Here is a 66,769-nt window from a genome sequence, read left to right on the forward strand (position 1 = left end):
TTCTAAGGAAATAATTTTAAGATCAAATTACACAATATGTGAATACTTAAAGTTATTTTTTTAGAATAAAACCAAATTTATACGATATGTAAATATTGAGACTAAATTTGTTATTATATCAATTTTAGAAACATCATGTCGCTTTTTTAATACTTGCTTAATGACAGTTAATGAAAATTAATCAAAAAGACAAATATAATTAATTAAATGTTTATTTTATAACTTTTGTAATTAAATAATAAAAAATTTAACACATTTAAATGACTTACAATGCAATCACCAATACATGAATAAGAAGAAAATGGATGTGAAAACAGTAGTGTCATTTAACCCTGCGTCTATCTTTTTCTGCCTTCAGTAACGATGTAAAAGCATTTTATTTTAATTTTAAAAAATACATCATCTTTTCCATTTTAAAATTTTAATTTGAAGTGTGAATTAGTCTTGATTTGGTTAATATTGATATTATTGTTAGAGGAGGATGATGTGGGTTCGAGCGTGCTAAAACGTTTTTTTTTTTTTTGATAAAAAGAACCGAAGGCCCAAACCTCGTATTATTGCATCTTTTAAAATAACATCATGGATCACCGTCAGGTAGTCCATATCAAAATTCGTAATACAACTCTGCTCATTAGCCCACCTACAAAGTAAATCCGCCGCTTTGTTACAACATCGTGGGGCCCAAACAAAACTAAAGCTAAAGTTAACTAGCCATGTTGGATATGTCCATGGTGGAAACTCGCCTAATTTAAGAAGAAATTAAAAAAAAAACCCTAATAACAGAAAAAGAAAAAAAAAGAAGAGAAGAGGAGAGACTGTAAAATCCCTCTCAAAATCTCCAATGGCCACAAGACAATCGACTTCACAAACAAACTAGCAGCACCAACGACAAGTGCTCAAGCCACCACCACCGCTTGCACCGCCATTAAAATGGGTTAGGTTTTTTCCCCCATATTCTTCTTTTTCTTCCCTTAGCTGCTGCTATTCTGGATAAATTTCAACCTCCCCCAACTTTTCATCCCCTCGACACACAACATAATATGGGGAAAAGCCCTCTTGTAAACCCCCAAAAAAATTACCTTTGACGGCCTCCTTTTACAGTACAAATTGGAAGGTGAGAAGAGAACGACATCATTGACCAAGAACCCAGGAGCCATCATCGCTTAGGCTTGGGGAGGCATTTATAAACTGATAAAAAAAGGCTGAGAGTACTCTACTCAATGGGATCCAAGGTTTCAAGTCGAAGAAGATTCCTATTAGTCCACCGTCCATGCACAACATCGCATAAGATTGCTTTGTTGATTCTCAATTTCGTATTTCAAAATTTTCCCAAAAAAATGACTTTCTTATTGTTTTCTTCTTTTGGTGATCTAGAAACACGAAATGATTAGCAAAGGGAAAGGGATGGTGGGGGAGAGGGAGAAGGGAGGATTCCTGTAAGGTAAGAGATTGGGGATGGTGTAGAGGCCATCGTTGATAAATCAAAAGTGACCTGGGTAGGGAATTTTTTTCTTTATTTTTCTTTATTCTTGTTCTTCTTCTACTGGAAGTTAAGTTAAAGGGGGATGCTATAGAGGCTACCGCTTTCATGTGGGATACCAACATGGCAAGTTAATGAGCCACCTCAACTTTCTATTACGTCTGTAATGTCTATAACATCTATAACGTGGGATGTTGTAGGACTAAATTTATTGAAGTTTAGATTTAAAATCAAATTGATAGAATGTATCAACATTGGGGGGTTAAATTTTTTATTTGTCCAATAAAAATGGCACACATTAAACTTCCATTATTGAGTTAAATTAAGAAGAAAATGATTATAATATTTAATTTTAAAAACTTAATATTCGAATGACTAAAATAGAACTTATAATTGACCCTTTTAAAATTAATAATCTAAAAAGAAAAAATTCAAACTGAAATTATTCATATTAGAATAAATTAAATGATATTTTAAGATGAAGTTATGATGGTAATTATAAAGAGTATAAATATAATTATATGTACAAATAGAATTCTAACCAAAAACTCTATAATAATCCAAAACTTAAAAACAATTCACATTAAATAAGAAAAAACCCCAAATAAACTATGTACAAGTCCAATTTGCGGGCCCAAATTAAACCAAATCTACTCAAAAACCATTAAACCTAAAACCCAATAGACCTAACACAATTACATCAGCCTAATGTTTAACCCTAGCCCAATACCAAAAAAAAAAAAACACAAAACAAACCCTAGGTGTGCCGCACCTAAGGTCTTCTGACCACATGCCTGTCCCATCCACCACCGACGTCTACCACCACCTACTCAGCGCCGCCCCAACTGCTCTTGCAAGATGGACACGCAAACAACAGTAAAAATGCAAAAAAATATATATATGTAATGGCTTTATAAAAGCCTAGGGGAAGAGATTGTAAAGGGTTCATTTTTTTTTCTTCTTTCAAAATACAAAAGGAGAATACAATCAAAAACAGACTAAAACACTAACTCAAAAACCGCAGCAAAATAGATCGAAGACCGAATCGAAGGTTTATCCACTTTTCTTTTCATTTTTATTTTTCTTTTCGAATTTGTTTGTACGTATAATATCCCTTCTATTAAAACAATACATATATATATTAAGTATAATAAAAAATATTTAAAAAAAGAGAAAAAAATTACCTAAGGGCGATTTTTGGCCACCGTGTACGGCGGCCGGCGCGGCGGCGCCTACAATGGGCGATGATCGGACTTTGGCCGGAGCCCTCGCCATCTGCAGAGAGGAGGAGAAGAGAGGAGAGCTCTCTCTTGTTTTTTCTTTAAAAACCTGATGAAAGTGATTTTTTTTGGAAATTTTTAGGCTTTTATAGCCTAATAAAATGGCACCGTTTTCGTGCCCAGACCCAGACCCAAAAACGACGCCGTTTAGGTGCAGACCCGACCCGCTCCACTAAGGATCCGCGTGTTTCTTCGACGGAAGGGCTATTTGCGCGTTTAGCCCTTCTGCATTTTTTTGCTTTTAAATTTCTTTTTTTCTGCTTTTAATTTATGCCTAGGAATTTGATTTCTTTTCCAATTTAGCCCCTGTGAAGCTGCGCGTTTTGGGACAAAGGGTTATTGCCCATTTTAATCCTTCCTGGTTATTCACGTGTGCGAATTAATCCCTTCTTCTTTTATTTATTACAGATTTACCCCAAAATTGTACTTTCAGATTCAATTATATCCTTTTTATTACTTTTGATTGTTTTATTACCTTATTTATATTATTATGCTTGCATTTATATTTATTTTATTCTAATACTAGTATTATTATCATTTCTATTGTTTTTACTATTAATTAATGTATGTTTTATTACATATATACGTATGTACATTCATATGTATAGTACTATTTTAATTACTTTATTTTAATATTACTTTTGCATTTTAAATATTATTATTATTATTATTATCATTATATATTAGTGTATATTTTATGTACATACATATATATATATATATATTTTAATATATAGTTTTTTATTACTTTAATTTAATATTTTTATTATACTTGCTTTTGTATTTCTATATTTTATTATTATATAGTAGTATGTATTTTCATTAAATATGTATATATATGTTATATAGTATTATTAATAGCTTAATATTATTGTTTTTATTGATGTATTTGTATGTCATATATGTATTCTTTAAATATATATACATTATATTCCATATTACGCACATATCTTAATATTATATTACGTACATTTGTTTTTTTACATACATATATATATTTGTTTATGCATATCATGTCTATATTTTTAATATATTACATATATTTTTTATATATAGTATGTGTATATTATGTATGTGCTTTTAATATTATCATATATATATATATATATATTTATATTTATGTAATATTGTCAATAATTGTTGTTCTTTTACATTATTATCATTGCTAATATATATATGTATCATATATGCTTTTATACATGGTTTGTATATATTGTTAGTATTATTAGTTATATGTTTTATCCTAGTTCATGTACATATCTTTACTACTCTTATTATCATTATTAATATTAGCATGTGCTTTATGTATATATCTTTATTGAATGTGTATATATATTTATATATATTATTTATAGTTGATTTTAACATTATTATTGCTTCTAATATATATATACTATGTAAATATTTCAATATATATATTTTAGATACCATATATATATCTTTTAATGGTGTATTTTTATTTTAATACTACATATATATATTTTATTATTATGTATGTATTTTAATACATATATGCATATATTTATATATCGTTATTATTAGTTTTTTTATTTCTTCTTTGTTTTCAATAAATATTGTATATGTTTTAATCTAGTATTATATGCTTCACATATATATGTTCCCTACTATTTCACAATTAACTATTATTATCATGTTTAAATACCATATATATTATTATCGTTTTATACTATTATTATACGTATTGTTATTTTTATCGTTTTCATTATTATTGTCATTTTATTTTGCCATGTTTTATTTTTATTTATTTATTTATTTAGTTAGTTAGTTAGTTAGTTAGTTAGTTAGTTATTTAGTTATTTACTTATGTATTCGATCATTTCATTTACCTTATGCTTGTGTTTTATATTTTTAGCCTTGCTTTCATCTTTTTATAATTGCTCATATCTTTGTTATTGACACTGTCGCACTTATTATTGCGTATTATCACCATAATTTGCTTTTATGTTTTACAATAAATCACACTATATTTTTCACTCGATACCTTAAAATAATTCTTTCATAAAAGTAACATTCCATATTTGGTAATTTGAGACAATCGTGCCCTAACTTACTGGGTTTTGTTTTTTCTCATTTAACCTAAATAACGGAATATTCTTTTAAATCACAATACGAGTCTTAAAAATGCTTATTTTCGGAGATACGAGGTGTGGTGCCCTAACTTACCGAGTATGACATTTTGTTACCTCGAAATAAGATCTTTCGCAAATAAAGGCAATGTTCGGTGTTCGGAAATTTGAGAAAACGTGCCCTAACTTACTGGGTTTCGATTTTCCTCATTCACCCTAACTAACCGAATATCCTTTTTTTTTAAAAAGAAGTTAAAATACATTAATTTTTAAGTAAAAGGCAAGCTCATTCTCAAAAGTTCGAGATGTTGTGTCCTAACTCACTGGATATGACATTTTGTTGCTTCGAGACAAGAAGGTCTTTAGCATTCGAATGTTTTTTAAAAGAGGGATTGTATTTCAAAGTCTTTCAAGTTTTCAATTTTTGACACTAAGACACTAATTAATCAACTAGGTACCAATTTTTGGGCGTATCGAGGGTGCTAATCCTTCCTCGTGTGTAACCGACTCCCGAACTCATTTTCTGATTTTCGTAGACCAAAAATTATCGTTTTGGTAAATCTTAACTTTTATTAAAATGATTAATTTGAGGTGACCCGATCACACCTCATCAAAAAAGGATTGGTGGCGACTCCTCTATTCGTTTTCATTTTCAAAATTTAAGTCAATTCCCGTTTTTCAAAAAAATGGTTACGACAAACTAGACTTCTTTATAATATAAATTAAGCTAATCCAAATCAAATGAGTTAATTATCCCATAGCAAATATCAACATTATCATGTAACATCAAATACAAAAAGACAATAGTGTGAACCATAAAATTGGAATTTTCAAGCTTTAATTTTAGATTCCTTTTCATGCTTGCAAGGCCATTTTAGAAATATATTAGTTTGCATACTTGTATGTAGAGGTGTGCATCCGGCCGAAAAGTGGGAGGGTTTGGATAAAAATATAGGCCCGAAATATGGGTTTGGGCAAAAAAACAAGACCCATTTAGAAAATGGGCGCCGGGCCTCGGGTAAAACTTTTTGGCCCGGCCTACCAAATTAACCAATTATATACTAAATATATTTTTTTTATTTTTAATCATATTTACATTTTATTTTCAATTTTAATATAATCACTTTTTATTATATCTTCAATTTGTGTATTGTTTTAAAAATTATTTTAGTATCATTTTTTATTTGTTTTTATGTTTTTAAATGTATTTGATTTATTATATTTTAAAATTTTTATTTAATGAAATAAGCTAAAAAAATTAATATGGGCCGGGTCGGGTCGGGCCGGGCTCGGGCTTAACAAATTTATTTTGAGTCGGGCTTGGATAAATTTTTAGGCCCATATTTCGGGCCTAGCCCGGGCCTAGAAAGTGGGCTTGAAATTTTGTCTTGGCCCGGCCCAGCCCGACACATGCACACCTCTAAACTTAAACTTGTATGTTATGTGGGTTAATTGTATATATTAAGTCAATTATGTTATACTTTTATTAAAAAAACTGTATTAATTGTTTCAAGATTTCAGTAATAATTTGAATAGGAAATCTAAAAACTGTAATATCATAATTTTAAAAATTTGATTTAAAAAAAACTTAACTTTTAAAAACTTGATAATTTAAATTTAAATCAATTTAAACCATAACACATATGTGATAAAAAAAAAATGAAAACCCTCCGCATAGCAATATCTTGTAATATGGTATATTATAATAAGAAGAGGCATGTGAAAACTCTAAAAAAGTGATTGGACCCAACCTTAATGTTTTCCTAGAGTTTCATAGCAGCCTTCCTTGACTATATATTTATTTCAAACTAAGCCTGAATGGTGGTGATGGCTTTGGTGAATGGATCAGTTTGGTTGAGATGTCTGTCGGGTTATGGTTTTGTTTGTGGCTGGTTGGGAGGTAGCCGAATAGCAATGATTCATAGTTGAAGCTGGAAAGCTATAGCAATGGGATGAGGCTTTTTTATAAAAGTAATCCTAAAAAATAAATTAATTATCAAAATAACCTACTTTTTTTAATTATGTACAAAAATAATCTATTTTTTACAGTAAAAAGTGGTGGAGCCATATGATATGGTGCCACCACTTTGCCACGTCAGCCAGGGGTATTAAGAAATTATTTTTTGGTGGAGCCATGTTGAATGGCGCCACCAGTATAAAATACTAGAGAAATACTAAAAAATCTGGAAAAACGGGAGACTTAAAAAAAATTTCCATTTTTGGGTGGAGCCATTCTAAATGGCGCCACCACTTTTCTGATTTTTCAGGTTCTTATATGGCGCCATTTAGAATGGCTCCACCCAAAAATGAAAAATTTTTTTTAAGTCTCTCGTTTTTCTAGATTTTTTAGTATTTCCCTAGTATTTTATACTGGTGGCGCCATTCAACATGGCTCCACCAAAAAATAATTTTTTAATACCTCTGGCTGACGTGGCAAAGTGGTGGCGCCATATCATATGGCTCCACCACTTTTTACTGTAGAAAATGAGTTATTTTTGTACATAATTAAAAAGGTGGGTTATTTTGATAATTAATTTATTTTTTAGGGTTACTTTTATAAAAAAGCCTGGGGATGATGGGAAGCTATAGCAATGGAAGCTTTTGGTAGTAATAAGTAAGGGTGAGCAAAATTCGATTCAATTCAAAAAAATTGAAAAAAATTTGAGTTAATCGAATTGAGTTATTCGAATTATTTGAGTCAACTTAGATAAGTAATTCGAGTTTCGAGTTGAATTTTACAATTCAAAAAAATCGAATAATTTGAATAACACAGATTAGTGTAAATACCCTTTTGGTTCCTATCAAGTTTGAAAATAAGCAAATTGATCTCTCAACAAAACCTACAAAAATTCAAAATAATTCTTAAAATTCAAAATATTTATAAAATTTATATTATTAAAAAATTATAAATATTTCAAAAAAATATAAAATATATATATAAATAAAGTTAAAAATAAAAATTTCTAAAATAATAATTTTGGAACCTAAATAAGTTAATTAATAATTCAAATTTATCATACTAAAATATTTTTATTATTTTGCTTGAAAAAATTTTCAGATATATATGATTTCAAATTTATAAGCTTCAAAATTGGATTAGTTATACCGTAACAAGATTTTAATTTGACATATTTAATTTAACTCCAACATTTCACTCGATTCGATTCGACTCGAATTTCATTTCACTCGAATCATTTCGAAAAAAAATTTAAATCTATTTAAGACGATAAAATAAATTTCGTCACCTTAAAATTTTTTCACTCGATTCGATTCAACGCTCGTCCCTAAATTTGAGTACCCAAAGTTAGTCAAGTATTGCGTATGGTTACTTGCAGAAATTGCTGCTGGTATATCTGAAGGTCTGCTACATGCAAATATAACTCAAGACCAATATAAATATACATGAAGAAATAAAAAAAAAATTATGCATAAATCATAATGAATGTTCAAGGTGTGTTTTCATGCATTTAGTTGTATATATTTGTTGCAGTTATTGGGACAACCTTTGCACTAAATATATTGTTTAACATTCCAGTGTGGGTTGGAGTTCTTTGCACTGATTTAAGCACTCTCCTCCTTGGCCTGCAAAGATGTTGGGTATTTATTATTTTAAACTATTCTCACTGTCATATACAGTCAAATTACATTTTTTGTTTCATGGAAATATACCAAGTATATTAATATGTATATTTATACCTTGATGACTATATGATTAAAATGGATAAGCATATGATTACTTTAGATTATCTTGATAAGCCTTACGCATATATTTTATGATAGTTTTAAAATTTTAATTTCACCCTTTCATACAACTTGCAGTTGCCCACATGTTACTGTGATTATTAAGTTGTTTTCAAATGAAAATGTTGTTGTTATATCTATTTTGTGTTAATGGAAAAAGGTGAAGAAGTTGGAAATGTTGATAGCAGTGCTGGTGTTTGTGATGGCTGGATGTTTCTTTGGGGAAATGAGTTAGGTAAAGTCCCCAGCATCTGGTGTCATTAAGGGCATGTTTGTGCCTAAGCTTGCCGGCCAAGGTGCCATTGCTCTCTTGGGTGCCCTCGTTATGTCATAAGCAATGATTATTTTTATATTTGTTTCTCCAAACATCGCCTTACCTTAAACACCTACACAGTAACAATTTGTTGTCAATGTGAACAGGCACAATTTGTTTCTCCATTCAACGCTGGTGCTTCCAGATAAGTACCCAACTCCGTTCGTGGCGTTAACGTAAGTCCAAATACGCAAAATAAACAACAATCTAGTAATTGCAATGCTTAATTTAGTTATGATCTCTTCTTCTTTTTTTCCCTAACCACTAAGCCTTTGGTGTACGTTGTCTATATTGTGATCATCAGGATGCATGTAGATATTTCTTGATAGAGAGCAGCTTTGCCTTGTTGGTGGCATTTTCTATCAACGTAGCGGTTGTCTCGATTTCGGGCGCCGTCTACTTCACCGATAATCTCTCCAGCGATGACCACCATCATTGCAACGATCTCAACCTCAACTCTACTTGTTTTCTTCTTCAGGACCCAATTTACTACCTCATTAATATTCATTACCCTAAACCAAAAATATATATATGAAATTTGAAGGCTAAAAATATTCCTAATTAACAATCCCAAAATCTATGATTTTTGGCCGTTGCAGACTGTGTTGGGAAAATCAAGCTCAACCCTTTTTGCCATTGCACTTCTTGCCTCGGGGCAAAGCTCTACCATCACAAGCACCTATGCAGGACAATTTATCACGCGGGTTTTGCTCAAACAAAATATTTATATTTAGGATCACCTTAATTAATAGTTATTAACTAGTCTTCGTTAATATGTTGACTTTCATTTATATCAGGGTTTTATTTAATCTTAAAATGAAAAAATGGGTGAGGAATTTGATTACTAGGTGTATTGCCATTACACCTAGTCTTATTGTGTCCTTCATCAGTGGATCTCAAAGGGCCGGTAGACTAATTATCACTGCATCCATAAGAAAATATCCAACATTGATTTATTGATATTACAATCATTATTAATTTTATGATTTTGATCTATTCAAAATACCATGACAATTCTGTGATTTATTTGAGGTAAAGTGATTGTAGTTTCTTTCATTTGAGCTATCATTTGCTTTGATTCCACTTTGTAAATTCAGTAGCAGCTCAACCAAGATGGGACCATATCCTAACTCCAAAACCGTAAGTAATCAGCTCAACCAGGCTTTTTAATGAACTAATATTATTACATAAAATATTGACGTGGCGTATTAGAAAATGAGGGATGAACTTAAAGTTCCAGGGTCTCAAACTTTGTATTATGGGTGCTTGTAGATCATTATGATTTCATGGATTTTAGGGATTGGAATTATAGGCATCAACGTCTATTACTTGAGGATGGCATTCGTAGGTTAGTTGATTCAAAATGATTTGCCGAAAATGGGGAATGTGTTTATCGGAATCATAGTGTTTTCTCTAATAGCGGTCTATGTTCTGACAATCATTTATCTAACCTTCAAAAAAGACACAATTGTAAAAAATATTGAACTTGAAAAGAATGTCCGCAGCCCAAAGCCGGATGGAAAGTGGGCTTGCCAAACCCAGCACAAATCCTATGTTGCCATCTCAAAACCTGTAGTTTTGAAGGAGTTGGATATTAGGGGAAAAAAATTAAGGAAGTCCCTCAGGGGATGCAAAACTTGGCGAGTCTAAAGCACTTGAATCTGTAGGAAACTAAGAAGTTGAATGAGATTATAACTGAAATGACATTAATTCAATTAACAATATTATTCATATACGCAAATATATAAAAATTTAGAAAAAAAAATATTCAAATTAAAACTAAAAATTGCTTTAATTTAATCCTACTAATTTTGTGTTATTATTAATTTTCATTTTAACATGGGAAGCCACGGCAAGGGAGGTTAGCAATTGCTAAAAAAAGGAAGTAGTAAAATTCTCCCAGTTAGCCCATCTCCACCGTCCTTTTCCCTCCACCTTCAGCTCCTGTTAATTACTAGTAACAGAGGGTGAAACAGTAAAAAAAACATAGACAATTTTGTAAAAAATCCATAACAATATCGCCCCTAAATCCTTAACAGCCCCCTTACGTATAATACACATTATTTGCATTATCAACAGTTATGCAGTCTTTTTGTTGGATGGAATCCACAGATTCTTCTATAATCTATCTAAAAACTCTTTCGGTTTCTTCAATCCCTGTGTCCATCCATATAATACACAGTAAATTAAATATTAACGACCGGCAAACAGAGATGAGAAATATGCAGCAGCAACAGCAATAGAGTTAAGTTGCAGTTCCTGAATCATGGGATGTAGGGAGCAATAACCGCATAACTGCTATCAATGTCCAAGGAACCACCCCACACTCCTTCCCCAATCATTATCATCATCATCATCATCATATTGATCACTCAAATAATCACGAGGTTCCTTCCCATTTCTTTTCTGAATTTTACATATATATATATCATGGATTATTCATATGGTTTTGTGATGTATAGAAATCTAAATGGCAAAAGTTTCTATCATTTGTACGCCCTGGTTTCGAGGTCTCACTAGCTTACCTCGATCCTGACAACCGTAAGTCACCCCCCTTACGTACCTCTCCACCAATCTTTATTTCTTTTTCTACAACTAATGATCATCATCTGGTATGGTGTCACTTTCATGTCACAGTGGAAACTGATCTTGTTGGGTTTTGGCAGCAAAAAAACTAATGATCATCATCTGGTATGGTGTCACTTTCATGTCACAGTGGAAACTGATCTTGTTGGGTTTTGGCAGCAAAAAACTAAGGAGAAGAGAAGCAAAGAAACGGATGCAAAAAGAATTGAAAAAATGAAATCTGAAAAAACTGATTTCATATTAACTTTCATTAAATTAAAAACATATAAGTTACAAGACAGTTTCTTAATGTATAACTGCTACCACTAATTACTTGACTAAAACATAGCTTGAATTACACACAAAATAAAGCTGACTTATCAGCAATTACATCACATTGAACATCATTCAAATCAGCAACTAATCTTACTAACATAAAAGACAAATTACAAAAGAACTAAAGCTATTTACATATAAACAAAATGTAGCTGCTGTACTGGTTGAGCTTCAATGCTTCTCTGCTGTTGCATTGCAGGCCAAAGCTCAACAGATCTTCAAGCTGGAGCTAACAATCGATATGAGGTAAATTAAAGAGGGAGACGAAAAAAATACAGCCTTATTTATATCTTCTTAATGTTAGCAGTATATAATTCTTTTTAGCTGCTTTGGGTGGTGTTAATCGGTTTAGTCTTTGCTCTCATAATCCAATCTCTTGCTGCTAACCTTGGAGTCAGCACTGGTAAATAATGATCTTATAGTCTTATCATAACTTCATTCATTTTGATATAATTAACTTAATTAATCAGAACTGTGTAAGGCTGAGTATCCAAAGTTGGTCAAGTATTAGCTATGGTTATTGGTTACTTGCAGAAATTGCTGTCATTGTTGCTGATATACATGAAGGTCTGCTACATGCAAATATAACTCAAGACCAATATAAATATACTTGAAGAAATAAATAAATAAACAAAATTTATGCATAAATCATAATTAATGTTTAAGATGTGTTTTCATGCATTTAGTTGTATATGTTTATTGTAGTTATTGGGACAGCCTTTGCCCTAAATGTACTGTTTAACATCCCAGTGTGGGTTGGAGTTGGAGTTCTTTGCACTGGTTTAAACGCTCTTCTCCTCCTTTGACCTGCACAGATGTGGGGTATTTTATTATTTTAAACTATTCTCACTATAACATAAAGTCAAATGACATTTTTTGTTTGAAGGAAAGAAATTAAGTTTATTAATATGTATATTTTATACCTTATTGCATATATTTTATAATATTTTTAAAATTTTAATTTCACCCTTCCATACACTTGCAGTTGCCCATACGTTGCTGTGATTATCAAGTTATTTTCAAATGAAAATCCAGTCGTTATATCTATTTTGTGTTAATGAAAAAAAGTGAGGAAGCTGGAAATGCTGATAGCAATGCTGGTGTTTGTGATGGCTGGATGTTTCTTTAGAGAAATGAGTTACGTAAAGTCCCCAGCATCTGGTGTCATTACGAGCATGTTTGTGCCTAAGCTTGCCGGCCAAGGTGCCACTGCTGATGCCATTGCTCTCTTGGGTGCCCTCGTTATGCCGTAAGCAATGATTTTTTTTATATTTGTTTCTCTAGACATGGCCTTACTTTAAACACTTACACAGTAACAATTTGATGTCAATGTGAACAGCTGCACTTTGTTTCTCCATTCAGCGTTGATGCTCTCCAGAAAACCCTTAATGTGCTAACCACTAAGCCTTTGGCGTACGTTGTCTATATTGTGATCATCAAGATGCCTGTAGATATTTCCTCATATATAGAGAGTGACTTTGCCTTATTGGTGTTTTTTTTTTTATCAATGTAGCAGTTGTCTCGGTTTAAGACGCCGTTTGCTCTGCCAAGAATCTTTCCAGCTATGACCACCATCGCTGCAACGATCTCAACCTTAACTTTGCTTCATTTCTTCTTCAGGTCCCAATTTACTACCTCATTAATATTCATTACCCTAAACCAAAAAAATATATATGAAATTTGAAGACTAATAATATCTGAAATTAACAATCCCAAAATCTGTGATTTTTGGCCATTGCAGAATACCCTTTATGCACTTCTTGCCTCGGGGCAAAGCTCTACCATTGCAGGCACTTATGCAGGACAATTTATCATGCAAGTTTTGCTCAAACAAAAAATTAATATTTAGGATCACCTTAATTACTAGTTATTAACTAGTCTATATTGACTTTCATTTCTATCAGTCTTAAAATGAAGAAATGGGTGAGGAATTTGATGACTAGGTGTATTGCCATTACACCTAATCTTATTGTGTCCTTCATCGGTAGATCTCAAGGGATCGGTCGACTAATCATCATTGCATTCGTAAAAATATATCTAACATTAATTTATTAATATTACAATCATTATTTTATGATTCTGGTCTTTTCAAAATATCATAACGATTCTGTGATTTATTTGAGGTAAAGTGATTGTAATTTCGATGATTGATTTTGCAGATGATTCTTTCATTTGAGCTACTATTTGATTTGATCCCACTTCGTAAATTTAGTAGCAGCTCAACCAAGATGGGACCATATAAGAACTCCAAAATCATAAGTAGTCAGCTTAACTAGGCTTTTTAATGAACTAATACTTTTTCATAAAAAATTGATGTGACAAATTAGATTATGTGGGATGAACTTGAAGTTCCAGGGTCTCCAACGTTGTATTATGGGTGCTTGTAGATCATTATGATTTCATGGATTTTAAGGATTGTAAACATAGGCATCAACGTCTATTACCTGATGATGGCTTTCGTAGATTGGTTGATTCACAATGATTTCTTGAAAGTGGGGAATGTGTTCATCGGAATCATAGTGTTTCCTCTAATGGCGATCTACGTTTAGTCATCTATCTAACCTTCAGAAAAAGACACAATCGTTACATATATCGAACTTGAAAAGAATGTCGGCAGCCCAAAGCCGGATGGAAAGTGGGCTTGCCAAACCAGTGACTCCTTCGGTGACATTGATCACATCTATAAGGAACAGCGTCGACTGGAAAGAGCCGTTGGGTTTGGCAACCCACCCATCGACAACTTCATTCAACATTCTTTTCAAGTTCGATATATCTGCAATATTGTCTTTTGAAGGATTGATATATATTTATCAAAGCGTATAATCACCATTAGAAACATCCCACATAATCTAATACGCCACATCAATATTCTATGAAAAGTATTAGTTCATTAAAAAGCTCGTTGTCGACTATCAAGGAAAGTCAATTCGGCCTCAAAGGATACGTCTCTTCCGATCAATAAGTGGAAATATTACTTTGTCGATTTATGGCAATATTATTTTTACCTATGGTCTCAATCGGGAAGAGTCCGTATAAATCAATTATCTAAATATTCTCTCGACTTTACGGGCTATCTTTCAAGTGTGCGATTAAATCCTTCAATGGTGCGAGTCAAATGCTAAAAATTCATTTCTAATAGATAATGATGTGAAGGCGTTGGATACAAGAATTCCAATTATTTCGCTCATTGGATCATTGTCTAAAGCGAAATTTTGTAACACATTAGGGCATCCCATTAGTAAGCCGACGTGGGCGATTCCCCGATTCGATATTATTGACCGATTTGTCGAATATCCAAAAATCTTTCTCATTATCACGGTGGATCTTCAAAAAAAAGTTTGTATCGAATAAAATATATACTTCGGTTTTCTTGTGTTAAAACTTTGGCTCGTAAACACAAAAGTACTGTCCGTGCTTTTTGAAAAAATTAGGTTCGAATTTTGGAAGAATTCTTTACTGAAATGAGAAGAAGAACATGTTTTTCTTTAATCTTCCCAAGAGGTTTTTTGCTATCTGAAAGGTCTATAGGGGACGAATTTGGTATTTGGATATTATTTGTATCAATGCTCGGTCAATCATTCATGATTAGTTATGAAATTATGTAAATTCAATTATCAATTACAATAAAATGGTAATTTTACGAAATGATGAAGAGATAACAAATGAATTTATTCATTTCTAGTATTAAATGTTCAGCAATAAGAATAAGAGGGATTGGCGAGTATTCCGCTTTTTTAAAGTCCTATTTAGGAAATAAACAGGGTTTTAGATGGATTCATAGAGAAAGCCGTGTGCAATGAAAAATGCAAGCACGGTTTGGGGAGGGATTTTTTATTCTTTTAAATTTAAATTTATTTAATTGAAACAAGGAAATTATCTACTCCATCGACTAGTTCCGGGTTCAAGTCCCGGGCAACCCATTTTTATTATCATATCAAAACGCTATTCCTAATAGAAGATAGGAATGATTTGGATATATATCATATGTATATCAATCTGTATTTTCTTTTTCTAACTTAAGAAAAAAAAATGATAAATCTAGATACGATCCTAGATGTATATTTTCTATTTTCTATTTGATATTGGTTGACATGGGTATACAAATCATGTTATACTGTTGAATAACAAACCTTCAATTATCTAGTTCTAGATAATTTGTGTGCTTGGGAGTCCCTGATGATTAAATAAACCAAGATTTTACCATGACTGCAATTTTAGAGAGACGCGAAAGCGAAAGCGAAAGCGAAAGCCTATGGGTCGCTTCAGAATCGGATAGCCAAGACTTGAAAACCGTCTTTACATCGGATGGTTTGGTGTTTTGATGATCCTACCTTATTGACCGCAACTTCGTATTTATTATCGCCTTCATTGCTGCTCCTTCAATGAGATATTGATGGTATTCGTGAACTGTTTCGGATCTCTACTTTACGGAAACAATATTATTTCGGTGCCATTATTCCTACTTTTGCGCTATAGGTTTGCACTTTTACGATCCGGGAAGCATCATCGTTGATGAATGGTTATACAATGGCGGTCCTTATGAGTTAATTGTTTTACACTTCTTACTTGGTGTAGCTTGTTACATGGGTCGTGAGTGGGAACTTAGTTTCCGTGCGGGCATGCGCCCTTGGATCATTGTTGCATATTCAACTCTGTTGCAATTGCTACCGCTGTTTTCTTGATCTATCCAATTGGTCAAGGAAGTTTTTCGATGGTATGCCCCTAGGAATCTCGGCACTTTCAACTTCATGATTGTATTCAGTGAACACAACATCCTTATGCATCCGTTTCACATGTTAGGCGTAGCTGGTGTATTCGGTGGCTCCCTATTCATGCTATGCATGGTTCCTTGGTAACCTCTAGTTTGATCAGGGAAACCACAGAAAATGAATCTGCTAATGAAGGTATACGGCTTTCTAGATGTAGATGATGATATATATACAGATGGATTCGTATAATTCTTTTAGTATAATTCTTATATATATTGTACAATGAAGTACCACATGAGTGGATATATAGGAATCCAAATCTGTCGAACCACTCATGTTATGATCTTCTACATCCTAGGTCTTCCCGTTCCTTCATCTGGCTTATGTTCTTCATTTAGCATTCAGACAGAATGACTCTATGAAATTACGTCGATACTTCCACATATTATGGGTAACGTAAGAGACATCTCTATTTTTCCCCCAGGGAATCTTTAGAATTACCACCGCTTAGCTTTCAATTAGTCTCGACCATCAAATGAAATGTGAATAACCCGTCCTCCTCTCTTTGAAACAAGGGCGCTTACGGTTCATCGATTGCTTGAAACAATTTTGTCTTCTCCATATTACTATATCTCTAGAGTCAATAATTTTATATGAGGAACTACTGAACTCAATCACTTGCTGCCATTACTCTTCACTTTTCTGTTGAGGTCTATCCTGTAGAGGTACTCAAATTGGATTAGTGATCGATTTTTAGGTTTCGTCGTAAACCTAATTGGTTCCTTCCAATTACGTAAATCAATAGTTCAAACCGCACTCAAAGGTAGGGCATTTCCCAGATAAGCATTTGAATTGTTATATAATTTCGATTGTTAATTGGTTTAGTAGTGGAATTTGATAAAATCGCCCTGAACTGAAGAAAGTATCTGTCCTAGCTCTGACCAAATATTCTTTTGCATCAAGAATCAAGAACGAAAATGTGGATATAGTCGAATGGTAAAATTTCTCTTTGCCAAGGAGAAGACGCGGGTTCGATTCCCACTATCCGCCCAGGGCAATGTATTTAAGAGGATAAAAGATTTTGGAGTTCTTATATGGTCCCATCTTGGTTGAGCTGCTACTAAATTTACGAAGTGGGATCAAATCAAATAGTAGCTCAAATGAAAGAATCATCTGCAAAATCAATCATCGAAATTACAATCACTTTACCTCAAATAAACCACAGAATCGTCATGATATTTTGAAAAGACCAGAATTATAAAATAATGATTGTAATATTAATAAATTAATTTAGATATATTTTTACGAATGCAATGATGATTAGTCGACTGATCCCTTGAGATCCACCGATGAAGTACACAATAGGATTAGGTGTAATGGGAATACACCTAGTCATCAAATTCCTCACCCATTTCTTCACTTTAAGACTGACAGAAATGAAAGTCAATATAGACTAGTTAATAACTAGTAATTAAGGTGATCCTAAATATTAATTTTTTGTTTGAGCAAAACTTGCATGATAAATTGTCCTGGATAAGTGCCTATAATGGTAGAGCTTTGCCCCGAGGCAAGAAATGCAATGGCATAAAGGGTATTCTGCAATGACCAAAAATCACAGATTTTGGGATTGTTAATTTCGAATATTATTAGTCTTCAAATTTCATATATATTTTTTTGGTTTAGGGTAATGAATATTAATGAGGTAGTAAATTGGGACCTGAAGAAGAAAAGAAGGAAAGTTAAGGTTGAGATCATTGCAGCGATGGTGGTCATCGCTGGAAATTAGATTATCGGCAGAGCAAACGGCGTCTAAAACCGAGACAACCGCTACATTGTTAAAAAAACACCACCAACAAGGCAAAGTCGCTCTCTATGAGGAAATATCTACAGGCATCCTGATGATCACAATGTAGACAATGTACGCCAGAGGCTTAATGGTTAGCACATTAAGGGTTTTTTGGAGAGCACCAACGCTGAATGGAGAAACAAAGTGCGGCTGTTCACATTGACATCAAATTGTTACTGTGTAAGTGTTTAAAGTAAGGCGATGTTTAGAGAAACAAATATAAAAAAAGTCATTGCTTACGGCATAACGAGGGCACCCAAGAGAGCAATGGCATCAACAGTGGCACCTTGGCCTGCAAGCTTAGGCACAAACATGCCTGTAATGACAACAGATTCTGGGGACTTTACGTAACTCATTTCGCCAAAGAAACATCCAGCCATCACAAACACCAGCATTGCTATCAGCATTTCCAGCTTCCTCACTTTTTTTCATTAACACAAAATAGATATAATGACTGCATTGAAAATAACTTGATAATCACAGCAACGTATGGGCAACTACAAGTTGTATGAAAGGGTGAAATTAAAATTTTAAAAATATCATAAAATATATGCAATAAGCCTTATCAAGATAATCTAAAGTAGTCATATGCTTATCCATTTTAATAATGTAGTCATCACGGTATAAAATATACATATTAATATACTTAATTTATTTCCCTGAAACAAAAAATGTAATTTGACTTTATGTTATAGTGAGAATAGTTTAAAATAATAAAATACCCCACAATCTTTGTAGGGCAAAGGAGGAGAAGAGCGCTTAAACCAGTGCAAAAACTCCAATCCACACTGGGATGTTAAACAGTACATTTAGTGCAAAGGCTGTCCCAATAACTACAATAAATACATACAACTAAATGCATGAAAACACATCTTTAAACATTAATTATGATTTATGCATAAATTTTGTTTATTTATTTATTTCTTCATGTATATTTATATTGGTCTTGAATTATATTTGCATGTAGCAGACCTTCAGGTATATCAGCAACAATGACAGCAATTTATGCAAGTAACCATAGCTAATACTTGACCAACTTTGGGTACTCAGTCTTACACAGTTCTGATAAGTGCTTGCCTGAAACAAACAAGCAAACGTAATTTAATTAAGTTAATTATATCAAAATGAATGAAGTTACGATAAGACTATAAGATCATTATTTACCAGTGCTGACTCTAAGTTTAGCAGCAAGAGATTAGATTATTAGAGCAAAGACTAAACCGATTAACACCACCCAAAGCAGCTGAAACGAATTATGTACTGCTAACATTAATAAGATATAAATAAGGCCGTAGTTTTTTGGTTTCCCTCTTTAATTTACCTCATATCGATTGTTAGCTCCAGCTTGAAGACCAATTTCCACTGTGACATGAAAGTAACACCGTACCAGATGATGATCATAAGTTGTAGAAAAAGAAATAAAGATTGGTGGAGAGGCACGTAAGGGGGGTGACTTACGGTTGCCAGGATCAAGGTAAGCTAGTGAGACCAGGAAACCAGGGCGTACAAATGATAGAAACTTTTGCCATCCAGATTTCTATACATCACAAAACCATATGAATAATCCATGAGAAATATATATATATGTAAAATTCAGAAAAGAAATGGGAAGGAACCTCGTGATTATTTGGGTGATCAATATCATGATGATGATGATGATGATGATGATGATGATTGGGGAAGGAGTGTGGGGTGGTTCCTTGGACATTGATAGCAGTTATGCGGTTATTTACATTCCATGATTCAGGAACTGCAACTTCACTCTCTTGCTGTTGCTGCTGCATATTTCTCATCTCTGTCTTCCGGTCGTTAATATTTAATTTACTGTGTATTATATGGATGGACACAGGGATTGAAGAAACCGAATGAGTATTTATATAGAAGAATGCGTGGAATCCATCCAACAAAAAGACTGCATAACTGTTGATAATGCAAATAATGTGTATTATAAGTAAGGGGGTTGTTATGGATTTAGGGAAGATATTGTTGTTGAGGATTTAGGTGGAGGGAAGAGGACGGTGGAGATGGGCTAACTGGGAGCATTTTACTACTTTCCTTTTTTAGCAATTGCTAACCTCCCTTGCCATGGCTTCCCATGTTAAAATGAAAATTAATAATAACACAAAATTAGTAGGATTAAATTAAAACAATTTTTAGTTTTAATTTGAATCATTTGTTTTCTAAATTTTTATATATTTGTGTATATGAATAATATTGTTGATTGAATTAATGTCATCTCAGTTGTAGTCTCATTCAATTTCTTAATTTTGTATAGATTCAAATGCTTGTGACTCGCTAAATTTTGCATTTCCATGAGGGACTTCCTTAATTTTTGTTCCCCTAAAATCCAACTCCTTTAAAACTATAAGTTTTGAGATGGCAACATATGATTTGTCCATATGTCAAGTGATGTCAGATTTTAACACCATTAAAATTAAGTACTAGATTGATAAATGGAACTAAAGTTCAAGTATCAAAATCGATATTTTAAAAGTATAAGTACCACAGTAAAAGATTTGATAAATTATAGGGGCCAAATAAAGAGAAATCTATCATTAAAAACATTAATCCAAAAAACTAATGATTTTTAAGGGTTTTTTTAATATTGGCATAATGATAAACTTAGCCCCTAACATTTATCTCTTTTATCACTTTGGCTCTACTTATTTTTTTATCACTTTGATTTCTTAACCTTCAAAGGTTAGTCAAATTACTCTCTTTTAGATGGAAAAGTTAATCAGACCATTAAAATTTTAACAACACTAACACGGCCATTCACGTGATAATCCACATACTTTTATAAAAATTCAAAAGAATTACTAAAAATTATTTTAAGATTCAATAAATTTCATAAAAGATTTTAGAAAAATTATTCATGTTAGCAATAAAGTACACATTTAAAACTTTGACAATTTAACTAGTTTTTAGTCCAAAAGTTTATTACAATTTAAAAGTTAAAAGGCCAAAGTGATAAAAAAAATTAAGATCAAAATGATAGCATGGATAAACATTAGGGACTAAATTTATATTTATATTTATTTTATGTTTAAATTTTCAGTTCACATAACCCATAAATACTAAAAAAAAAATACTATTTTTTAAATAGTGATATGGACTATTTAAGTAGGCTGGGCCTGAATTTTTTTAAAATTTGGGTCTGGAACCAATCCAAGAAAACAATGATCACAAAAACAAATATCAAGACCAGCATTTAAGAATAAAATTGGAAATTTCAGATTATGCTTTAATTTGCTTTTCTTAAACACATTGCATCGAAGCTTCCTCGTCTTTTCCTACAGCTCCATAGCAGGCTTCCAGAATCAAAACGTAGAGAAATAAGATTTCCCTCGCCGTCTATTGGGAGTGAACTAGTGCTACAAACACGATCATTCGATATATGTCAGACAACTGAATATCGGTTTTAACCGTAACAGAACAACATATATATTGCTTAGGACCTTGAAATTTCCATGGTCATGGTGGTCATTTATATATACAATGGTTTAAAAGATTTATGCAGTAAGAAACCAGAAATGAAAATTATAATAAGAATGTAAGAAGCGCTATATTATATCAAGGTTTCATCAAATCTATGGAAAATTATACATCAAAATATGATCATTGAGTAAGTCTCTGCATCTCATTTTGGTCACCGAGTGTTTCAATGAGAAGCGGAGGTGCATATTGAGCGGTGCCTTGATGCTCCTCCGAATCCTGGCAGAATGAAAGAATTATGGTATCGATCGACATCTCCACCACAGCAAAGAAGAGGGTTGCAACCACGTAACCGAGAGCCCAACAAATCTGCAACAATATATAATGTAAGCAAGGGTATTAAACAGTAACATTCGGCTATGTTACTCAAGCTCAGGTGTACGCATTGGATATAAAGGAATTGGCAACATACCAGGACCGGAAGCAATGGGGAGGATATTTTGTTATGAGCAGCTCGATACTTGTAGGTATCCAACATTAGGAAACCGAAGACAGCACTTGAAAGGCTGACACATAACTTTCCGAGAAACAGAATAACATCTCCTATCACGTTCACCTTCCCTATTCGAAGGATGTTATTCATGATCAATTCTGTCGCGATTTCAGAAGCCTTGAAAAAGCTTTTCCCAGTTATAGCAATCTGCAAGAACAATAACTTAAGATTAAGTTCGGGGAAGGCAAAAACAAAAAATAAAATCACTCATTGCATCCTGATTATTGGACGTCTCACTAAGTTCTTCAATGTGCGAAAAAATAACTTGTTCAGGAAGATTACCATTATATAAGCATTGCGATTCACTGATTTGATAGTCCACTCAACACATCTCAAACATCCCTGTGAAGTATGATTTCCGATCTTTCCAAACCAACCATCTGATGTAACACCAGCAACTTTGAGTTTACGACGAATTGACTCAAGAATGAAACGAATTGATTCCACAAAGGATACAACCAATGAGCCAAGGGCCACTGACCCAAGGTTGTATCGTATAAGACGCTTCATAGAGGCAAAAACAGGAAGAAATGGGATCTCTGGCTGCACAAGTGAACCCCAGAAATAATCAGCAAAAGGATAAATTGTAGAAATACATTCATTCAAAAAAAAAAAAAGAATAGAGACAACTTCTGAATTAATGTAATGTGCTAATTTTGTTACTATAATACTTACAAACATATACAAAGTAATTTCACAAACATATACAAAGTAATTTCTATGTTACATCAATATATGTAAAAAGTAAACTAAAGAATATGTCAATCTTGCGTAAGCTGTTCAATGATAACTCTAGGATCTTCGGCATCTAGTTTCTCTCGAGGGAGGTTCCATATAGCCCACATTGGGGTTGCCTACAACTACAGACTTTTGAACATGGTAAAAATTTAATTGTTTGTTTCCCATGAAAACAGCATGCATACCAGTAAAACTACACAGTGGCTCAGTAGCTTACCGATGTTTCACCCCGAGCCCAATAGTAAGAAGCAACAGAACCCGCAATCACGGTTGAAGAACACGCTATAAAAAATTGCGTAGCCCAATAACCACCAAATAGGTGGAAGAAGATGGCAACAGCAATATGCGGGGTGTAATGGATGCTATAACCACAGCAACCATCACAATTCACCTTTTTCGCCACAAGATCATAAGCACAGCAGTTGGTATTACAGTTGTTCTTGACAACCTGACCAGAACTGAACAGATGAAGGGCAGCCGATATCCAGAACATGTAAAAGATCGCAAGAATTGCATATGGTATGATTGGAAAAATTATCAATGCTTGAACTTCGCCAATGACTTTTGCAGCAACCTGCAAACAGTTGGAAGCACAAAATCATCTTTTAGCTCCTTTTGATATTATGAAACCAAAATTACCATTATATACACACAAATAAATACATTTCCATACAAACTAAGTGATGAATCATTTATATGCTTCTACATGCAAAAAGCACTGTTTTCCCTTTTCCTTCCTTTTCAAAGCCGACTGGAAAGTATCCAACAGTATTGGTTTTAACGGAAAGTTAACATTTCTCACTGCATACTATAATAAGTACGAACTTGCCTTGAGGACAGATGTTGCCATTAAGATGCGGCGAACAATTGCAATTGACGTTAGGATGGAAACAACCATAACAAATGTCATAAGAATGGCAACAGCACGTAGATGATGTAGTTCCTGAAAGAAGCAAACATTTAGCATGTAACAAATACCAACCAACCTGCTACAATAAAAGCTTACGAACAAAGACAAAAAAAAATGAAAAGAGAGAATAAATGACGCACCCGTCCGAAAACATTTATATATGGATCATGCTCACCAATGATAGGGGATATGGCATCGTTCCCAATCCATCCAGCTAAAAAGCAAGAACAACAAGATAAACTTAGCATTTTATTTAAACTAATAGCTCTCCTTGAATTCAAATACATACAAGACACCGATTCGATTATTTCTAGTATGATTTCCAAAGTTGTGGTATCTAGTAAAGAATACCAAGAGGTAAGAGGCATATTTCTAACCTTTTAAGTAGTAAAACATTGTAACCGTTATTATGAGAATGTTGAAGAGAGCAACTGTGATCCAAGGCATTGCAGAAACAAAATGGCGAATCATTAACAGCCATATCACTGACAGAAATAGTGGTAACATCCCTCCACAAACTATCAATACCGGCCATGATTTTCCAATATCAGCCATGTAACGCTGCAATAAGACATCGATATTTCAGAAAGTTGGATAATGGCACTTTTTGAAACAACATGATATATATACATTGTATGGTATATGTATTAAATAAGGAACTACATTTTCAACTATTTAGCCAATAACCCAATCAGTTGGCAGAACCGAGAAGAGCATACCAAGATAAAAGACAGAAATGTGCTAAAAACACTTAATATACAAGCACCGAAGAGTAGTCGTAGCGTATTGATGCATCTCAAGGAGTTCACAGTTCAAACAAGTAAGGTATTGCGGGAAAGTTGCTCGACCTTTAAGACAGATGACCGGGAATTGATGGACCTGTGAATGGACTTGTCTATTACCATATCCTCATTGATATTCACTCCACCCATCTGTTGCCAATGCCGCAAAGATATGTTTGATGCACGGGCAATGAATTGGCAGCTCCAGTAAACTTGAAAAACATGCATAAAATAATTCATTAGACGGTAAAAAAACTTGATCTATGTTTTGATCAAATGAATATTGAACTATAAAACAAGCATTTCAAATTTACCAACCATTCACACTCGGAAATATAACAGGGTAACATGGACCCTGAAGTTGAAGAGAAGTATTTCTCATTTCTGGTGTAAGGAATTCATAATAATCATAATTTCTATTGATCCAGTCACGCATTGAGAGGCGGATATCCCCTTCTGGATACTCACAGACCCAATTTAGTGAATCTTCTGATGGAGTAGGACAATCCCATAAGCATATACTCCGAGCATTAGACAATTGGAATTGACTGTCCTTGACACCACTTTGGTAAACCTGATTCGGATTCAACCAATACTTGAGTTCTAACTTACGAAGGCCAGGATGAGCATGTTTGTCACCGCATAAGTTCCCTTTGTAGTCAAGACCATATGTAAGCCTGATGTGCCATCCAACACAAAACAAATTATCAAAATCACAAGAGAAAACATAAAATAGAATAAAAAAGGAATCTGAAAACTTAAGAGTAAGAAAGCAGAATAAGTAAAAACTAAACATATATGAATAAGCAACAACACCATTTAGAAGTTAATGCCCCCAAAGAAATGATTTGAGCAATCTTCATAAGCTCCAAGGTGAAAAGGGTTTCCCAAAATCTAAATTAAAGGATCTATAACTGACTCTAACATAAATTCTAAGATGAAATGTTTCCTAAACTTGAACCATATAGGTACCAGCACTCTCCAACAAAATCCAAAGTATCAAGTAGTGTGACAGGCTCACAGAATGACCATCTCTAGCTTAGCGAAGTGCTTGCAACTCTCATTTTTAATCCTGCTTTACAAATAGACCAGCTAACTGGTTCCTATTAACTAGTAAAAGCAGCCAGAAGAAAAATTCTTAAGTATCAACTTTTATTCCAAACACACTGCCTCGTTTTCTGTTTAGAAAACAACCAAGAATTTTATAATGCTTTATCCACTCACATAACAAGCAAAAACTATAGCTTGACAAAGAATAAAGAGATCCATTAGAACCATAAGGAGATCAAAAGAAGGAATCCATTTATGAGATAAACAAAACATGCCATAACAAAGGAGATTCAACAAGGAATCCAAAATCAAATATACCCATTTTTAGATTCAACAAGAATATAAGTAGGTAAAGCTTATAAAAGGGGAAGAAAAAAAGAAAGAAAATTTACCTTAATGGGTTTCCTTGATTAAACCCAAAGCTAGAGTTAACAATCATAGCAACCCAAAATGCTATAAAAATTACAAGAAAAACAATATCTCTACATTTCCTGTTGTGTCTAATGATCCCTCCAATTTCTGTAGTTCCATCACTTGATTGATACCTTCCTATTACTGCCCCCAAAGGACCCCTCATTTCTTTTCTTCTTTTTTTCTCTTAGAATTAAGCTAAGGATTTTAGAATGTGAAAAAGGAAGAGAATTTGCAGACAGACTGAGAGAAAAAGGGGGGCTTTAGGAGAGTGAAGTAGAAGCAGCTTAGGAAGTGTGAAAGTAGTGAAGAAAGGGTTTTTAGATTTGGAATATTTCTTTTCTATTACATTTTTAATTTTTATTTTAAGACAAAGATTTGTTACTTTCAAATAGAAAAATATTAGTTGTTTGTCTTCAAGAATCCATGTCTGGTCGTGGCTTAGATCTGGACAGTTATGTTGGCTTGGCTTGTGAACTTTTTGTTTTAAGCTTAAACTAATGTTCTGATTAATTTTCATATGTACTTCAAAGTACTTGATATATTCTATTTGAATTAAAAATTATTATTTATAAATATTAATGAGAATCTCTAATACCTATAAAGTTGATGTCAGAAGAGAAAAATATTAAAAGGTTTTAATTTTGAAAAATTATTATTACTTTATTATATTCACTTTTAAGTTAAAAACACATTTTCGTTAAAAAATAAAAAACACATTTTGATCATTAAAAACTAATTTTTTAAATATATTATTTTTAAAATATAAAATATCTTTTCACCCATGTTGGGATGCCACATTAAAGTTGGATTTTATTATAAATGAAGAATTTAATGCCACATTAAAAGACAATTTAAAGATTGAGCTGTATATGAAAGCTATGTTATGAGCCATTTAGCCAAATAGCCAAAAACAACAAGCCATTATGGAACTATCTGTATTTAATTAAACTATCTTTATTCTTTATTGATATATCTACTTTATTATTTGTATATAAATATCTGTACCCCTTTTTTGTCTTGACATATTCCCTTCTCTTGGAAACCGTTGATTTTCTGCAAAAAGTGTTTCTGGTTCACATATCAAAGCTCATCCAACGGTAGAGAAACATGACAAATTTTTCTTTCTTTTTTCCTTTGTGTGGGGGTTGAATGGGAACTTGACAAATTTATCTCGTTCATTTGCAGGTTACTTTTGCTCAAGAAAAGTTTACCTAGCAGCTTAGATTCGAGGTAAAAATGGGTTGTCAATTCTGTTGATTTACAGTTGATTTTTTTTAAAAAAAGTTTTTTTTTCCCTTGAACTCTGTCGTGCATGGTCTTGAGACTAATGAAGGGCATGTTTGGTGATTTGAAAATTTTGTAGGGTCTTTGAGAATGTAGTTTCCTTGGAAGAGAGCAAGAATACAAATGGAAGAAGATGGCTATTACGATGGTGATGGGTCATATGGAGAAGAAGAAGATGATGAAAAGGCTGGGTTTTTAATCTTACTGAATAAGGGGCATGTTAGGTTGTCTCCTCTAATACATACATAATTGGATTTAGGGTGACCATTCGATCAAGTCGAGTCGGATCGAGTAAAAAAATTTCGAGTTAGTCGAGTTGACGAATCTTATTTTAACAACCGAACGCAATTTGAATTTTTTTCGAATCGGATCGAATCGAGTCAAAAAATTTCGAGTCAAGTCGAGTCGAGTTAATGAATCCTATTATTTGTACTCAATGTGAACCGATTATTTAACTAGGAAACGAAGTATAAAATTATTTAACAACACAAACAATATAATGGTTTTGCCTTTTAACTTAATTAGTAAACATTTATCAAAATAATATAGTTTTACCTTTTAACTTACTTTAGAAAAGGTAAACATTCATCAAAATGACATAGTTCTGCCTTTTCTTATTCGGATTTTAGGATAACTCGAATTGTGTAATTCACATTCGAATTAAACCGAAAAACTTATTTTTTTATTCGAGTTGACCCAAATAACTTAATTAACTCAAATAACTTGAACTATTTAATTCAAAATTTAAAATTTTTATCGAGTTTTTCAAATCGAATCGGATTTTGCTCACCCCTAACTGGATTAACCCAATTTTTATGCTTAAAAAATGATGCTTTTCGCCCATTTACCTTGTTTGTTAATACTGTATTAGTGTACTGTACTGTGACTTCTTTTCTAAGTAAATATCTGTTTATTATGCAGCCTCCTGAAATGGGTGTTGATAGAATCAGTTACTTGCCAAAAGAAGTTCTTTGCCATATCCTTTCCTTCCTACCAACAAAACTTACAGTAAGAACAAGCATTTTATCTAAAAATTGGAGATATCTATGGGATGTTGAAATATGTATATATTTTAAATTTATTTAGGTAGATAAATCTTATTTGGGTAGATAAGTTTTATTCATATTCTAGAAATATTTTTATTTTATCTTTTAGTAGTTTACTAGAATAAGAGAACTATTTTCTTTTTATGTTTTAGTAGTTTATTAGAATAAGGGAACTATTTTCCCAATTAGGATTAGGACTTTTTTCTCTATTTAAGTTCAATTCTTTAGTTAATAAGATGAGTACAATTTTATTCAAAGCTCTCTTGAAATCTTTCATGGCATCTGAGCTAGGTTAAAATCTCTAGTAACATCATGGTTAAAAAAACCTTCACTGGAGATAAGAGATCCAAGAATCAAACAGAGGAAGAAAGTTCTCTGATTGAAACAACTACCGAGAGTAAAATGACTCAAGGGACAGAGGCGTCTCACCTTTCTTTTCAACTGACATCTCACAAGTTGAATGGCAAGAATTATCTGGAATGGTCGCGGTCCGTAAAATTAGCAATTGATGGGCGCGGTAAGCTAGGTCATTTAAATGGAGAAGTTGAGCAACCACAGGTGGGTGATCCAAAGATGAGCAAGTGGAGGTCAGAAAATTCTATGGTAATTGCGTGGCTTATTAATTCCATGGAAGCATCCGTAGGTAAACCTTTTCTTTTTCTCCCAACTGCTAAAGATGTTTGGGACGCTGTGAAAGACACCTATTCAGATTTAGAAAACGCTTCACAGAATTTTGAGTTAAAAATAAAACTGTGGAAAGCTAGGCAAGGGTGTCTATTCAGATTTAGAAAACGCTTCACAGAATTTTGAGTTAAAAATAAAACTGTGGAAAGCTAGGCAAGGGGAAAAAGAAGTTACTCTTTATTATAATGAGATGATGTCTCTTTGGCAAAAACTGGATCAGTGTTATAATGATGAATGGGAGTGTCCCGGAGATGGTGTAAAAGCTATGAAAAAAGAAGAGAATGAAAGAGCTTATTTGTTTCTGGCTGGTTTAAATAAAGAATTTGATGAAGTGGGATCTCGGATCCTAGGGAAAAAACCGCTTCCAAAACTTCGTGAGATTTTTTCTGAGGTTAAAAGAGAGGAGACAAGGAGAAAAGTAATGTTAAAGCCAGGGTTTGAAGCTAGTGATGATAATTCTGCTCTTATAACTATTAAAAATAATGATAATAGTGAAAAAAAGAAAAAACCTTGGTGCGATCATTGCAAAAAATATTGGCACACTCGTGAAACGTGTTGGAAGCTCCATGGGAAACCGACAAATGGAAGGAAAAAGAGTGGCAATGGTCGTGGTTCACAATCGGGGATAGCGAGCTTTCAAACAACTAATGGAAATTATGAGGGCCAAAGTTCTGGAAGGGTCTCCATTCACTAAGGAACAATTAGAGCATCTACACAAGTTTTTCAATCACCACAATTTCGGATGAATTCTTCTATTCCTAACTCATCCAATAATCCTTCTTCCTCTTTTGCCCAATCAGTCTCGATTTTTACATTTTTTTTATCAAGCCTTGTAAAACAAACACATAGATCGTTGATTCGGAGCTAGTGATCACGTGACTAGCGGTCATTTTCTTTTTCAACTTACACACCTTTGCAGAAACAAAAAAATCAAAGTAGCAGATGGGTCCTTCTCGGTAATAGCCGGAAAGGCACGTTAAAATTTCATCTTCCTTGGTTTTACATGATGTTTTACATGTGCCAAATCTAGCTTGTAATCTCATATCGGTCAAGAATTATCCATCCTCAAATTGTCATGTTATATTTGACTCCTCTATGTGTAAGTTTTAGGACATGGTCTCGGGAGGATGATTGGCAATGCTAAAGAATTTGGTGGAATTTACTTTCTTGAAGACGACCATCTAAGTCAACCAACAACTACTTTATGTTTAAATTGTGTTTCTGATTTTGATAAGGTTATGATTTGGCATTATAGGCTTGGACATCCTAATTTTTATTATTTAAGATATTTGTTACCTAATCTATTTAAAAATAAAAGTCCTTCTTCATATCATCGTGAATTTTGTGAATTGGCTAAACATCATCGGTCATTCTTTCCACCTCAAAAATATAAAGCCTCCAAACCTTTTTCGTTAATTCATAGTGATGTTTGGGGACCTTCAAGAGTCTCGACTTTTTCAGGAAAACGTTGGTTTGTCACATTTATTGATGATCATACTCGACTTTGTTGGGCGTTTTTATTAAAAGATAAGTCCGAAGTTAAAAATATGTTTCAGTCTTTTTATGCTATGGTGAAAACACAATTTGGTGTGAAAATAGAAGTATTTCGAACTGACAATGGTGGGGAATTTTTTAGCGACCAATTAGATGTTTTCTTAACCAAACATGGAATAGTCCACCAAAGTTCTTGTACAAATACACCACAACAAAATGGGATTGTAGAAAGAAAAAACCGACATCTTTTGGAAGTAACTAGAGCCTGATGTTCACTAGTCAAGTACCACGTTATCTTTGGGGCGAAGCCTTGTTAACAGCTACATATCTTATTAATAGAATGCCCAGTAAAATTCTAAATTATAGAACTCCTTTTAGTCTCTTTAAAGATAACTTTCCTAACTCTAAATTGATTACAGATTTATCCCTCCGAGTTTTTGGGTGTAGTGTTTTTGTTCATCTTCACAACCAAGGTAAACTAGATCCTAGAGCAAAAAAATGTCTTTGTTGGTTATGCTTCTAATAAAAAGGTTTACAAATGTTATGATCCAATTGATAGGAAGATTATAGTTACCATGGATGTCACATTTGTTGAAACACAATCTTATTTTGATTCTAATCTTCAGGGAGGGAATTATACTAAAGAAGATTCTATAATTGATCAAGAAGAGGCTAGGAATATACAACATAGGGATTCTAATAATGGGGAAGGCGAATTTATAATTAACACAAAAATTAATGATGTTAATGTTAATGAAAAGGAGGATGAAGGTGTAGAGTCTGATCATGAAAATAAAGAACAAACAAAGGAGTTAATTGTTTACTCAAGAAGAAATCAAAATAAAAAAAGTAGAATCCACCAGATTCATTACCAAGAATCCGACCTGCAAGATCCTGTCAAAAGTCTAGGTAAAGCTCATAATCCAGCCAATGAATTTTTTGATTTAGATATTCCAATTGCCAAAAGAAAAGGTGTTAGAAATATTGTCAAATATCCCATGTCTAACTTTGTATCCTATAAAGCCTTATCTTCGACATTCTCAACCTTTGTTTCGTGTCTCGATACTGTACAAATACCAAAAAATGTGAAAGATGCTTTACATGTTCCTGAGTGGAAGAAGGCAATTTTAGAGGAGATGCGTGCTCTTGAAAATACAGGTACAGGGGAAACAATGGAATTACCTGTAGGGAAAAAAATAGTGGGCTGTAAATGGGTGTTCACAACCAAATTCAAAGCAGATGGATCTTTAGATAGATACAAAGCCCGGTTGGTAGCTAAAGGGTACACTCAAACATACGGGATAGATTATTTTGAAACATTTGCTCCAGTGGCCAAATTAAATTCCGTCAGAGTTCTTTTTTCAATTGCTGTTAATCTTGATTGGTCTTTACAGCAGCTAGATGTGAAGAATGCTTTCCTAAATGGAAAACTTGAAGAAGAAGTTTACATGGATCCTCCTCCAGGTTTTGAAGAAAATTTGGAACTCGAGTATGTAAACTCAAGAAATCTTTATACTGGTGCAAGCGGTCTCCTCGAGCTTGGTTTGAACGATTCACTCAAGTTGTTAAAAAACAAGGTTACTCACAAGGGCAAGCTGATCACACAATGTTCTATCGACATTCACAAAAAGGTAGAATAACTGTTATTATAGTTTATGTCGACGATATCATTCTTACAGGAGATGATGTGGATGAAATAAGACGTCTCAAGGAGCATCTAGCATTGGAGTTTGAGATCAAAGACTTGGGTCCTTTGAAATACTTTCTTGGAATAGAAGTTGCTCGATCAAAGAAGGGTCTTGTGGTCTCTCAGAAAAAATATGTGATTGATCTTTTAAAAGAGGCTGGGATGAGTGGTTGCCGCCCAGCTGACACACCAATTGATCCAAATGTAAAATTTGGAAATAAAAAAGGTCGATTAGTTGATAAAGGGCAGTACCAAAGATTAGTTGGTAAGTTAATTTACTTATCACATACAAGGCCAGACATAGCTTTTGCAGTAAGCTTAGTGAGTCAATTTATGCACTCCCCAATGGAGGAACATGAAGAAGCAGTGTTTCGAATTCTAAGATACTTGAAGAGTTCACCGGGAAAGGGCTTATTCTTCAAGAAATCCAAACAAAGAGGAATTGAAGCTTATCTGATGCAGATTAAGGTGCTCAATAATGCATGTAAGATCTACATTAGGATACTGTACATTTGTTTGGGGAAACCTTGTGACTTGGCGAAGCAAAAAACAAACTGTTGTAGCAAGAAGTAGTGTAGAGGCTGAGTTTAGATCAATGGCTGAAGGAATTTGTGAAATGATGTGGTTAAAAAGAATTATGGAAGAGCTGAGGAAACCAATAACTTCACCAATGAAGTTGTACTATGATAGCAAAGTTGCCATTAGCATTGCTCACAACCCAGTCCAACATGACAGAACTAAACATGTTGAGATTGATAGACACTTTATCAAGGAGAAGATTGAAGAAGGCCAAGTGTGCATGCCGTTTGTTCCTTCAAAACAACAGATTGCTGACATACTCACCAAAGGACTTTCTGTAATGGCCTAAATTCAAGGTTATCGGAATAATGGTTTCGTAACCACAAATCCGATTTAAAGAGAAATTTATTTCAATATTTTTGCATGAAAATTGATATGATAGGAAAATCGTATGAAAATATTGATAGAAAAATTTTACCGATTTAGTGGTTAGTTAGAAAAAGAAATTATTGAAGAAATTAGGTAAAAACAAGATATCGGGACCTCTATCTTGTAAAACCAGTCGAAAATAATTTTATAAATATTTATGAAATTTTATTAGTGTGGTATTAAAATATCATTAGGAAATTTTAATGTTTGGGTAGTCAATTAAATGAAAAGGACTAAATTGTAATAGGTGTAAAAGTTGCTAGAATGATTAAATAGCTTAAGAGTCTAATGAGAAAGGATTTAAAAGGAAATTAGACCCAAAATTTATTTGGGCTGGACGGCAAGGGTATGAAATCAGCAGAAAAATTGATAAATTAAGGGTAAAATTGGAATATTGCAAAATTAACTAAATAAAGCTAGGGCTAAATAGGAAATATCTAGATTTCTCTTCATTTCTCTTAAATTCCAGCAGCTAAAAATGCCATAGGAGGGTTCTCTAAGCTGGTATTTCATAATTTTTTCACCAAGTGAGTTAATCCTTTCCTTTTTCTTGTAATTTTTGTGTTTCTAAGACTTTTACAACTAGGTCCTACTATTAAATTCATTAGTTTTTGATTTCATGGATGAAATTGAAAGTCACCATGGTTGAGTTCTGTAAGTTTATGATAAAATAGAATGAAATTAAAGCTTTAATTTGTTTATGAGATGATTTTATTAGGTAATTTCAATAGAAATTGATTTTTAGGACCTAATTGTGAAAATGCTTGGAATTAAAGTCTATTGCTGAAATTCTGATTCCTAAAGGTTGTAAACTAGTTTAAGGTGATATAATAAAATGTTAATTGAGAAAAATCATCTCAATTGAGAGGCTAATTGAGTAGGGACGAAATTATCATTTATTAAAAGCTTAGGGGAAAAATGGTAATAAACAGCTTGCACAAAAACAGTTTGGACAGCAGCAGTAGACTAACTTTGAAAAATCACCATAAATTTTAGAAATCGAGTTAGAAGATGAAAAAAATATGGCATTAAAGCTTATTGAGTCTAGTTTCTCATAGAAGAAATAGTGTAAGCAATGGATTTGTAAATTTTGAGATATAATGAATTTTGTGAGACAAGGTTAGAATGAATTCGGGTTCCCCTATTCTGACTTTAAAAAATCATAAAAAATTGAAGAAAAACAATTATGGGCTTAAATTTATATGTCTAGAATCCTTAATGAGTCTATTTTTAATAAAAATAAACGAGAACATCATTTGAATTCTGTATGAAGAGATAATTAATTTTTAGTGAAGAAGGGTTAGAATTGTCGAGAGCAGAACAGGGGTGACTTTAAAGAATAAACTGTACTTATTGGCTAAACCAAAAATTCTGAAAATTTTATGGTAAGAATATATATGAGTCTAGTTTCAGGAAAAATTATCGGATCCTAATTTAAAGTTCTGTATCTCAATATAAAAATAATTAAGTGACTATGACTCAAGTAGACAGCTTTGAATGAACTATAAATAATAGTTGAATTATAGAGAATGTTGCATATGAACATGAAATGTATTAAATTGATAATTAAATTTATTTATTTAGATCCAGAAGATTCAAATACGAAGCTAGATCGAGGAAAGGAAAAAGTTCGGGATTAGTAGATTTTTTTTGTTTACAAACAAGTATCAAGGTAAGTTCATGTAACTTGAAAATGTATGTTATTGATGTGAATATGATTTGAATGTTCATTGTATGAAAATTTATGAAACATTGATATATTTGATAAAAGGAGAAGAAATCCCGGTTGAATGAAAGGAAAATTGATGGATCTCTAAAAGGAATTGACGGTAAAAGGATCTAGCCGGACAAAGTTATCCTATCCTGATATAGCCCTCCCGAAGAATATGTGTAAAATGGATTTAGCCCGAACAGGTAATCCGAATTAGGGTCTGAATTTAGCCTGGACTGGTAATTCAGATCCAAGCTCATTAGAGTAATTGTCATTGCAGGGGATTTAGCCTGAACTGGTAATCCCGACAATACTCTATGAGTTTATATTACAGGGGATTTAGCCTGGACTGGTAATCTCGCTTTAAGGATGAGGTTCGCGGGAGTGTGCTCTCTGAAATGGAAATGTGCGCACATGAATATGAATTGACGGACCTGGAAATGTACACTAAAAGTGTACCTCTGAAAATCCATCGAAATTCCGAGAAATTCAACGGGATAAATATGGAAAAATAACAAGGAAATGGAAATCATGGTATTGACGAGCTCATCAATCATGGTATATATATATATTATTAATACATGGAAATTATTGTACTAACTTGAATGTTGAGTTTGTGCATGTTAGGGTAATAATGCATTGAATGGATATATGAATGTTTATTATATTGTATTGAAAATATTAGGTAAGTATAATTCTTGTTACATGAGCTTACTAAGCACAAAGTGCTTACCCTGTTTCCTTTTTCCCTGTTTTGTAGTGTTAAAAGCTCGGAGGTCGGATTTGGTCGGAGACACATTACAGTGTCAACCTCAGGATTTCGGTATATAAAGAAACTTTATTTTGGAAATCAATGGCACGTATAAGCTAACAAAGTAAATGTTAACGTGAAATGAATGTAAAGCTAGCCATTAGTATGGTTAACAAACCTGGTTTTAGATATGTGATGACGTTATCTTATAAATATGCATGAATTTATCTTGAAAATATGTTGAATTGATTTGGTTGATGTGGATTGGTCTCGATTTAATATTGCAGGGAAGGTTAGATATTTATAAAGGGGCTATATTGAATATAAAAAAAAAATTAATTCGTAAACTCCGGTAATGCCTCGTACCCTATTCCGGCAATGAATATGGGTAGGGGTATTACACTTTCTAAGACAAGCTTTGATTTTCTTGTAAGCAAGTTGGGCATGATTGATATATATGCACCAACTTGAAGGAGGGTGTTGAAATATGTATATATTTTAAATTTATTTAGGTAGATAAATCTTATTTGGGTAGATAAGTTTTATTCATATTCTAGAAATATTTTTATTTTATCTTTTAGTAGTTTACTAGAATAAGAGAACTATTTTCTTTTTATGTTTTAGTAGTTTATTAGAATAAGGAACTATTTTCCCAATTAGGATTAGGACTTATTTTCTCTATTTAAGTTCAATTCTTTAGTTAATAAGATGAGTACAATTTTATTCAAAGCTCTCTTGAAATCTTTTATGGGGTTCTGTTTCTGCTCTTGACTTTGATGATACATTGTTGTTCAATCCTAACAAAGGTGGTTTTGATGGAATAGGAGGTGTTAACTTCATTAACTTTGTGGATAGAGTATTGATTAGAAATAGCGAATCGCCTACGCATATGTTTGGTCTTCGTTGCAGTAGGCGTCATAGTTTTCATCTTAATGCTTGGATTAACAATGCGATAAAACATAAACTTCGAGTTCTTAGTCTCTCCATGGATAAGGTGAAAGACTACACTATTGCTCTTGCTCCTTTTGCTAGTGAAATTTTGGTGGTTTTGAAGCTTGGAAGAAATTTTGAACTAGATATTTCTGGATCATTTCTTTTCCTAGTCTGAAGGTTTTTCATCTCAACTCGATCGAGTTTTCGAGATGTTCTTCAACCAAGAATCTCTTTTTGAGCTTTCCTGCACTTGAAAAGTTGGTCATACAGAAATGCAAATTAGACAAGGTATGGAATCTTCATGTTTCGGCCCCTGAACTGAATTCTTTGGTGACAGATTGCTTATCATAAGAATGTTATGATGATGGTTATGATAGCAGTGATGAAGAGTGCGCCGATTACTGGGCTGGAAATGGTAATGCATTTACAGACTATGAGATTATCGTTGATGCTCCTAAACTTGAAGTTCTGAGATACAAGGGTTATGTAGCAAGTGGATGTTCTTTCAAGAACTGCCTTTCTGTTGTCAGGGCAGTCATTGATATTTCGGACAATGGGAAGAGAGGGGATGTTTCCACTATTGGACTAAAACCACTTACAGGTACCTATAATGCTAAGTTTCTTAGCTTATCTGGTCGTTCTATGAAGGTAAGGTTGTTCTGTACTTTTATGTAGCCTGTAGAATGATGAATACGATGGTCCCTCTAATGAGGAAGACCATCAAGAATTTGACTAATATTTTCTTCGTATTGTAGGTTTTCTGCAGTGTAAACACTTCGGGTTTGCATGTATTTAGTAATTTAACTCAACTGAAGCTTGAATGTAATGAATATTGTGGTCAATTGCTGCCAGAGTTGCTTGAGAAGTCACCTAATTTAGAAGTACTTATCCTTGGCAAGGTAAGTTATATTGCAATGTGCACTAATATTACCCGAAGTCTTCCTGAAGTACCCTTGTCCAACACTTGTGTCCATTTTATATTCAGACATGAGTTTGAGACCATAGGGTTATGATCCTCCAATATATGGAAAAGTTTAGAGAATGAAGTCAAACACATTTTCGTCTTTGACACACATCCCATTCGATTTAAGTGTTAGAGCAAATCCAGTTCGATTTAAGTGTCATTGAAGCATACTCATTCTTAACTTCCCTTTTGAACTTGTCAGGATAATGCACAACTGAATGCCAGGGACCTTGTGAAAATTCACATGGGAGCCACCGCAGTACATTCCTGAATGTTTATCGCAACATCTCAAAACAATTCAAATTCAGGGATTCAATGGACAAGAAAATGTAATGAAGTTGATAAACTATTTGCAGGAGAAAGGCAATATTTCTATGATAAACAATCTCTCCATGTCTTAAAATGAAGCTGGCAAAGCAATTCATAGAGATTAAAGGCAATGCTTTATGAAATTCTTATGATTTATCTTGTTAATGTTGTTACTCTTAGCTGAATTTGTTTCTGTTAAATTGTAGAACATGGATTTATTTTGTTATGAGATTGTCTTAGTTATCATATGAGACAATATTTTTTTTTTAAGAACAGTAACTAAAAGGAGATTGGAAACTGTTAGTTGAATTTAAGCTGGCATGCTTTGGAACCCCTAGGGAACATTAATAATTTCTTGAGCAAATCAATCTTTGAATCCAAAGGCAGATCTCCATTACTAGAGATATCCATCATCTTCAAAACTCGAGCATTTTTCAAAATGTATTTCACCATACTCAGCTGATATGTTAGATCTTCAAACCCTTTAAAATAAACCATTGATAGGCTTGACAGCAAACATTTCGGCACATACTTCGGAGGTTTCCAGGAGCATTCGAATCCAAGTCCACGGCAATTATCATTCTGGTATCAAGAGACCGACCAAAGCGCCTTTCATTAGACCATTAGTAAATGCTCTTTAAATTGATTTCTCGAGTAAATTTCACTCACCTTAGCAAGAACAAGGACTTCCAAATGATCAGAAATTTCCAAGAAAAGTGATAGCAAGTTCCAACCACCATAACCAACATGTAGCTCCATTTGGACCAGATTAAGAAACAAACGATATGGTCTGAAGTTACGCCATTTCTGAGAGGAGGCATTAGCAAATGTATATCAGCAAAAAGAATTGACCATTGACAGTGAAACACCAGGGTTATGGTTACTTACCATTTCTGCATACCAATCCCAATGGAAGGAAACAAACTTAGCATTGCTGAGAGCTTTGAGGAGTGGGATATGGCGATTTTCGAGCCATGAAACTGTGACATTTGCTTCAACTAAGCTAGAGACATCCTCGAGATCAAATTCCAGGGTCAGATTGTCTTCGAGGTTGAGCTGCTTGAGAACTGGGGCATTTATCTTAAGCTTGTGCCTACGCCGACCGGTGGGTGCAAACCGTACGAACAAAGTCTTTAATGTCGGAATCGAAATGTTAGAACATGTTGTGTTATCACCAGCATGTTTGTGAAGAACCAGTTCCTGAAGAACATAACAACCAGCAAAAAGCCTAGAAACAGATTCATCATTTGTGTACTTAATCCAAACAAGATTTAAAACCTTAAGACATGGCAAAGAAACTGTCCCAGGAACATGAAGCTCAACCCCATGGCTGAGTTTCAAAACATGAAGTGTTTTAGCAGTGAAAAGAGCAAATGGAAGCTTCAAGAAAGGGAAACTTTCAGTTCCATGGACACTGATGTCTAGTTCTTTAACATCCCTAGAAACTGCATCCCGAAACCAGGTTTTAACATAGGAAGGATGGTCAACTAAGTTGAATTTCAGACAAAACTTGTCTAAAGAAGCTGTTTTGTTAAGGATTAAAACATGGTCAACAAATTGTCTGAAATGAAGGTTTGGATCAGTTCTGCAAAAAGGTGTGTCTTGAAGATCAAGAATTGGAACTGAAGTCCAAACCCAAAGCCATCTTTTTGATAAAATGGAAGTCGCCATTGCTTCCTTAGTTGAAAGAAATGATAGTATGTGATGAATTAGAACATCTGGTAATTGACTGATTCTATCATATGATTTTTTATGCTTTGAGTTGACATTAATTTCTTGATTTACAGAGTTGGCCATTGGAAGCATCAATGGAAAATGAGTAAAGAGAGATAGATATATATAGATACATTATCAATAAAGATATATTTTACTTATGTTTGAAATACAAGTGTCTGACACGAATGTTTAATTTTTAATAACCGAGACATGTTGGAGATATTAGTTAAAAGATTAATTTTTTTTATTATAACTTATAAGATACTTGTAGAATCTGATCAGTTCACACTTTATTTACTTTTATGGAACATATTTATAAGGATAAATTAATTTTATTAATTTAAATTCCATTAAAACATGGAGTTAACCAATGAACACACATTTTGTTGATAAAAATTGCTCCTTTTGCAGTCCAAATATAGCATAAATAAATCATGATAAAAGTGTGATTTCTTTGCTAATATTCTTTTCCTTTTTGTTTTGGCAGAAAGCAACTTTATAACTAACCCCAAAACTTATTTTTCCTCTTTCAATATTGTGGAATATCCACAAAAATACTAATAAAAATAATAATTATATCAGTGTTATTTTTTATTCTGAATATGTTTAATTTTAACTTGTTAATGATATTTTTACCAAATTTTAATTACATTTTCGTTTATGCATTTAATAGTTGATGTGTCATTTTAAAAAAAAATTAGAGGATCAAAGTTTAATTATAAATTTTAGGGTTCAAAACATAATTTCATCATTTATTAATTTATAAATTCATATTTTCAAGAGACTAGAAAGAATTATTCTTTATTTTTAGAGGTCTAAATAATTACTTATTTAAAATATAAATTAAACTGAGATTTTAATATTCAAGAATGAAGTTCGACTTGACTTGTTAACGTTTTATAATATACTTTTATTTTATTTGTATATATTATATAATTTATATTACATGAAATTAAATGTATAATAATATAACAATGCAAAAACATTAAAATATACGTTGTCTAAATTTAAATTTTAATAAAAGAAATTTTATTTACATATATTTAAAAAATAATATGGGGATTCTAGAAAACACTTGAATTAGTTTTTTTACAAATATGGGTGAATTTGAACAAAATTTTAAACTCATATTTTGAGTCAAACCGAGATTGAGTAAATATAAGGCATATTAATATCATATATAGTCTCGGCTCAAACTCAACACGACCAAACCCATAAATTCTAGGCCCAACCAATTTATACCTTGCAAAAATTGCATCTTGATTAGGTTAACTTGCCCATTTTTTTATAATTAATATGCTTATATTATAGTTTATTATGGAGATGAAAATTTTATGTAACATATATATTTATTAAAAATTCATGTAAAAATCAAGGTCGATGGAATCAAATCGAACCGATTTGATCTCAGAAAAAGCTAGTATATTGAGCAAACCGCTTGGAATCGGTTGGATTGATAGTCAAGTCAATTTCTTTCTATTATTTTATAATTATTATATATTTTAAATTTTTTATGATTTTAAAATAAATTATTTAATTAAATTCGAGCAAACTATTCATCCAACAACCTAGGTTTATAAACCACAATAAAAGTAAAATGATGCTTTAGTTGTAACGATAAAAATTAAAAGTTTAATATGTAAGGTGTTCTTAATTTAAATTTTATTGATCTATAAAATATTAAAAAAGACAAAAATACACTTATGATAATTAGCTTATTTTTAAAAAAGAATATTTTAATAATTCTTTAATTAAAATAAGACTTGATTAATGATAATTTTATTAGCCTTATTATAATTTTTTGATACATCTATTTTTTGTCATATCCTTATTACATTTTAGTATCATGTTTTGTTTTATGCTTGAATTATTTTGATCATATTTTTGTTTTTACACTTTAATTTAAATTTGAGATTTAATCTACAATATTTATTTTATATATTTTCATAATTTTATTAATTAATCTAAATATTTAATACTATTTATCTTTATTTGAATAGAGCGGTAATTAAAGTTCTTGTAAAGTACCCAGATTTGAACCGTTTTACCCCTATTTCCATTACTAGTATTATATGAAAAAAGAATATTTAACACCATTATCTATTTAATTTTGTTGTGACTTTTGCTTTATTTCACCTTGAGCCATGTGCTTCAATAAATGCCAGTCTATTTAAACTAAAAAAAAAAACACCATTATCTATTTCAAATGAATTAGAGGGTATTTTTTCGAAGTTTCTGTTAATATTTAAAACCAAAATAATTATTAGTGTAAAGTTTATGTTAATATTTTAATCAATATAATTAATAGTGTCAAGTGATTGAACTAATGAGATAGAAATCTGCCAAATAAAAATAAAAGATTAAATACTAGAGGGACGAAAAGTCAAAATTTGACTAAATATTTGAATTGCCAATTATATCCCTTTGGTCAAAGCCAATACCCACCTCAGTCAAACTCACAAGAGACATGTAATCTTATTCTAATTTGGATTTCTAGGGTACTTTGATTTTGGTCTCTCAAAATGAAATTCTTATAATTTTGTCACTCAAACTATTAGGGAGCTTTCATTTTAGTTACCCAGCCACTAAATATATATGACAGTTAACTATACATACCACATCATGTTCATATTTTCATCTTGGTCACTCAACTTCTAGATCACTTTTATTTTGGTCACCTAAAAAATATTATTTCTAAAGTATTAATTGGGGCAAAAAAAAGATTAAAGTGAAAAAGTGGTAGGAATTAAAATAATGTATCAAAAACTTGTCAAATTGTATTCGTTTATCACATTGTCGAAAATTCGAATAAGATATTGAAAATTCTAAATTTTGAGTTATGTTTCATATACAATTATTAAAGATGATTTACTTGAGTTTATTTTAATTTGAAAGCATAAAATATAATTTTGAAATTTAAAAGAAGACTAAATTAATTAATTTCAACATTATAGTAACAAATCGGTTGACACTATCAAAGGATAAAAATTTTTAGTACCTTATTTAATTGATTTTGATATTTTAAAATTTAAAATTTTAAAATAAAAAATAGAACTTTCAGCAAGGGGTAAATAAGTACAATTTGAAAATTATCAAAACATTATTTTAGTTTCTAATGTTTTTCACTTTAATCCCTATTTTTTTTATCCTGATCAATATTTAAAACAAGAATATTTTTTGGGTGACCAAAATGAAAGCAACCTAGAAGTTGGATGATCAAAATGAAAATGTGAACATGATGTGGCATGTACAACTTAACTTCCATTAGAGATTTAATGGTCGGGTGACTAAAATGAAAACTTCCTAAAAGTTGAGTGACAAAATTGCAAGGATTTCATTTTAAGTGACCAAAATGAAATTTCCCTAAAAGTAGGGTGACCAACTAGGTAGTTTATCCTTCTAATTTTCATAGTTCCCATCCTCATGCCTTACGCGTGCCCATATACGATCTCAAACACTCTCTCATCACCACCAATCTTTCAACCACGTGAAAGCCACATCCTAATTTTATTGGTTCGTGAATTACACACAGAAATAAAAACATGGTGAAAATCCCATACGCAAAATCTCACCAAACACACACATTTTGATTTCCATAGGCAATCAAAAAAGATCATCGAACTCTCTTTTCTCTGTAGTTTTTGTACAAAACCAGTAGCAGCTCTTTCAAGCGTTTTATATCCTTCATTTTCATGGAAGATTCTCGGAGCTTGAAGGAGAAACAAGAGCTGAAGCGGCGGTTTCCGAGCAAAAGACATGGAACAGAAGAGAAGTCTCGTATGGAAGATCAAGTGGAGTTGGCTGCTATTGCGATTAGCCTTAACGTGCGTTTGAGACCATCTGATATGCCCGTTTACATGCAAGAACACGCCCTCCGGTGTACTCGACAGCTTCTTGATTCTGCCCCCAAACCCCAACCTAGCCTTACTCACTTGGCTCGAGCCATCAAAAAGGTACATTCAAATTTCATGCATGGTGAAGTTAGAAATTTTACCAATAGTATATAGTTTTATCATTTTAAAAAGATTAAATTAAATTTTTTTATTATGTTTGAGATGAAAGTATAATTTTATTATTGTTAATTTAAAATTAAATTGTATAGTTTTAAAATAATAAAAATATAATTATACTATTTTAATAATCTATATTCTTATATTTTAGAAAATTAAATTAATTTTTATTATTTTTGAGATAAAAGTGTAATTTTATTATTATCAATTTAGAATTATATAAATTATAGGGAGTTTAAATGAAAAATCTTTTATTTTGGGGTTGAGGTCCGAGTCCTGACTCTGTCACTAAATATCAAGATAAACTTGTTTAAAAAAATATAAAATTAAAATTTAATATAATAATAAAATTAAATTTTAATTTTCTAACATCTCCACCATTTGTATTAAGCTTTTAGTGAGACATGAAATTCTTTATTTCTAAATTCCAACACCGACTGATGTTTGAGCGAGTAATGGATGTGTTTGCTTTAGGAGTTTGACTCGGTGTACGGACCAGCATGGCAGTGTGTGATCGGGACCAGTTTCGGATCATTTGTGACTCACTCTCCAGGTGGATTCCTCTACTTCTCCATCGACTCATTCTCCATCCTTCTCTTCAAAACAGAGGTTGAGTTGGTCACCAAAGAAGACTGGGGCCAAAAGCTTTGAATGCCTCACTTGCCTAATTTATTGCTTTGACTCTTTGTTGTATGCTATTTGACTTTTAACCACCATCGAATATAAATATATATTTATTACAAATAGTTTAGAAGATTAAATAATTATATTTATATTCAACCCTTTTGAATATTCCTCGGAAAGTTCTTTGAACAAAGCACAAACCATGAAAGTTACCTGTGCTCGTCAAGAAGAAACCACGAAATTTCACTGTTTCACACCAAAGCTCCACCACCAAGTTTCCCAATTCTAACCAATTTTGATTAAACTGAGATTTTCCCAATGCAAGTGACCCAATTCTAAATGGTCTTTTTATGTTTTCAAGCCAAGCTCCGAGCAGCAAGGTTGGTGGTCCAAGTTCAGACCCTAACCAAAACAGCTACCCGAGGGGCTCTATCGATCGGAATGGACACACTCATTCGTAGACGCAGAAGGTCTCGTTGTCATCTTCGCTTTCCTATTCTACTTCTGCTACTTTCATTGATCGGAAGGGTTATCGGAGTCGTACTTGGATTGTTGATCACCAGAATGTTGATGAGAAGGCAATAATCTACATACCATAGGTTGGAAATTGTATTATTAATTGTTGCAATTAAACAAGGGATTCTTTTGTTTCGCTTTGCATACACACACAAAAGAAAAACTTATCATTGTTTGCAATCAAAATAATTAACATATCTTTGGAACTTGTCTTACGTTAAAGTTGGAATTAGTTTTATGTTTGATTATTGATATGAATGAATTTTTCTAACAAAACAGAACATTGGCATACAGAGAAGAGCAATGTTGTTCCAGATACTATCAAAGAATTCAAGCACATGTACTGAACTAGGGCAATGTTGTCTTTATTGGAATTCAAGATTTGAATAAAAAAAGTTTAGATTTTGATTTGAAAAATCAAATAGAAAAGAATAAGCTCTTTTGATTCATTCTATGTAATGATATTGACGTGTTTCAATGCACCCTTTCGAGTTTTCCATATATATATATATATATATATATAATTTAATTTTAAATTTCGTAATAAATTATATATTATATATAAATTTATTTATTTTATTTTTGGATAAATTTATTTATTGTCTTTTGTACTTCTCAATCCACTCGTTCTCCATTCTTCTCATCAAAACAGAGGTTGAGTTGGTAAGAAAAGGCACTCGAGTCAAAAGCTTTTGAATGGCGACCTTTTTCAAAATAAGTTAATTGACCAAACCTTTTCAAAAGTAAAAAAAAGTAAGAATATTTCTTTAAAATTTTTTTATTATGCCACTATTGTGAAAATGACAAACAAGACAATGAAAGATTGATTGTGTTTGTCTTGATGAAAGCTGAGTTGAGGAAAATAATTTTTAAAAAGTTGATTGATTTTTAGGAAGAATTAATTCTTTTTATGTTTAAATGTTTTTGCATAAAATATTTTTCCTTTAATAAATTTTAAAAAATTTATACTTTGAAATTTATATTACAAAACATTGTATTCTTTGGCAATAGAATTTTTATTACATATATTAGAATAGGTAGTTACACATTAGAGCTAAAAGAGATAAATAAAATTAAATAAGATTTAAACAAATACTTATATTTATATTATTAAAATATTTATAAACTATAATATATATTTATTATTAAAATATTGATATAAATTGAATTCCATGTGATGGCTTGACTTAGGTGTGACCTGAGTTCAAGTCATGTTTCGTGTTGATTATTCGGTTTTGCCCTATTATTGTAATTCAAAAAAATTGATATAAATTTTAATAAAAATATTATGAATATTACTTAAACTTTAAAAAGGTTATAAATATTAATATTTAGTATTAAAACAAAATTGTAATATATGTTAAGGATTGGTGATTGGTGATTAATTTATTGTAATATACATAATTTTATTAAAATAATAAGTAATAGTAATTATATTAATTGTTGAGGTCCAATTTTAGCTTAGGTACAAACCAAGCTCCAACCCCAATTAAACCAAATTAACTCACCCCAAAAATAAACTGTCCAACAACCAACCCAAAACTCAAACTTAAGTCTTCAACCCAATTAAACTAAACTAAACCCAATACCAATTAAACCAACTAAGCCCAACCTACCTTAGCCCAAACCACCAGCAGAAAAAACAAGGAAGCAGCAAACCCTAGGTGCCTCCACTTGCCACCGCCACTGCAAGCACCGCCCTTGCCACCGCCACCTGCAAAATCAGAGAAGAAATTACAGCAAACAAGTAGCAAGAATAATTGTAATGAAATCGGGCTATAAAAGCCCCCAAAAAATGTAAACTTTGGGAACTCTTTTTTTCTTTTAAAATAAAAACAGACTTTCAAATACAAAATAACAGAGTAGAAATACAATCAAAAAGATTTAAACACCAACATAAACACTTGATCGCAACAAGAAACACCAAAACAGGGTTCAAAGGTTTCAAATAAAAGGTTTTATCTATTTTCGTTTTTATTTTTTATTTTATTTTATTTTTTTCTTTTTCGAACCTATTTACTCCTTTATTTTTTTAACCGATTACACACATATATATTAAAAATATATTAAAGAAATATAAAAAAAATATCTTTTTTGGAGTTCCGGCCACCGCGTACGGTGGTCGGTGATGGCAAACGACGGTGGAGCTATGATCGGAGCTCTGAGGAGTTGAGAGAGTTTGAGAGAGAGCTTTTTTTGTTTTTTTGGAAGAGGAGGGGAGAAAAATGAAGTTTTAGTAAAATAAAACGACGCCGTTTTGACTTAAGCTCATAAGCCTCAAAACGACGTCGTTTTGCCTTGGTCGACCCGAATTCCACTCGACCCGTCTTAGAATCCGCGTGTTTTTAAGTGGAAGGGCTAATTTCACTTTTAGCCCTTTCGATTTTTTATTGTTTTGAATTTAAAATTTTCATTATTTCTAATTTTACCCTGAAATTTATTTTGATCTTCACTTTGGTTCCTCTTAGTGCTGTGCGTTTTGTGAGGATGGGATATTTTCCGTTTTGGTCCTCCGTTGTTATCCGCGCCCAAATTGGTCCTTTTCTTTGTATTTTTATTCTGAATTTGCCCCAAACTCCTATTTTAAGTTCAATTTAGTCCTTTTAGTTATTTTTTCTATTTTACCATTATTATTATTATTATTATTATTATTATTATTATTATTATTGTGGGTACCAAATTTTGCCCGGGCTCATTTACCTTTAAAACCCAAATTTTTAAACCAAAAATAAACCCCCAAAGACCAAAAATAGAACCAAAATCAAATCAAAAACAAAATAAAAACAGACCCAATTTTGAAGCCCAAATACTTAACCCTAACCCACAAACCCCAAAACATTTTCAGCCAAGACCCTAGCCTCCAACCACCAAGCACGACCCACGCCCCATGTCCATTATATCTGCGACTTGAGCAAAGAGATAAGAAGAAACTGTTTGTATTTTGGCTATAAAGCCTTCATTTTTTTCATTGTAAAGGGGGGGAGACGTTTTTTGATATGCAAAAAGAAATACAAAATCAGTAAAGAATAACAAGAAGATTTTTTTTGAAGGTGAGCTTTTGCTGTAATTTATTTCTATTTTTTTCCTTTTTCTATTTTTTTTTTTCCGGATCCAAAACAAAGACAAAGTATAAAAGAGAGAAGTCTTACCGGAGTTGTGCTCATGTCGTCGGTGGCCATCGCACATGGGACCTTTGATAGAGCTGGTGTCTGATGAAGAGGAGAAAATGAGTGTATGAGTTGAGAGAACATTTCAAAAAAAAATTCTTAAGTTTTTTTCAAAAAAAAAAAAAAGGTGATTGTTAAAAGGAAAAAGAGTTTTAAAAAGGTGGATTTGGGTTTTCAATAGATTTTTGTGCGCATGCTCCCTTAAATGGGTAAATTTTGCAGCCAGTCCTTCCTACTTTGCATCCCCTTTAATCTATCCCCATTATGTCTCTTTCATTTCTCTTCAAAGGTTTGTGCACTGTTTCGAATTGGTCCACGCATGAACAGTGTTTTTGGTGATTTGGGTCATTTTTAATTTTGATACCAGACTATTTATGCGCGTTTTATTTCAGCCCATAATTTTATTTAAATGATTAGTTTTATTTATAGATTATTCTTTTAGTTTTATTATGCTTACAACGAAGTTTCTTTTCCCTTTTAAAATAAGAGCAGATTATTTAACATATAATTTTGTATTATTTTGTTGATTTCGAGGTTTTTGTTTTTTTCCATGTGCATTTTTTCCCAAATCACTTTTGTATATCATCATTACCCTTTTTATATATTATTTATATTAGGTTTATTCTTTTCACATATTGTTTACTTAAATGTTATATGTATCACTCTGCATATTGCTTAATCTTTTAGGAATTTTTTATGTATTATTGTATTTTTTCTTTATTTATTTTATATTTTTAATACATATCTAATTCCATGTAAATTATTTATTTTATGGCATTGATTTTAAAATTCATTCGTATGATTACTTATTTATGTTTTTAAGTTTTATATCCATTATTTGTTTAAAAGTTTTGGTGTTACCCTTATAGTAGTGTTTAGTGTTTTAAAATCTCCTATCTTCCTATTGTTCATTTTATTTTAAAGCTTGATATGTTATTTGGGTATTTTTGCTTGGAACCTCTTTCAAGTTGGCGATTAACTTGTTAACTTATTATATTATTTTATAATTTCTTTTACTACTATTGTACATTATTATTATTTTGGGTTACTTTTTTTAAAATTATCTTTATATGATATTCATTTTTTATCTATTTTATTAAAATTAATTATTTTAAATATAGTTTATTATACTTATTATTATTTATTATTTATCATTATTGTTAGTTTAGCATCGTTATTATTTTAATTTTGCTATTATTATTATATTTAGTAATACTATTGATATATTGCTATTATTGTCATGTTTATTATATTATCATATTTATGACTATTGTTGTTTCCATTTTTAAATTTTTATTATTAATATAGGGTTAGCATGATTCTCATATTATCATTTTTATGTCATCCATCATTATTTATCATTTTTTCCTCCCCAAATTTTAATCGTTTTAGTTCTTTTATTCCATAATGTATTCTCAACTTGTTTTAACATAAAAATAATTTTCTATACTTAATCGTTTTAAAAAAGATGCCCTACCGTATTGGGTTCTTTTTTTATTCGATTTAAGTATTTTATTCAACGTTTTGTTCCCAAATAGTTTTTAATAAAGACAATTTTCTATACTTAATCGTTTTAAAAAACGTCCCCTACCGTACTGGGTTTCGTTTTTTATTCGATTTAAGTATTTGAATATCCTTCTTAATCAATTTATTCTTTAAATTTTTTCCTAAACAATGACAATTTTCGATATTTGGAAGCTCGAAAAATTGTACCCTACCGTATTGGGTCTCGGTTTTTGTTCGATTCAACCATTCGAATATCCTTCTTATTGAATTTCTCCAAGTTTTGAAAAGTGGAGGCAGTGTTCTGTATTTTAAAATTCGAAAAATCATGCCCTGCCATACTGGGCTGTGGCTTTACGTTTGATTTAAATATCCGAATACCTTTTTCTTAAAAAAAAATAAAGTGCTCGAATGTTTTAAATAAAAGACAAGCTCATAATCGGGGGTCAAAAACGATATGTCCTACCGTATTGGACGTGACGTTTTACCTTGAAGCGAGATGGTCTTTAACTCATGTTTAATTTACTTAAATGTTTCAAAAAGGATGATCATACTTTAAAATATTTTCAAATCTTTAATTTTCGACATTAAGACATAAATTAATCAATGAAGTACCGATTTTGGGCGTATTGGGGGTGCTAATCCTTCCTCATACGTAACTAACTCCCGAGCCTATTTTCTCAAAATTCGTAGACCTAAATGTTTTATAAGGTGGCCCAATCACACCACAAAAAGGATTGGTGGCGACTCCGTATCTTCGTTTTCAAAAGTCGATTCCCCGTTTTAAAAAAAAATGGTTTCGACAATTATTATTATTATTATTATTATTATTATCATCATCATCATCATCATCATATATTACTTAAATTTCACATTTATTTATACGTTTTACATAATACTTATTTGCATTATTATTATTATTATTATTATTATTAACCTTTTACTTTTTTACATTGCTTGTTCGTTTTATTTCTCCATTTCTGTTCTCATTATTCTTATTATGCGTTTATCTTTATTCTGTTATGTTTGTTAATATCGAAATTTTTATTTGTTTGTTTATTCTTCATTATTTTATTTTATTACGATTTTATGTTATATTAACCTTTACCCGACAAAAACAAATCTTTCATAAAAGCATTATTCCATATTTGGAAATTCGAGAAAATCGTGCCCTAACTTACTGGGTTTCGATTTTTCTCATTTAACCAAAGTTATGGAATATTCTTTTAAATCGTACTACAGGTTTTGAATAAAAGTGCTTATTTTCGGAGATACGAGGTGTTGTGCCCTAACTCACTGGGTATGACATCTTGTTACCTCGAAATAAGATTTTTTGTAAATAAAGGCAATGTTCGGTATTTGAAAGTTTGAGAGATCGTGCCCTAACTTATTGGGTTTCAATTTTCCTCGTTTACCCTAAATAATCGAATATCCTTTTAAAAAAGATTAAAATACACAAATTTTAAATAAAAGGCAAGCTTACTCTCAAAAGTTCGATATGTCGTGCCCTAACTTACTGGATGTGACATTTTATTACTTAGAGACGAGAAGGTCTTTAACATTCGAGTGTTTTTTTTACAAAAAGAGGGATTGTATTTTAAAGTCTTTCAAGTTTTCAATTTTCGACACTAAGACACTAATTAATCAACTAGGTACCAATTTTTGGGTGTTACGAGAGTGCTAATCCTTCCTCGTACATAACCGACTCCCGAACCTGTTTTTCTGAATTTCGCGGACCAAAACCGTTGTTTAAATAAATCAAATCATTTATTAAAAACAACCACTTTTACAAGGTGACCCGATCACATGTGACAGCCCTAAATTGACCCTGGTAGGAAAGTGGTTTCGGGACCGCTAAACCGAGTCACCGAAGTATTTGAATATGATATTTATTGTCTAAAATATGTGAATATGAATGTGTGAAAGTTTTAAGCTTCGATTTAGTCGATTGCATGTGAATTTAATTAATAGGACTTATGTATGACACTTTTAAAAGGTGATAGGTTAATCTATAAGGACCTATTAATGCATGTTATAAAAATGATGGGTTTGCATGTCAAATTTCCATTTATAATAAGTAGTGGCCGCCATGGTATGGGTCATTGATGATAATATGTATTTTATATTAGCATTATTAGTTTACAAAATAAAATAAGGAATTAAGAATAATAAAACATGTGGTAAATGGGAGGAGAAACCAAAGTTTTCATCTTTGCTCCTCATTGCCGTGACTAGGAGAGAACAAGCTTGGAAAAATTCAGCTATGGTGGTTAGCTAAATCAAGGTAAGTTCAAGGATGATTCTTGGATTTCTAGCATTTTTTTTGAGTTAGTCATTAAGCTCCTTGCTTAGCCCATGTCCAAATTTTGAATCTTGTTGGTAACATGAGTAATCGGCTAAGAGAAAATGTTCAAGAAATGGTTGTTGTTCATGTTATTTGGATGAAAAGAAGAAAATTGGTAGTTAGGTGAAGTAGAGTCTAACAAATGAGCACATATGTGCATTAGTTGCTAGATGGAGAAAAATCGGCTAGCAAGTTGAGTACTAAGGCCGAATATGATTTTGGATATTATTGGGCAATGTATGTGTTTTGAATTGATGGAATGGAGAGGATGCTTTAATTGTGTTATGAACAATTATATGTTAAATTAAGGTTTGCTAAGCTAGCTATTAAGGTGAAGTGCAAATGTTAGTATTTGATTGCTAGTGTATATATGTGTAATAGCCGAAATGAAGATGCTTGATGTCATGAATAAATGTTGTTTATATGTTTGGGAATTGAGTAAAAATTTGATGTTTAATCACTTAAGGATTCGGCATAATGGGGTTTATGAGTAAATGGCATAATATATATATATGTGTGAATATGTGGTAGTGCATAAAACAAGAAATCGATTAAATTGGGATGGTCACACATAGGTATATTCGGCTTGTAGTTTTATAAATGTGATATGAGTATTTTGTTTGTAAATGAGTAGTAAATATGTTAAGAATGGTTCTAAAATGTATATGGATGCCGTGTGATTGTGTTTGATTGGGAAGTAAATTGTTTGATTTAGCTCAAGAGCTTAGAGGATCAAAGTTGGATAAGGGAAAGGAAAAAGTGATCGAATAGCCGTTGAAATCGTTTGACAACATCCGAGGTAAGTTTTCGAGTAATGAAACTTAGTTTATGATTTGATTAAGTCATGACATATAAGCATAACAAATAAACGGTGATATAATGATTCTACTTGAATTGTATATTGAGGTGATTAGTTTATACCTATGACGGGTAGCCGAATGTGTATAGAGATCATGTTATAAAGCAAATCAAAATCACGCTCTTTGTATGTGGCTATTGAGCCGAAAATGGTAATGGTTGATAAGCGTCTTGTGTTTGAATTCTAGTTTTGATAATGAAATATGGATGTGTCATGATTTATTGGTATATGTGCTTGATTATTCGGATGATATCCGGGCTAAGTCCCGAAGGCATTTGTGCAAGTTACTATATCTGGGCTAAGTCCCGAAGGCGTTCATGCTAGTGACTATATCCGGGCTAAGACCCGAAGGCATTTGTGCAAGTTGCTATATCCGGCTAAATCCCGAAGATACTTGGGTTTAGAAGCGAGCGATCTTGCTGTAATAATTTCAATTAATACGCTCATAAAATACAAACGATAAGGTATGTTTCGTATATGCATCGGAAAGGTTGATTCCTTTCAAATAGTACTCGCTCAATTGGTTAACGAGCTTCCGGCCTCTAGTTAGGTTTGATACCCTGTGTATGAATATATTGGTTGAAGCGTGAAGAAATTATGATTTTGAGATTGTGCATATATGAAATTATTCGTTTAGTCATATGAACGCTATACTTTAGTCGTAAATAATTTCGTTACTCAAAACTTACTAAGCATTAAATGCTTATTCCGTTTCTTTAATTCTCTGTTTTATAGATTTTTGTTCGTCAGCTATCGGACTCGGGATTGTCGAAGTCGAAGTCGTCCACACTATCTAAGCCCTTTTGGTACTCTTTTAGTTAAACGTTGATAATAGCATGTATAGGACTAACCTTTGTTGTTAATCAAGTACCTTTGGTAATGTGTATATATTCGGATAGCCATGCGAAAATGGCTTAAATATTTTGAGCATAGTATTAAAATCATTTTGTATATATATGGTTATTGAGAGGTGTGGAAATGCTTGGCAATGATTAGCCATTGGAATGGTTAATCACGATCATATTTGGTGCTATGTATGTCAAATGGCTAGTTGAATCATGGAAACTATGAAATAGGTGAAATTTACCTTAAAATAGATACTGACAGCAGCAGTGATGTGAGTTTGAAAATTCACTAAAAATATTAGGAATGTAATTAAATAATAAATAAATTATTTAATCGAACCTTGATGAGTCTATTTTCATATGGAAGAAGCGAAACGACCATATGAGCCGTATTTTATGAGATGTTTAAGTTTTCGTGAAACAGGGCCAGAACAGTTACTGGATCCCCTGTTCTGACTTTGGAAATTTACCATAAATTAACCAGAAATAATTAGAAGTCATGCTTTATATGTACAGATTCCTTTTTGAGTCTAGTTTCATTAAAAACAAACGGCATATGTATTGAAGCCCTGTACAGGGAGATATCTAAGTCGTAATGCATGAAGGTCAGAGTAGTCGAACCCTGAAACAGGGGAGACTTTAACTAATAAACTGTACTAATTGGCCTGATAAAAAATTCTAGAAAAAAATATGTAGATGGATATATGAGTCTAGTTTCAGGGAAAATTTACGGAATCAGTTTTAGAGTTTTGGAACTCGAGATATGATTTTTAAGGTGACAGTGACGCAGTTAGCCACCTTGTCTGGAAATTTTAAAATGAACTGTGTAAATAAATGAATTAAGTTTGTTAACACCTCGTGTTCGACTCTGGCAACGGTCTCGGGTGCGGGGCGTTACATCACACCTCATCAAAAAGGATTGGTGGCGACTCCCGTTCTTTCATTTCCGTTTCCGAAGTTGACCCCATTTTTCAAAAAAATGGTTTCGACATAAATAATGTATTGTGTGATTAAATATAAATATGTAGGTTTATTAATATTGAAACTAATATTTAGTATTTTAAAATATTTTAAAAGTTAAGATTAATATTTTATTACTAACATAATAATATTTACTTTTTATAAAATAAAAATGGATTTAATTTTTATTAATCAATAAATTAATATTTTTATTCATCAAACTATTTTCTATAAAACAAACAACAAACATTTTGAATAAGCCAAACACACTTTATATGTCCTCGATACATATCTTTTATCACAAGATATGTTTTTCATAGTAATTTTTTCCAGAAAAATTATATCTTTACAATTCTGAAAATTTTTCAGAAAAGTTCATTGTTAACTATGAACACGTAACCCGCAAATACATACAAATATGGATGAGTATAAACCCATATATTGAAGAATCATTCATTCTTAAAACTTTATCAATGAAATTCACTCTATCTTTTAAAATAAAAGCTTTTCCCAGAAAACTCTAAGAAAATCCACTATGAAACTCAATATTCCTGGGAAAACAAACCAGGAATTTGTACGTGCTGTTTAAGAATAAAGCAAGTAGGGGGACCCAAAACTTTCTGGGAAATTAATGTTCTACCAAATCACAACTTTGAATATCCAATACCCTTGCTCTTTTCTTTTCTAGTTGCCGATTTAAAATCCATTTTTTTTTTACTTGTTTATAAGGGAAGCTTCAAAGTCTAGTGAGAAATGAATGGTTAAGGTTAAACACTTTTTTCATCATACTTTCAATCTCAAAAGCTAAAATGTTTGGCGTTATTTTAGGGTTGAAAAGCACTTTTTGACCCGTAAACAATGGCAAACAGGACCTTAATTTAGTTATGAATTTTTAAGCTCAATTATTTTTATTCTTACGAAATTAAATAAAATATCAGTTATTTTTTTGTTACATTATTCCATCAAAGTTCTTATTAATGTGAAATATTATTAGTAAATTAAAATATTAAATATTTTAATTTTAAAGCTTAAATATTAAATTCTCTTTTGCCTCCCAAGTGGATTTTACGTCGGTATGCCCTTCGCATTCAAATCGTGATTATACTTTTATTATTATTTTTAATATTAATATTATTATAGGTTTTTATCATATTTGCTCTTTTTTATATAATACCAAGAATTATCCATAACTCTTTAAATAGGAGGATAATGTGCCTCACGCACTCAAATCCACGTCCTTCTATACTAACAATAATACAAATATCAATCAAATTAAGACTCAATTGTAATTATACTCTTATTTTTAAATGCTGTTTGAATGATATATTTTATAATTTTAATATGCTTATATTTATTTTAGACAAATAAAATAAATAATTATATTTTATAATTATTTTTGAAATAAACTAGGTTATATATGAGTCACCTTTCGTGGTTCTTTGGAAATAAATTAAATTATATATGACCCACGTGTAATAAAATATAACAAGAGTGAAATAAGTGTTTGGTTTTTAATTCTTTACCTTCTCTATCCCGTCTAAAGATTCCAAATACTACTAATCATTGCCTTTTAGAGATGGTAAAAAGTTTGATCTTACAATCCCCAACACTTCGAGCCACACTATTACGCAATGTGTAGTTTGTTTAGCCCTTCAGAATCTCCTAACAGCTTCATAAAAGCTTACTTGTGGAAGAAGAAATTAAAAAGCTTTACCCCCTTTGTCCCCTATATATATGTAAGAGACTTCTCTTCATCATTACCCAACATTTATCTTCTCTGTAAGTAGATTGGTAGTAGCTGTTTGAGGTTCTCTATTGATAAGAATGGATCCATTTATTTGTCTATGCAAAAGTTGTCATTATCTTCACCTTTATCTTCTAATTTTGATATTTTCGTTGATCGGAAAGGTTATCGGAACTATACTTCGAGTGGTGATCAGGGATTTGTTGACGAGAAGGCAATAATTTACATTGCATGCGTGTATGTTAGATATCTATATAGAATTATGTGAGTAGGATGGTTTTGTTTTGCTATGTATGGAAACCTTGTTATTGTTTGCAATTAAACAATTAATATAACTTTGAAATATTATCTTACTTGCTTAAAAGTTGGATTTAGCTTTGTTTTTGATTAGTTATATACTAAAGAACAGTGAAGCATTCTTTTTCAAACACAAAAGGATTGAAAAGTACTGGCAATGAATGAAATTTTCTAACAAGACAGAAAAACATTAGTTATATAATTGTTTATACACTTGCAACAAGGGTGCAAGAAAATTAAAAAGTGGCCATTGTAATTTTACATTAATACAAATAACCAACATATTCAAATAATTGAAAGGGATAATGGGAGCCAAGGCCCTGAAATCGCCCATGCAGGCTTCAAGGGGCTGAGGAGAAAAAGTACACTGTTAAGTTTCTTGTTTTGGGAACAAAGAAAGCCATAAAAAGAGAATGCAAAATAAGTATTTGAGTAAATACTTTTAGCATATATTAATTCAGGCAGAACGAAGTGGTTACAAATGATCTTATTTATAGTTGAGTTCCTTTAGAATTAGAGATACTCATGGTTAGACCGGGTCTAACTAAAATTATAGGTCCATTTGCTAGGTTTGGGCCCAACCTGAAAAATAGATTTAAAATTTTGCCTAAGCCTCGCTCGGATAAAAATGTTAAAACCTAAACCTAACCAGTATTAATTTTTATATTATTTTTAAAACAATAATACATCAAAATACTAAAAATATTAAAACAAATGTTTCCCAACAAATTAAAAATAAATTTTAAAATATATATACTTAAATAATGCAACTTAACAAGCAAATGCCTCTAAAATAGTAACAAAATTAACAATAAAATAGGAGTTATACAATACCAATAAAATAAGTAGTAATATAATAGTGAAATGGTAGCAAAATAGTGAAAAAAATAATAAAAAAGTAAAAAAATAGCAAAAAAAGCCTTACCCAAGGCTCGGCCCGTTTTCTAAACGAGCCTCATTTTTTCGTAAGTCCATTTTTCGAGCCTATATTGTTACCCGAACCCTCTCACTTTTTGGGTAAGCTTTTGGGCCGAGCTGATGGCGCAACCCATGAGCAAGTCTACCTAGAATCAACGGTACAGATTGATTTACATCAATGGCTAAGATTAATATCTATCTACAATATAAGAGTGCTAAGAGATTTAAACTATTTAAATATTTATCCCTTAGTATTTATATTAACCAAACTTTTTATTCTTTTAACCATTAATTGATCCGAAATTAAAAAAATTAATCGAACTGAAATATTTCATTAATTCAACCTGTTAACCAAACTTTATATGTTTTGTTTCCTTTATTAAAATAAATAAAAAATAAATTGATAATGTTGATTTTAAAATTTTAAGAGATGTTTAATTCTATTTTTTTAAAATCTCTTAAATTTTCGTCCAACTTGGCCAAAAATAAATACAACTATGAATTTAAAGGCACAAGTGAATTTTACAAAATAAAAACTTAAAGAAATAAAATATTCTACATTTTAAAAATTATAAATAATAATAATAAGTAGTTGAAAATTACAAAAGAAATTAAAATTTTGTTTAAAATATTGTAAAATATTCCTAATTTTAAAAATGTTTTTGTAAGTTAATTTTATGAATTTTAAAAGTCAGTGAATGGGTAAATATTTTTCACAATTGAGCTTCTTTCTACCATCTCAGCTTTTAAAGTATATTAACTAATTCAAACTGTCCACATTTATTTAGAAGAAATTAAATTGTCAATTACTAGAATCGGTCATATATGGTGTGTTTGTATCTTAATTTTTTACAAATTTTCATTAATTAAAAGAAATAATATACAAATATGCTTTGAAAAATTATAATTATTTTAATAAATTAAGTTAGAAACAGCTGGAATTTAATTAAGGATTTTGAGTTTTGAAATTTCTTATAAAATTTGAAGTTGTTGAAAAACTTGATAGAACTGAAATTACTTTTTCAAATCTTTGATCCAAACATGGAGACTACAAGGCATAGTCACCATCCAGCACTATCGCTACTACTTTGTTGAGCACCATGGTCACATACTTGGGCCAGTTTGTCCCCTCTTCCCCTTTAGAATGTAGAATTGCAATGTTTTGGTGTTGAGAAAGGAGGAGATTAATTGGGCCGATTGAGGAATTAATTGGATTGAATTCTTACTTTCTTAGATACTAAAATGGAAGATTAATCACTTGATATCCATGCATCAAGAATATGTTTTTTTACTTATTTTTATGGCTGAATTTACAAATTGATGATAAAAGAGATTCGGAAATCTTCCTTGTTGTCATTTCCCCACGTTAGGTGGCAATGTCCACGCCAATGGCTGAAAACTCTCTGTTTAATATTAACTCATTTTTATTCTTCTCTACACTACACACAGCAAAAGAAGCAAATTGCCATTAGTAACAGGGTTGCTCTTCTCTTCATCTTTTAATGCATGTTGTTGTCTTTCATGATGTCAATGTAGAGGGGTCCACGAATCCCACAGTCGAATCCATACAGGTTAAGCTTATAGAATGCTATGGATAATCTATTTCTTGGATAATGCAAGCATTACTCTGCTTTAAAATATTTGGGAAATAAAGTGAAGCTTCTTTTTATTTTTGGTTGTATTTTGGGATGTATATATGATGATTATTATAGATTGGTATCTCAGTTACACGTTTATCTCTTTTGCTTGTGCAGCAAAGAATCTCATTCTCGCTAGTGTCAAATCAATTACCAAAGCTATAAGCGTAGTCGCGAAAGTTAACCACTTTCTGCAGCAAGCATAGACAATGGAACTGCTTAAATCCTTATTTTGAATCTAAGTTCATAAGCACAACCTGAGTAAACTAAATTTACATAAGAAGACTAGCGAAAAAAGAGCTTTAGTCCCTCCGTACTTAAATTGATTGACGTGATGGATGGATGAAGTGAAGATCACACTAAAATTATGAACGACATTATTAACGTAAAAGAATCATATAAGTAAAAGGCGTCGTGTCCATTTTAAAGAAACATAAGTATGCATGCATTGCATGGTTTATGTACGTACTAGATAAACCCAAACATTCTTCCATCCAGTTCATATAATTTATTAATAAACAACTGAAAACAACAAATAACTTTGTATATTGGTGGTTAATATCCCCACCAAATTAAGCATATTATCATCAGATAACGACTGAATAAAAGAGAATAATAATACTGGAAAGCAAACTAAATCGCCATGGATCATCATTTGGAGGCATGAGAGAGGTAGATGAAAACGAAGACCAAGACGAAAGCGATGATGAGGAATATGTAAGCGGGAGGAGGCTGCAATGGTGGCAGTCCAAGCGGACCCAAAAACAGCAGAGCAACCACCAACAGCATCATGGATATCGAACTGATACCGCACCCGTAATCTTCCACCTTCACTGATATTATGTCTTACCTTTTGCTAATGTAACCAGAAAAATTAACTTCCTCAAATATATAGAGTAGCGGCGCTGTGTGGATTGATGCACCTTTGGCAAAGAGTTGCGACGATTGGTTCAGCGACATATCTATGCAGCAACCGATGTGATTTTTACCCACTACGACATATATTAGTTTTAAGGGCGCTTTTTTTATTAAAATTTCAGAAAGTGCCGGGCTTTAGTAGTTTACTCTTTCATTTTGCCCACATTGGCAATGGCTGAAAACTCTCTGTTTATTTATTAACTTCATTTTTTTCCTTCTCTACATTACACATGGCAAAAGAAGCAAATTGCTATTAGTAATCAATTTTAACAGGGGATCCATTTGTTGGGGGAGGGTTGTTCTTTTCATGACATAACGTTGGTTTTTTCTCTTACATCTTTCATTGCATGTTGTTGTCTTTCATAATGTCAATGTAGAGATGTCCACGAATCCCACAGTCGAATCCATACAGGTTAAGCTTATCGAATTATATGGATAATTTATTTTTTTGGATAATTTATGTCAAACCCAACAAAACAATCTCATTCTCGCTGGTGCCAAATCAATGACTTTGCATGATGAAGGGGTGGCGAAATTGTGGGAGTTATCCAGCAATTTTGTGTTCTCCGAGAGTGATGTTGGTAAAAACAGGGCCCATGCCTCTGTTTAGAAGTTGCAGGAGCTTAACAATGCTGTGATCATTTCCACCTTAACAACAAAATTAACCAAGGAACAACTTCCTGACTTCCAGGTGCTTCTTAGTCTTTGGATCTCTACTGTCTGTAATTGCTTACCTTGTTCCTTTTTAATGGTTAATTGAATTTGGAAGTTCCATATTTTTTGAAATAATCCTTGAGAAATCATACTGAAATTCAATTATCATCATCTCCAATTCCACTATTTATATCTGATACAGTTAGGAAGAAAACCAAGTTCAACTTTTTTTAAGCTGGGGAAAGAAGTGATATGTATGATGGAAATTTCCTGAAAGTGATTTACCGGGAAATTAGTATGCAATTTGAGCTAAAATCTTGCTCTATATTGCACGAGTATTTCTAGGATTTGTACATTCTATTCTATTCCATCGCATAACCTGTCTTCATCTTTCGTTGTGCAGGCTGTTGTATTTACTGATATCAGTTTTGAGAAAAGCCATTGAGTTTAATGATTATTTCTCTTTCATCAAGGCCATGCAACTATCATGCAAACGAGGTTTCCACACGTGCCAAGCATGGGCATCAATTCAATATCCAACGAAGGGCAGCAAACAGGTAAAATATAATAGTATCAATTTATTTTAAGATATGCATATGTTGATTCTAATCTTAATGTGTAGCTTCAAAAGCTAAGCAATACCTTTGATAAAAAAATGGATACAATATTCTTGTTTGAAAGGTGTTCTTGTTACTTGCTTATATAACACATCATTTCCATTTTACTTGTGTACAGTGTAGTAATGCTTTACTGTTTACTTGTACAGACTTGAGAATGGCTTTGTTGGATCCTAGGACCTATAGCACAAAGTGATTTATGTTCATGTTCAAATATTATTTCACTCTACAATTTTGATTTCTGCTTCTTATTAACAAGCTGGAAGGGGATTTAAATTTGTCTGTGTGTTTCATGTTCATCCTTGGTGCATAATGCATGGGTGTTGATTGCTTATTGAGTTTTCATTTTCTAATTTGTAATTTGTTTGCTTGATGTTGATTTTTTTATGCAAGTTTCAAATGCATCAAGTTCACACGAGTCACAGCAAATAAGAAAGGATGAAAGCTTTTTTGCTTAGTTTGGATGTATTTCAGAATGCTTAAAACTCAAATTCTGTTTTATAAAAACCTTTATTTTGTTGTAATCTTCGTTTCGACGTTGTAAGTTCTATTGGTATGGACTTTGATTTTTTGCCTTACAATCTGTGCGGCTTTATTCCTCCAATGTACCAATTTATATAGCGAAAACAACACAAAGCCAAAATAATGTTCAAAAGGATAGAATAGTCACAGAAAACTATGCATGAGAGGTGTTTGAGTAAATGCTCTCAATTGTATTTATAGTTGAGCTCCCCTAAAATCGATAGTTTAGATCAAGTTATATCGACAGATGAAATTAGTCTATCCCTACAATGAAGGGATTTATAAGATTTACATAATCAAATCATATCTAATCTTAAGATTAGTCTAACTTTCCATTTCGACATCATTGGGCCACACCCAAGCTTCAAATAGATAGGCGTCACCAATAGTTTGAATCAGACCAACTTTTATGGGTCAAATGAGCCTCATCTAGCTGATAGACCTCCTTAGGATGCATTATGTGCAATTTTCACGGGCTTTTAATTGTGGCCCGTGACATTCTCCCCTATTCATTCTTGCAACGCCTTTATTGCGCCTTTGGAATGACACTTACTTGATTTGCCTTGAATCTTTCTTATTGCTTTGGCTTTTTCCAGACTAGCCTCATATCAGGTTGTCCCTTCCTTTGGAACTTTTGCCTCGATTTTTTTCGCCTCTTAGCTCGAACCATCCCACTCGTTGGTACATCTCACTGGCAAGAAGTCACAGCTTTCACTTGCCTACATTCTGACTCACTTCGATTGGAATGACATTTACTTGATTTGCCTTGAATCTTTCTTATTGCTTTGGCTTTTTCCAGACTAGTCTCATATCAGGTTGTCCCTTCCTTTGGAACTTTTGCCTCTATTTTTTTCGCCTCTTAGCTCGAACTATCCCACTCGTTGGTACATCTCACTGGCAAGAAGTCACAGCTCTCACTTGCCCACATTCTGACTCACTTCGATTGGAATCTTCTTGATTCTCACAACTAGAATTTGACATGCCTATGGACCCTTTGCCTCATTGCTTAAGAATTTTGAAAAGGCCATTATGTTCTTACCAAGCCAACAAGTTAGAATGCAAAACAATACCAAAGTGTTTGAAATGTACCTTACTCGTAGTATTTACTCTTGTCAACTGTCCAGTTTGCATCACCACCTTTGCAAAGTTCAATGTATAATCCACCTCTCCCTTAGGTGGTAGCTCCTCCAATTAATCAACAAAGATGAGTCTCATTGATCCTAGCTTCAAAGTTTGCATCGCTACTTCGTCCTCTAAGTCCGATGCACAACTCACCTTTTCCTTGGATGGAAGCTTAGTCAACGACTCAACAAGCTCCGTCACTTTCACAGAATTGAGCCTCATTGGTCTTAGCTTCAATGTTTGCATCGCTACTTCTTCCTCTAAGTTTGATGCACAACTCACCTCTTCCTTAGGTAGAAGCCCCTCTGATGACTCAACAAGCTCCGTCGTTGCCTTTCTGTTGACCATGGCTAACTTGGATTGCTCTGGACAGTTCCGCAACTCATGCGGACCACAACATAAGAATCATTTCACTCGTTTCTTCTTGCTCCTCTTTGCCCCATTGGCTTCAACTTTTTCCTTGCTCGAACCAAGCTTCTTGGGTGCTTTGTTTGGCCCATTGCCCCTTTTGACGGCAAACTTCTATAGACTTTTCCACAACCTATGCGAAACATAGCACAAGAAGCACTTTGCTGATTTCTTTTCGTTCACTTTGGCCTTCTTGGCTTCGACACCCTTGCACTTGAACCAAGTCTTTTGGTCTTACCTTCCGGCTTGTCCTTCTCAGAAAGCACAGATTTTTTCGGACATTTCTTCAACATATGTGAAATGGTAGCAATACAATGAAATGGGCAGTAGGATCCATATGTGAAATGACTTGATGGTTTGTTCGGACTTTGCCCTGTTTTATAATTCACCAAAAAAATGTTTTATTAATATATTTAAAATAAAGCCCCGTTTGATAAACTAAAAAAATCAAGTGCGAAAAAATTAAATATTAAAAATTAAGTGTTGAAATTAAGTTATAATATATGTTTGATATATTACCTAAAATTAAGCATTGAATATAATTAGATTTTTGATAAATATAAATATTAAATTATAAAAATAATTGAGTTAAAATTTATCCTTAAATTTTTGACACTGCATATTATTTTAAACAAATTCATATTTTAAACAATGTTACTATAAATATGAAATATTTGTAGTGAATTATACTATTATATATAAATTATTATAAACATTATGAAAAATAAATATTATACCAAGAATAGAAAAATGAAGTCTCATGTTTCATCGAAAATTTTGTTAGAAAAAAAGAACTAAGTGAAGAAAAATTGGGAGTAAATGTGATGGCAATTTAGTCTAAAAGTAAATAAAAGAAAATACAAATAATTAAACATATTCTTTATTAAATGATAAATAGATTCCTATTTACTTATTATGTTTTACATATTTTATGAAAAATTTCTACAAAGTCATTTTTATTAACGATTATCAAACATATTTTAAAAATAAAATTATTGAAACATTAATTCTTTTAATTGATTTTTTCAACCGATTATCGAATAGGGCCTAAATAAATATTTTGAGTAGATAAAGTTCGATAAATATTGAATTGTACTTTATATTCATCTTTAAATTACACTTTTTTTTGTAATTTTAATATATTAATATTTATAATTAAACAATATCTTGTAATAAAATGGCTTAATATATAATTCGTAACCGAGTTTGACACTTTTTCTAATATGGTATCTATATTATTTTTGTGGTCCAAATTATTACTTGTATTTGACAAAAGTTATATATCTTGGTACCCAAAAGTAAGGATATTAACTTTTAGTTGGATTATAGGATTGATTTGATGAAAGTTAATTGCTAATATTATTAGGTTTGAATTCTTCATAATTTTGTTAATAGAATAAATTTAGTGTTAATTATGGATTTGTTTATTTTACATTTAAATTGTCAAATACATTCAAATAGATGTGATTTAATTCAAGTTTTAGAGCTAATTTGATAAAATATATAACTAACTAAATTATATATTTTAATCAAATTAACTCTAAAACTCAATTAAACATTAAAAAGTTAACTTCATTATTACCAATAAAATATTTTAATTATTTTACATTACATAAAATAAAGAATCATATATCTTTAAATAAAAATTAATTACAGTAATTAATAAAATAAATATAATTAATGAAATAAAATAATTAGATGTACGTTACATAACTAGTTAAGCATGTAAAACACAATTAGTTAATACTTAATAATTTATAAAGTAAATATTATAATGTAAAAAAACAAAAAGGTATGTAAGACACAAACCGTCCAACACTTCAATTATTACTTAAAATTATTGCAGGCTCCATTTTGTCAACTCTTTCTTGGATTCTTCCTGGAGAACATCTATCATCCCCCAATTTTCACACCCACCCGCTTTCATTTGGAAATAAAGGAAGTGGTTGGAAATGTATAGAGAAATTGCTTAGAAAACTCTTCGTTGTTCCCAAGAAATTTGATCTGTTTTTCTCCTTCGTGCTCATATTCTATACTATACTCAAAATATATTAAAGAGATTTGACAAGATTGTTGATTAGGTGATAATTATATCATTAAATGAGACAAGTTTAATCTTGATCAATGTCTCAAGATTAATTTCAAGATTAAGGAAATGGAAAAATATCACTATGCTTCATCAATGGGGAATCGAATGTATGTTCAGGTTTATATGTGTAAAAATATTACATATATTGTTAAGATGTTGGATAGATATTTGAAAATTTTTGAGTATGGATCATGGGAAAAGTAGTTAAATGATTCATACATTATCTTGAAAAACTAAAATATTACATGCTAGCATATAAGATGTTTAATGAGTTAAAAATCTTTCTATAGAAACAAAATTTTGTCACTAGACTGCAACATGTGACAATAGATTGTAATCCTTTATTCCGATATCAATAGGAGCACATTATACATTGTCAATGCGACGTACCCAGGTGAGTTTTCATTACGCAATTGCTTTCTTGCTTTGAGAGTTGAGGAACTTGTGGCTTTAGATGATAGAGTTTTGAAGAAAGAGGTAAAGGAAAGCTTTGTTTAATATGGCGCCGTTGAAGGCTCCTGATGTTGATGATTTCCATGCTCGCTTTTGTCAATCTCAATGGAGTTTTGTTTAAGGATCAAATTTATTGCTTGATTCAAAAGTGGTTTGAAGGTGACCCAATTCCTGCTTTTGTCAATCTCAATGGAGTTTTGTTTAAGGATCAAATTTGTTGCTTGATTCCAAAATGCTTTGAAGGTGATGCAATTCCTTTGGATTTGAATCAAACTCTTATTGTGTTGGTGCCCAAGGTGGTTGGATTGGAATTGCTATCTCGTTATAAATCGATCAATCTCCATATGGTATTGTTTAAGGTGATCACCAAGACAATTGCAACAAAATTGAGAAGCAGGTTCAAGGATTCATTTCGGAGTCAACATTTGGTAACCAAAAACCAACTTTAGTGAGTTGTGATAAATGTTGCATGCCTTTGAAGAATGGTGGACTTGGGTTAAGGGAAGCACGAGACCTCAATAAAGCCTTCATGCTTAAAGTAACTTTTAATGTCATTTCTAACATGAATGTGGTATGGGTTAGAAGTCTTTCGAAACAAGTATGGGGTAATAAGTAAATGGTCTTCTTCTATACATCCTTCTAATTGCTCGGTTCTCTGGAGGGCTTTGTTCAATATCTGGGAAGATGTATGATATATGCACGGATGGGGTGAAATTCACCGAAGTTGTCAATTTTTAAGCTTGGGAAATCAGTAGACTTGCGACGACTTTTTGGATGAGATCTTAGCATTTTTTTA

At 32.0% G+C, this 66,769-nt stretch overlaps 3 protein-coding genes, 2 long non-coding RNA genes and 4 pseudogenes across 5 annotated transcripts; 5 read left to right on the forward strand and 4 right to left on the reverse strand.

Annotated features, from left to right (window-relative positions):
• Positions 1 to 6,665: 6,665 nt before the first annotated feature.
• LOC108472037 (metal transporter Nramp5-like) lies at positions 6,666 to 10,551 on the forward strand (annotated as a pseudogene).
• A 189-nt stretch (positions 10,552 to 10,740) lies between these two features.
• LOC108472036 (metal transporter Nramp5-like) lies at positions 10,741 to 14,351 on the forward strand (annotated as a pseudogene).
• A 58-nt stretch (positions 14,352 to 14,409) lies between these two features.
• On the forward strand, positions 14,410 to 16,732 carry LOC128283960 (photosystem II protein D1-like; annotated as a pseudogene).
• Positions 16,733 to 17,552: 820 nt separating this feature from the next.
• LOC108472035 (metal transporter Nramp5-like) lies at positions 17,553 to 20,438 on the reverse strand (annotated as a pseudogene).
• A 1,338-nt stretch (positions 20,439 to 21,776) lies between these two features.
• On the reverse strand, positions 21,777 to 26,713 carry LOC108473391 (choline transporter protein 1-like). The gene is made up of 10 exons (XM_017774919.2): positions 26,218 to 26,713; positions 25,094 to 25,452; positions 24,842 to 24,987; positions 24,371 to 24,554; positions 24,134 to 24,207; positions 23,913 to 24,026; positions 23,301 to 23,657; positions 22,628 to 22,888; positions 22,265 to 22,492; positions 21,777 to 22,161 (listed from the first exon to the last, which is right to left on the reverse strand). The coding sequence occupies exons 1-10, from the start codon at positions 26,400 to 26,402 to the stop codon at positions 21,976 to 21,978; spliced, it is 2,094 nt and encodes a 697-aa protein (XP_017630408.1). The 5' UTR covers positions 26,403 to 26,713; the 3' UTR covers positions 21,777 to 21,975.
• A 529-nt stretch (positions 26,714 to 27,242) lies between these two features.
• LOC128283630 (uncharacterized) lies at positions 27,243 to 27,998 on the forward strand. The gene is made up of 3 exons (XR_008274025.1): positions 27,243 to 27,336; positions 27,425 to 27,469; positions 27,603 to 27,998. It is a non-coding gene; the product is annotated as an uncharacterized LOC128283630 (long non-coding RNA).
• A 10,352-nt stretch (positions 27,999 to 38,350) lies between these two features.
• LOC108472034 (F-box/FBD/LRR-repeat protein At5g56420-like) lies at positions 38,351 to 39,847 on the reverse strand. The gene is made up of 3 exons (XM_017773561.2): positions 38,939 to 39,847; positions 38,720 to 38,857; positions 38,351 to 38,632 (listed from the first exon to the last, which is right to left on the reverse strand). Exons 1-3 carry the CDS (start codon positions 39,845 to 39,847, stop codon positions 38,351 to 38,353), a joined length of 1,329 nt encoding a protein of 442 aa, XP_017629050.2.
• A 3,495-nt stretch (positions 39,848 to 43,342) lies between these two features.
• LOC108472907 (uncharacterized) lies at positions 43,343 to 45,138 on the forward strand. The gene is made up of 3 exons (XM_017774469.2): positions 43,343 to 43,719; positions 44,251 to 44,329; positions 44,762 to 45,138. The coding sequence occupies exons 1-3, from the start codon at positions 43,459 to 43,461 to the stop codon at positions 44,983 to 44,985; spliced, it is 564 nt and encodes a 187-aa protein (XP_017629958.2). The 5' UTR covers positions 43,343 to 43,458; the 3' UTR covers positions 44,986 to 45,138.
• A 1,182-nt stretch (positions 45,139 to 46,320) lies between these two features.
• Positions 46,321 to 48,301, reverse strand: LOC128284363 (uncharacterized). The gene is made up of 2 exons (XR_008274791.1): positions 48,066 to 48,301; positions 46,321 to 46,630 (listed from the first exon to the last, which is right to left on the reverse strand). It is a non-coding gene; the product is annotated as an uncharacterized LOC128284363 (long non-coding RNA).
• Between the last annotated feature and the right edge of the window lie 18,468 nt (positions 48,302 to 66,769).

Source organism: Gossypium arboreum, chromosome 11 (assembly GCF_025698485.1).
Source record: "Gossypium arboreum isolate Shixiya-1 chromosome 11, ASM2569848v2, whole genome shotgun sequence".
NCBI lineage: Eukaryota > Viridiplantae > Streptophyta > Magnoliopsida > Malvales > Malvaceae > Gossypium > Gossypium arboreum.

Coding starts and splice junctions, on each gene's coding strand:
- LOC108473391 (XM_017774919.2), bottom strand. CDS start 26,402: ATGAGGGGTCCTTTGGGGGCAGTAATAGGAAGGTATCAATCAAGTGAT. Junction 24,027..24,133: donor ATATAAATGTTTTCGGACGG/GTGCGTCATTTA, acceptor TGCTTCTTTCAG/GAACTACATCATCTACGTGC. Junction 23,658..23,912: donor TGGCAACATCTGTCCTCAAG/GCAAGTTCGTAC, acceptor AACTGTTTGCAG/GTTGCTGCAAAAGTCATTGG.
- LOC108472034 (XM_017773561.2), bottom strand. CDS start 39,847: ATGGCCAACTCTGTAAATCAAGAAATTAATGTCAACTCAAAGCATAAA. Junction 38,858..38,938: donor GGGATTGGTATGCAGAAATG/GTAAGTAACCAT, acceptor GCCTCCTCTCAG/AAATGGCGTAACTTCAGACC. Junction 38,633..38,719: donor AAGTCCTTGTTCTTGCTAAG/GTGAGTGAAATT, acceptor TCTTGATACCAG/AATGATAATTGCCGTGGACT.
- LOC108472907 (XM_017774469.2), top strand. CDS start 43,459: ATGGAAGATTCTCGGAGCTTGAAGGAGAAACAAGAGCTGAAGCGGCGG. Junction 43,720..44,250: donor TGGCTCGAGCCATCAAAAAG/GTACATTCAAAT, acceptor TGTTTGCTTTAG/GAGTTTGACTCGGTGTACGG. Junction 44,330..44,761: donor ATTTGTGACTCACTCTCCAG/GTGGATTCCTCT, acceptor TATGTTTTCAAG/CCAAGCTCCGAGCAGCAAGG.